This window comes from Medicago sativa, chromosome 7 (genome assembly GCF_051527215.1).
Source record: "Medicago sativa cultivar Bolivia chromosome 7, Bolivia_mono, whole genome shotgun sequence".
Lineage (NCBI taxonomy): Eukaryota > Viridiplantae > Streptophyta > Magnoliopsida > Fabales > Fabaceae > Medicago > Medicago sativa.
The window spans coordinates 72,191,400-72,263,488 of record NC_140755.1 but is presented as its reverse complement, the minus strand read 5'-3'; the positions used below and the strand labels follow the sequence as shown (position 1 = coordinate 72,263,488).

At 33.3% G+C, this 72,089-nt stretch overlaps 3 protein-coding genes and 5 pseudogenes across 6 annotated transcripts; all 8 read right to left on the bottom strand.

Moving 5' to 3' along the window:
* Positions 1–1,371: 1,371 nt before the first annotated feature.
* On the bottom strand, positions 1,372–3,191 carry LOC146908215 (soyasapogenol B glucuronide galactosyltransferase pseudogene; annotated as a pseudogene). The gene has a single exon (XR_015019698.1). The product of XR_015019698.1 is annotated as a soyasapogenol B glucuronide galactosyltransferase pseudogene (transcript).
* An 11,914-nt stretch (positions 3,192–15,105) lies between these two features.
* LOC146908214 (soyasapogenol B glucuronide galactosyltransferase-like) lies at positions 15,106–15,882 on the bottom strand (annotated as a pseudogene).
* A 466-nt stretch (positions 15,883–16,348) lies between these two features.
* LOC146908213 (F-box/kelch-repeat protein At3g23880-like) lies at positions 16,349–18,327 on the bottom strand. Its single transcript, XM_085727523.1, has 2 exons — positions 17,066–18,327; positions 16,349–16,531 (listed from the first exon to the last, which is right to left on the bottom strand). Exon 1 carries the CDS (start codon positions 18,325–18,327, stop codon positions 17,068–17,070), a length of 1,260 nt encoding a protein of 419 aa, XP_085583649.1. The 3' UTR covers positions 16,349–16,531; positions 17,066–17,067.
* Positions 18,328–30,073: 11,746 nt separating this feature from the next.
* Positions 30,074–31,337, bottom strand: LOC146908212 (GDSL esterase/lipase At5g33370 pseudogene; annotated as a pseudogene). Its single transcript, XR_015019697.1, has one exon. The product of XR_015019697.1 is annotated as a GDSL esterase/lipase At5g33370 pseudogene (transcript).
* A 2,566-nt stretch (positions 31,338–33,903) lies between these two features.
* On the bottom strand, positions 33,904–37,122 carry LOC146908211 (F-box/kelch-repeat protein At3g23880-like). The gene is made up of 3 exons (XM_085729242.1): positions 37,013–37,122; positions 34,966–36,243; positions 33,904–34,152 (listed from the first exon to the last, which is right to left on the bottom strand). Exons 1-2 carry the CDS (start codon positions 37,120–37,122, stop codon positions 34,968–34,970), a joined length of 1,386 nt encoding a protein of 461 aa, XP_085585368.1. The 3' UTR covers positions 33,904–34,152; positions 34,966–34,967.
* On the bottom strand, positions 37,009–38,579 carry LOC146908210 (soyasapogenol B glucuronide galactosyltransferase pseudogene; annotated as a pseudogene).
* Positions 38,580–53,325: 14,746 nt separating this feature from the next.
* Positions 53,326–55,229, bottom strand: LOC146908209 (soyasapogenol B glucuronide galactosyltransferase-like). Its single transcript, XM_085727525.1, has 2 exons — positions 54,694–55,229; positions 53,326–54,499 (listed from the first exon to the last, which is right to left on the bottom strand). Exons 1-2 carry the CDS (start codon positions 55,154–55,156, stop codon positions 53,694–53,696), a joined length of 1,269 nt encoding a protein of 422 aa, XP_085583651.1. The 5' UTR covers positions 55,157–55,229; the 3' UTR covers positions 53,326–53,693.
* Positions 55,230–59,247: 4,018 nt separating this feature from the next.
* LOC146908208 (soyasapogenol B glucuronide galactosyltransferase pseudogene) lies at positions 59,248–61,085 on the bottom strand (annotated as a pseudogene). The gene has a single exon (XR_015019696.1). The product of XR_015019696.1 is annotated as a soyasapogenol B glucuronide galactosyltransferase pseudogene (transcript).
* Positions 61,086–72,089: the final 11,004 nt, after the last annotated feature.

Here is a 72,089-nt window from a genome sequence, read left to right as displayed (position 1 = left end):
TTTTAGAGGATTTAAAGTCCAATCTTTACCATTACTTTTTGCTCACGTTTGTTACAATTGATCAAAGCCTAAGGAAGAGTAACTTAATAAAATAATATGGAAATACTGTTTTTTGTGGAAGGGATATGAAAATATTTGGCAATGTTTGTCGGTTGTATTGAGGGGAACAACACAAATGTACAACATAAAATCGGTTGATAAAAAAGTAACATGGGTTTTTGTTTTGTGCTAGTTTTTTGTGAGTTTGACCTATTGTTAACGGAGGTAAAAGAGGGTTAACGTGGACGATTAGTGACATGGATTTGTAATCCACCTCTTATTTTACAATTGGCTAACAGTAAGAACAGTTCATAAGGAATTGTGCGTAAGTTTTCTCGATAAATTAAATTTATTCTTATCTATTTGTTACATGTGTACTATTTGTACTTAAAATTAAAATTAAAAATTAAAGGTATTTTTGGAAAGAAAAGTCCAACCCAAAAGTGTGCTGAATGGGGTATTTTTCTTTATATATAGTATAGATGCATGGATTTTTTCCCCAAATTCATGAAAATATTGATGACTAGTCAAATATTTCCATGGGTTATAACATTGTACCTTATACCTTAGAAAATTTGAAGACTATCAATTTTTTTCACTGTATCCAATTTGGTTTATTACATGAATAAACTTATTTTATTTATGAGATACGATACAGGATGCAAATAATGACTAGCATGAAGTATCGATGATCTACCTAAAGATTGATATGATACAAGATTTACTTACTCTTGATGAAACTAACATGATAGTTTGGTAAATTTTTCACTTGTGATCTGCAACTAGGGTTAATGACTTCAAATTCATTATGTTATCCTTTATCTCTCAAGTGTGTCATTCACCACGGGCTTCTAATTTTATGGTAAAATTGTAATTCATCCAACACCTCAAAGCCTCTAAAAAACCCTAGAGTGTCTACTTCCTAGGTTGATAGATTACAAACGCACCCATTGGTTTTGGATATGGACACACTAATTTGTTATAAAATATATTTCATAAATTTTAGATACCAAATCACTTATTTAAGCACATGCGCAACACGTAGGTTTACATCTGGTGTCAACAAAATTGCAGAGATTAGGATTTAATTGTTGTTGAACAATTAAAGGCTTGTTTGGGTTATCCTTAGCCTGTTACTTGCTATCCTAAGTTATCATCATTCTTATATTTTTCCAAACAAAAGGGTTATTGGGTGTTGTACCTTCTATACAAAATTCTGCATAATTATGAAATTGAATATATGCATAAACTTAGTCCTCACGTTACCATTATTTAGCTGTTTATGGAACCTTTATTACTTAAGGGTGTGTTTGCTAGTGGAATTTGGGAGGGTTTTTAAAAGCTAAGTTTATTAAACACTTGCCATCCGCCCACAAGATGTGCCATGGATGAAGGCAAGAACGATACAAACAAGGAGCTCAGTTTATAGACTAAAGCTCAAAATAACCAACACAAGGGATCAGCCCAGCAACGAAAAAACAATTAGAAACACAGCTAAAAACTAACTTATTTCATCGTCATTGCAGTTGCAGTGCACAACAATGATTCAATGTTGTTTCATCTTATTGAACTACAGATAGCAGCAAGAAGCACCAAGATTACATCATCTTCATTTGAATTGTCTAATCTTCTTTATTACCGAGTGCTTTAGATTTCTTCAATGATTTCAGCTCATCAATCAACTGAATCAAGTTGTTGTAAGAGTGTCCACCTTCCTCTATAGTCTTCTTGGCAGCATCACCAAGTTTCTTTGCTCTCATCCTCATTTCTATGCTCTCTTGGTCACTTCCCATCAAAATCTTTACAGCCTTCGCTATCTCTTCCCTTTTCACCACTACATCTTCACTACTAGTGCTAGTCCATAACTTGTTTTCTATTGCTCCAACTGGGACCGCTATTTTCAAAACATCAACGAGCAACTTTTCATTGTAAAATTGATCACCAAACATTGGCCATGTAATCATTGGCAAACCAGCATTTATGCTTTCAAGAGTTGAGTTCCAACCACAGTGAGTCACAATCGCTCCTGTTGCAGGGTGATCCAATATAAAGAGCTGTGGTGCCCAATTCCATATGATATAGCCCTTTTTGCTTTCTTTCATCCTTTCCTCAAAATCTTGAAGGAAAGTGTTTTCACTCTCATCCCTCTCCTTTTTCCTTACAACCCAGATAAAATTATGACCTGAATTTTCAAGCCCATGTGCAATTTCTACAAGCTGAGCATGAGTTAGCCTAGCTAGACTTCCAAAACTTACATACAGTACGGACTCGTTTTGCTTTGAGTTAAGCCAATTCAACCAGTCTGCCTCTTTTCCAAGCTCCTCTATGCGTCCCCTATTGGCCTTTTTATCATTATCCTTGTCAGCCCATGATGAAACTGGTCCTACACTCCAAGATTTGATCCCCATGCTAGTGTTACCAAGTTTTTGATAATCACTTTCCAGTTCATGAAAACTATTGTATAATGTTCCATAACTTTTTCTCTGTGATTCAAACATTGCTTCAAAATAGTCAGTGTGAGGACTCTTTGTCCTTATCCAATTAGGAAGCTGCAGAGGAGTCATCTCAATTGTATGAGGAAAGCAAGGAATAGTAAATTTCTGTGTATCAGAAACTAAATTATCTTGAGGTCTATACTTCATGATCAAATCAGCTGCACAGTTGGAGAAGATGCTTAAGCCGTAAAAGTGAATTCTTGGAATACCTAGTTTTGAAGCTTGTTCGGCGGTCCAAGGCTGCATCATATCTGTCACTATACAATCAGGTTGAAGGTCTTGAAGCAAAGCCTCAATCGAATCTCGGAGCATGTATGTTCCAAGGCCGATTTTTTGTTGTATTTCAAATGAAGTTGCATCTTTGAAGTTTTCAACACCATCAGGGAGACCAACTTGAGCTGAAGGGAACTGAATAAGTTGAGTTTTAATAGGGTATCCTGAATTGAAGTCACTGTCTATGGCTTTTTGGAATGTTGAGGCATTAGCATGTGTAGCTATGATGGTAACATTAACACCATGCATAGCAAATAATCTTGCAGTGTCAATCATAGGATTCATATGGCCAGGACTTGGATGTGGAATAAATGTTACATGAAGTTGGTTATGGGATTGTTGAGATTCCATTGTTGCGAGGAGAATTGATAGGTAGGTTCCAATAAATGAACATCAGTTTGAGGTGCTTATATATAACAAAGCATTTGTCTTTCCTTCGTACGGTATAACAGATTCACATGAATGAAGACTGTACGCTTTAATTTACAACCACTCGACATCCATCCACCAATTTATCTCGTGAGAGGCGAGACTCACGAGTATCACGAACTGTTTCGTACCAAAATGTGCATCTTATATTTCTTACGGACAATCCCTTTTTTTTTTTGACAAATAAAAAAATATTCATTCACTCAAATCGATATAGTACATCATTCAACACTACTAAAAACGTTAAAGATGAATATGTAAACAAACTCATAGCATCCAAGTTAACAGCGTATAACGGCATAATGCCTTCAAAAATATATGATAAAATTAAAGTGACCAGAATACCATGCATCCAAATCTGCAATGTTGACGTCAAATCTTTGATTGAATAATTGATCTTTCAATATTAATCAAATGAACACCGCAAAAAAAGGCCGCACAAGACGATAAACAACATACCATCACACTCAGATGATGAAATCACGAAGAAAAAAACCAAGATCTAGGTGAAAATTACTTATTTTGATTGAAATTAGAGAGACAAAAAATATGAAAACGGGTGATTTCAGGTAAAAAAATTGACCCAAAATCACCCCTCATTGAAGAAACTAAAGAGAAAACCTAGAGAGAAAAAACTAGGGTCGGCTTGTTTGAAAGGGAGAGTGCTGTCTAATTTTTTTTTTCGATGTCGAGTTCTACAAACCTTTCTTCATTTTACAAGACAAAATCGAATATCTATTACCGACTAAAAAGCATTCTACCTAATAAAACAAGATGCACGAAAATAGAACACCAATTATGATAACCTAAAGCAAGATTTACATGTTTTGTCTTAGTCACCAAAATAGGGTCAAGATCCTCTCAATTTATTAGTCACTCAATTTCTTCCATTTGGAGACACATAGAAATTTAAAAAATAATTAATAATAATGGGACTCAGTTAGTGATAGTAGCTTTATTTTATCCAAAAACTGATGAATTGTTTCTTCCTTATGGTTGCAGGGACGGACCCATCGTATGGCTAAGTGTGGCTATAGCCAAACCAGATTATTACCCAATTTTTTCCTTCATAAAATAAACCTAAACAATACATTATATTTTTTTTTGACAAAAAAAAAAAAAAAGACTCGTGTTGTTAGTATATCATGGTTTTTCACATAGCCTAGTAGATTCTCACTTAATATGAACTAGTAAAAGACTCGTGTTTTCGCACGGGTCACGTAACAATGCGATAATTATATAAAAAATAATTGGATTGTTAATATTATAGAACCTTTATATATATTAAATAGAAATTATGAGTATTAATGTAATGTTTTTATTAAATATTTTTCTCTTATATATACAAAAAAATTGTTAAATAGTTGAGTCACATCAGTAATGAATTCCATTTCCTTATATATGGGAAAACAAATTTTAATGAAGATATCTAAGAAAGTTGATATGATACAAATTTGAAAATTCATGACTATTTTCAAAATCAAAATTAATGGTCCTCGTGGGCTTAGCTCAGTTGGTAGGACAATGCATAATATATGTAAAAGTTTGGGGTTCGATCCGTTTGGGGTTCGATCCCGTCCATCACCAAAAAAATCAAAATTAATGCGGTGTTTCTATTAAATAACTTTTTATTTTATTTGCAAAAGATTGTTCAATGTTTGCCCTGCACCCGTTGCAGATTTTATGTACTTATATCGGCATAAACAATTTTTTATATACATACATGAGAAAGTCGATATGATAAATTTTTGAAAACCCATGACTATTTTCAAAATCTAAATTAATGTAGTGTTTCTATTAAATAACTTTTTATTTTATATGCAAAAGATTATTCAATGTTTGCACCGCACCCATTGCAGATTTTAAGTATTTATATCTGCATAAACAAGTCGATATGATAAAATTTTGAAAACTCCCAACTATTTTGAAAATTTTTATTTTATATTTTAAACACTATTAAATATTTAAACCGCACTCGTTATGGATTTTATATGATAGTAGAGGAAATTTTTTATGTACTGATATGTGATAATCGATATGATAAAATTTTTAAAACTTGTGACTATTTTCAAAATATTAACATTAATGCAGTATTTCTATTACTTAAATTTTTATTTTATATTAAAAACACTCTTCAATGTTTGCACCTTTCCCGTTACAGATTTTAAATGTTTATATCTGCAGAAACAAATTTTATATACATATATGAGAAAGTCGATATGATAAAATATTGGAAATTCATGATTATTTTCAAATATAAACATCAATGTAGTGATTCTATTAAATAAATCTTCTTCCCCTTAATTTCTAGCGCCACACGAATTGTTGTACTCTTTTTCGCCATCAGTCGGATCACCACCCACCTTTTACTGTCTATAGAGGCGTCCATAGTGAGACATGAAGCGCCTTTTAAATTTTTTAAATTGTGGACTTCTCATGAGGATTGTCGTAAATTGGTTATGGAGTCTCAGTCGAAAAATGTTAGTGGTTCTTGTGTGGTCCATTTACAGGTTAAATAGCAAAATTTAAAGCTAAATATTTTTAATCATGGACTTCTCATAAGGATTGTCGTAAACTGGTTATGGAGTCTTGTTCGAAAAATGTTAGAGGTGCTGGTAAGGTCTGTTTACAGGTTAAATTGCAAAATTTAAAGCAAGTTTTCAAGAGTAGGAACCGTACGGTTTTTGGTGATGTGGACAGGCAGGTCTGTTTGGCTCTAGACGAAGTTGATCGGATACAGCAACTGGTTGATTCAGAAGGTTTATGGGATGATCTTTATGCACAAGATCTTGCGGCTCAGTTACTTTTGCTAATGACGTTGAACTATCATGATCAACTTTGGATGGAAAAAGCAAGAAACCAAAGTTTTATTCATGGGAATCGAAATACTTCTTATTTTCATAGGGTGACCAAGATTATAGCGGCTTCCAAAAATATTACTTTTTTATACGATGGGGATACAGTTATTCGTGAGCCAGAGGCTGTAACAACCCGTTTTTTGCTAGAATTATTTCATTTAGTTATTATGTGTGTTTACTTGTGTTGTATGTGATTATTTACCTTTGTGTGTATTTTATTCGGGATTAGTGGATTTTGGCTTAAGGAGGGTATTTTAGTCATTTTAGACACAGGGGTGTTTTGGTCATTTGGTGAGCAGGGGTAAACTAGTCATTTTATTAAGAGGGTTATTTTTGGTGTTTTAAGTGGGAATAATTATTTTTACTAAGTTACTAGTGAGTTGTGGTAATTATTTTAGAGACGGTAACTATTCGTTAGTTTGACGGTTTAAGTGAGTAATAACTATGGTAAATTAGTTGGTAAGAATATTGAGCTCATTAAGACAACTAGGGACTAAGCCCATTTGTGTAGTGACAATATAAACACTAGTCTTATGAGAAAATTAGGTCATTATCTTCATTCACTCATTTTTACAAAACATTTTGAGATAGAGATAGAAATAGAAAGGGGATCTAAAGGAGAAAAGAAGAGCTCGAGAGAGAAAGCTTGGGATTGGTGGCTAGGAGCTAAATTAAAGCTAGAAATTGGATTCTTGAAGATTAGAGGTAAGGGGGATAGTGCTCTTTCGTAATTAAGTCATAATCTAGTATTTCCACCTATGTGTTTAAGTGCTTTCGTGATAATTGTGATTTTTTGTGGTTTTGAATGATAAAATTCATGCTCCTATTTTGTGAAATTGTGGGTATGATAAACTTCATGAAATTGTTGTGTTATGTGCTTGAACTTCATAGTTATTGTTGTTGATAAGTTATTTTGATGATTTTTGCTTAAAGTAGAGAAAAGGAAGTTGTTGTTGTTGATTATTGGTGAATTCGTACTTACATGCTATGAATGTTGTTGATGGTTGTTGATAATGATGATTCATAAATTGGGTGTGATATATGTGTTGTTGTGTGTGTGAGTTGTTGTTTGTAACACCCACGTCGTGGCTTTCGATATCCCGCTAGGTGGATACGAAAGGTTCCCGACCTAAGGGGAACGGTTTAAGCCGCAAGGGACCCCCACGACAATAGTAGGAACCGAAACACATCGGAATGAGAGGGATCCGGAGGCCGTGTAGGTATGGGACTACATGGTTGAAGGAAGGCTTATAAGAATTGTTAGGTACTACCCATATCAACAAGATGCATCTTCTTTTCGGGAGCTCAATCCATAGGAACTCCACAGTTAAGTGTGCTTGGCTTGGAGTAGTACTAGGATGGGTGACCTACCGGGAAGTTTCCCGGTAAGCATGTGAGTGAGGACAAAGCATGCTGAAAAGACTCGTGTTGGTTTGTGGGGTTAGTCGGCAATCCTGTAAGCAGTCTGGGATGTTACACTTGGTATCAGAGCAGACCTCTCCCAGTACGGTGTGGTTCGGGGACGAACCAGGCGGAAGCTGGTGGGCATGTAACACCCACGTCGTGGCTTTCGATATCCCGCTAGGTGGATACGAAAGGTTCCCGACCTAAGGGGAACGGTTTAAGCCGCAAGGGACCCCCACGACAATAGTAGGAACCGAAACACATCGGAATGAGAGGGATCCGGAGGCCGTGTAGGTATGGGACTACATGGTTGAAGGAAAGCTTATAAGAATTGCTAGGTACTACCCATATCAACAAGATGCATCTTCTTTTCGGGAGCTCAATCCATAGGAACTCCACAGTTAAGCGTGCTTGGCTTGGAGTAGTACTAGGATGGGTGACCTACCAGGAAGTTTCCCGGTAAGCATGTGAGTGAGGACAAAGCATGCTGAAAAGACTCGTGTTAGTTTGTGGGGTTAGTCGGCAATCCTGTAAGCAGTCTGGGATGTTACACTGTTGTTGGAACCTTGATAACATGAAATGAATTGAGGATAAGTCGATTTGTATTTTCGTGAAAAGAGTCTAAATGGTGTATTTGAACCTTGTAAAATGATTGTTATCGTTTTGGGTATGTTGGGGATCAAAATAGGGATTTTTGGGATGATTTGGGTATGAACCCGAAGCTAAAAATGTGTTTTTCAGGCCATTGAATTGATTTAAGAAAATTTGAATCGTATCAATCTGCATCTGGGCAGATTTGAATCGATATGTGAGTGAGGACAAAGCATGCTGAAAAGACTCGTTTTAGTTTGTGGGGTTAGTCGGCAATCCTGTAAGCAGTCTGGGATGTTACACTGTTGTTGGAACCTTGATAACATGAAATGAATTGAGGATAAGTCGATTTGTATTTTCGTGAAAAGAGTCTAAATGGTGTATTTGAACCTTGTAAAATGATTGTTATCGTTTTGGGTATGTTGGGGATCAAAATAGGGATTTTTGGGATGATTTGGGGATGAACCCGAAGCTAAAAATGTGTTTTTCAGGCCATTGAATTGATTTAAGAAAATTTGAATCGTATCAATCTGCATCTGGGCAGATTTGAATCGATATGTGAGTGAGGACAAAGCATGCTGAAAAGACTCGTGTTAGTTTGTGGGGTTAGTCGGCAATCCTGTAAGCAGTCTGGGATGTTACACTGTTGTTGGAACCTTGATAACATGAAATGAATTGAGGATAAGTCGATTTGTATTTTCGTGAAAAGAGTCTAAATGGTGTATTTGAACCTTGTAAAATGATTGTTATCGTTTTGGGTATGTTGGGGATCAAAATAGGGATTTTTGGGATGATTTGGGGATGAACCCGAAGCTAAAAATGTGTTTTTCAGGCCATTGAATTGATTTAAGAAAATTTGAATCGTATCAATCTGCATCTGGGCAGATTTGAATCGATTCAGACAATTTTGAATAGTTCACTGTTCTCTCTGACTTGTTTTGAATCAATTTAATAAGATGTGAATCGATTCAGCCTTTGTTGTAAACATGAAAGTTTTAGATATGGATGTCATATTTTTAATGCTTTGGTTTCACTTCAAAATGTTTTCTAGAACTTGATTTATGGTCAAATTACTACTCATAGGTCATGCGGCATTTTTCATAAAACTATATCATAACTTTTTCACTAAGCCATCAAACATCTTCAAAATTAATTGAGTTTAAGGAAGTCTTTATAGTGAATAAATGAGTATGAAATCATGAGGTTGTGATGTTTGGTAGTGGTTTAATTTGGTTTTGCTTTGAAAATGGAATTCTTTTGAAAGATGATAAAATGAGACGAACTTAGATGAAATTTGGTAATTGTTGAAATTAGCCTATGAAACATATATGTATATACTACTGCACTCATATGTGATTGGTGTGTATACTCGGTTGAGACGTTTGAATTCGTTTACTTTGGTTTTGGGGAATTTGTCGGAAAATGCTAATTTTTATAAACTTAGATGAACTTTGTCAAACTAATGTTTTATTGTCGGATAACTTGTAGGAGACTTTGAATTCATATTTATATGATAGAATGAGAGTGAATTGATGATGATTGGGTGTATAATATGTGGAGCGTTAATATTTGGATAATAGTCCGTCTTTGGTGTTAAATGTGATTTTGAACTTGTTGATTCTTGAGTTGATTGTTGATTGTTGTTAATGTTGATTGTTGTTAATGATAGTTGTTGATGATGATTCTTTGGTGATTTTAAATTGATAGTTTGGCGATGACTTTTGTTGAATATGACTTGTTAATTATGCGGTGAAGGTATTTCTTTTGGTAATGACTATTTGATAAATGTATGGTGATAAACATGATTATGTTTTGGTGTTGATTATAGCCAAAAAATAAATAAAAGCAAGAGGTTCCTATAAGATACTATAGACGTTTAGGGTGCTAACACCTTCCCTTTACGCAACTAAACCCCGAACCTAAAATCTTTTAAAAATAGTGGGTTATTTCGAACTTTTCCCCCTTTCCTTTGGAAAAATAAAAGCTCGGTGGTGAAAAAAAAAATTGTAAGACAACGCTAAGCAATAGCTTGATCTCCGAAAATCACCGCGACATCATAAATTGTGGGTTAATGGGAATCATACCTTTAACCATTCGGACGAATTGAACTCGCCTAAACCAATTTGTTGTAGGGCTTAACATGTCAAAATTTCATCTTATTAATATATATATATATATATAGTAATATAATTTGCTTCATAGGTTATACTAGCCACACTAATATCTGGGTTCATACTTGTATGGTTGGGTTGAAGATTCTGTTGTTCCTTGCTTTTTAAATTACTCATACACATCGAGAACCAAATGACATGCAAAATAGAACACCCCAATTTAGAACCACCTGCTGAATGACCAAATTGAATAAAATGATCTAAAATATTCAAAGGGTGGTCCGAATCAAACCGAAGCCACTTTCAAATAAAGTACCAAATATTGTTGAAAAAGTTACACTCCAAAAAAAAAGATGGTTCACACAAAGCCTTGATTCATGACTAATAAGTTTCCTTTGAAATAAATTATCCTTGGTAGGAATTCGATCTCAAAGAAGATTCCATACAAGTAACGAGACCTTCAGAAGAATCTCCTTATGCCAATTCAACTCCGAAACAGGTGAAAGAGCTGTTATAGTTGAGTGGAAGAAGGCAACTGATAAGCACGACTGGCTATTAACAAACAACAAGGTCTAACTGTCATTGCCAATGATCCACATTGTCGACCTGCAAAATAATGTTATGAAGTAAAGCCCTAAGCTCCCCTAAAAACTCTTTCTCCCACGCAAACAACCTCCACCTCCAATTTCAAGCCTTTCTACCCTCATCCCAACCAAAAACATATCTGCCGACCGGCCTCCACTGATTTCCAATCAACTAAAAATGCCTCCCAAACCTGTCTTTGAAAGGAATACCCCCTAATGAAGGGTCCGTCCATGTAAATGTATCAACCCTATTACCAACCTTCCTCTATAAATTGTCTTCAAACCAACTACCCACACTTAAACCCACTCCATATGAATCCTCACCATATCCTTCCACCACGCCGACATAACCCTGCAACCCTCCTTCAGCCGCCCCCTCCTCACCACATCTAGCTCGCGACACTCTGTACCACATACCTCATAAAAAAAAAACATTTAAGATTCAATGGAAGAGATAATATTTGTGGGAACTCAAAAAAGGAAAAGAAGGAGACCGGAAGAGAAGACATGACATACTTTGGAAAAACCGACCGACCACCCAAAGATAACTTCCTACTTTTCCAACACAATAGTCTAGACTTAATACAGTTTAATAAAGGGTCCCAAAATTTCAAGCATCGCACATCCCCACATATGGGGAGACCTAAATACAAAAAAGACAACCTTCCAATTTTACAACTCATACAAGGGACTGCCTATGCCAACCAAGAATCAACAACATTAACTCCGACCAGTATACTTTTATTAAAATGAACTTTCAGCCCAGAAATAACCTAAAAAAGAATAAGGACATCTCTTGCTGCTCTAACATATTATTAAAAAAAGATATTACTATCAAAAAGAAATTAAGGATTTAATACTATATAACTATTTTACGAATGTATCCAATCATGTGTTGTCACGTCATTAAAACTCAAAAGTACAAAAGGGTTTCACGACCGGTGTGACTTGGATGAACCTGGTGAAAACCGAGGAACCAACGATTTTGGTGTGACCAGTTTTCAAAAAAATCATAGCTTCTTTTTTATATCGGTATATGAAAATTTTCTTCCACATATTAACACATAAATCAATGAGATTGAATGATTATGATAGATTTCCTAATCGAGCACTTTATTAAGAAGGTATTATGATATAAGAAGTAATGTTAGTTCAATCAAAATCAATATATTTTTGTTCTCCTCTCAAACGTTGTGGGATTGGAGTGTGCTCCTCTCAAAGTCATAAGTTTGATTTATTCCGACATCAATTTCAGTGGGTTAGTTCATTCAGGGCCACCGCAAATAGAAAGTGGAATCAGACCCTTCAGATTTGTCGGTCTTTGGGCTATATACTGAACTTAAAAAAAAAAAATAACATTTTTAAAAGATACTAGAGCATAAAAAACAAATTGATTTGTTCCCTAGTGTTTGCTGATACCAATGGCGTAGTTAGAACCTTAGCTTAGAAGGAGCAAAAATTTTAACTTCAATAAATTATGATAGTTATTATTATTTTTCTTATTATTAATATTATTATTAGGGAAATGCTAACCGGTGCCCCCGGGGCACTGATTAAGGATATGAAAAAGGAAATTATATAGTAGTTAATACATTGAAATATTAATATTATTATTAGGGAAATGCTAACCGGTGCCCCCGGGGCACTGGTTAAGGATATGAAAAAGGAAATTATATAGTAGTTAATACATTGAAATTGTGTAATTAATTTATAATAAAGTCAAAAGCAGTTTCCTTTTATGGTAATAATTTCCTTTTATGGTATGCTTAACCAGTGCCCGGGGGCACCGGTTAGCAGGACCCTTATTATTATTATTATAACATATACATACACATAAATGAAAAATTATACAATTTTAATGTATGTATTATAATATCTGGAGTTAAAATTTATTTAGCGTTTATCAAACAATACTATACTTTGCATTATGACAAACAATACATATTTTTCTTTTGGTTTAAGTGCACTTTTTCATCCACCTATTATAAATTTTTGATGTTTTGGTCCTTGTATTTTAAAATTCCGCTTTTTATTCCCCCTATTTCAATTTTAAATGACTTTCGATTCTCCACCCTATTTTGAGGTCAATTTTGATGATGTTTGATGATCGGTTTTATGCAAGTGTATCAAATCATTTATCAAGTAATATAATATAAGTAGAGTATCGTATCCACATGGATTATTGTTTCAACTAGACAATTAGCGTGATTTATTTAAGAGCAATAAACAATAAATAAAAACAATAAAGCTAGTCAGTGTTATGATTTGTTTCTTTTTTTTTGATAACGTGTTATGATTTGTTTCATTTTGAGATATGTGGTCCTATTTCTATTCAATTTATTCATGGTCATAAATACTTTGCTAATGCTCTTGATGACTCGTTTTACTTGGATTATACTTTTCAAATCAAAATAATTTTGTGCGAAATTTCATTACTATGATAGAAAATCAATATGCTTGCAAGGTCAAAACTGTTAGAAATAGACAATGGCCCTGAGTTTTCTATGCCTGAATTTTACTCTTCCAAAGGTATAAAACATCAAATTAGTTGTGTTGAGATTCCTCAACAAAATGGGAGGGTAGAAAGAAAGCACCTTCACATCTTAAATTTGGGATGAGCTTTACTTATCCAGTCTAAGTTACCCAAACATTTTAGGTCTTATGATGTAATTTCACATGCTACTTATCATTTAAATCGTATTCCTAGTCCTTTGTTGAAAAATCAACCTCATTTTTTTCATAGATTTGATAAAGATCCTGATTTTAATGAATTAAAAGTCTTTTGTTCACTTTGTTATGCTTCTACCTTGCAAGTGAATAGAACAAAATTTGATTCTAGAGCTAGAAAATTAGTTTTCTTAGGTTACAAGCAAATTGTCAAAGGTCTTATTCTTCTTGATTTAAACAACAAAACTATTTTTATATCATGTAACCCTTTATGATCATATTCTGCCTTAATACAATCCAAATCAACTTTTTCACTGGACATACCACTCAAATCACCCCATACTACCTGATATTGAACCTGAACCTGGCACAACACATGAATCCCAATTTGACTAGCATATAGAGCACCAGCAGAACCAAGATATTAATCCAATAATATCTGATATGTTTGAACAAATCCCACAAATAAATGACGACCAACTTCCTGATATAAACATACTTGAGCCTCCACCAGGCCATATATGGCTTTTGTCACTCAATAGTTGAGCCAGTTCCTTAAGGTAGGTTCATTGTTCTGAGCCAATCACTCAATATCATGATTATCATGGAGTATAGCTTGCACAGTTGCGAAGTATCTCAAAGGCTCACCAGGAAGAGGTTCATTGTTTTGAAGATATTCTAGCTTATAGATTCTTGGCTTCACACATGCAGATTGGATTGGGTGCATTGATACTAAGAGGTCAACTTTAGGGTATTGCAACTTTATTGGATCATACATAATATCTTGGAGAGCAAAGAAGCAACACATAATTTCCAGAATATAGAGCCCTATCCTTTGCTAGTTGTGAGCTTCAACTGTTACTTTACTTATTGTAAGATCTGGGAGTGAAATGTGCAAAGCCACTAGTTGTTTATTGTGACAGTCAAAGTGTAATCCATATTGCAGATAATCCTGTTTTCCATGAAAAGGACCAAACACTTAGAAATTGACTGTCATTTTGTCAGAGAAAAACTACTGCAAGGCATTGCCACCTATAAGAGCTTTACGTCATTCATATCCCTTAACATGATATATATATATATATATATATATATATATATATATATATATATATATATATCATGCTAAGTTTGAGGGAGGGTGTTGAACTTACTAAAAACCAGTTGACTTGCGCAGCAAGTTAACTTGTTCTGTAAGTTATTCCACACCATTCTTATTGTTTATGCTACATAGACTATCCTAGTTACATCATAGTTAGTTAATTCCAACTGTAACATCGATCTAAGGAGTTAGTTAGAGATTCAACAACTATAAATATCTCATTGTAACAAACTCTTCTTCAATTTCAATAGAATAATCAGTTTTCTCAGTTTTCTATCTTGTTCTTTATGCTTTTGCTATTTTCTCTTGTTTTCATCACAATGATGAAGAATCTCATGATCTATTAGTCTTCTTTGCAGCATTACCCTTCTCCTCATTTCTATTCTCTCTTCTTTTCTTCCCTTCTACCACTGCATCATCATCTGCACTCGACCAAATTTGTTTTACTTTTGATCCAACAGAGACTCTAATCTTCAAAACATTAACTAGCAACTTCTCATTGTAAAATTTCTCAGCAAACCAGAAATCAAGATTTCAAGAATTGAGTTCCAACTACGAGTCAAGACCATCAGCTATTTCTTTAATCTGAGCATGTGGGAGTCTTGTCATGATTTAAAAACTTACATACAAAACACAATCATTTGGCTTTTAATTAAGCCAATTTAACAATTCTGACTCTACTGCAAGTTTCAATAATCCTTGTTAATGAATGTTGAACCAGTCCAACACTCCATGCTTTGATCTTCATTGTGCTTTTGTAAAGTTGTTCATAATCACTTTCAAACTCAAGAAAGCTATTGTAATGGGTTCCACAGCTTCTGCTTTCTGATTCGTATATTTAATTCAAATAATCTTAGCATTCACTTCTAGTTCACAACAATTCTTCTAGATGCAAAGAAGTAATCTCAATGTTATGTGGAAGTTCTCGAATTGAAAAAATTTGGGAATCAGAAACTAAATTCTCATGAAGCTTATACTTTCTGATAAAATGAACTCAGCAACTAGAGATGTAGCTTGAGCTGTAATAGTAAAACATATATGGTTGAAGATCTTTAAAAAATTAGTGAAAAATCATTTGCAGCTGATTTGACGGTCCAAGGATGAATCATATATAAGAGTATACAATCTGGTTGACGATCTTGAAACAAAATCTCGATTTGATCTTCAACAAGCTGAAGGGAATTGAATCACACAAGAATTGATGGAATACCCGGAAAATATGTTGCTGTCTACAGATTTCTTGAATAACAAGGAATTTGCTTGTGTAGTGATAATGGTAACATTAACACTATGTTTGGCAAATAGCCTTGTTGTGTCTGTTTTAACCATTGTTCATATTGCAAGAAGTTAGATGATAAACACTACTCACTTTTGTTTCCAAACACGATTAGTGATTCTACCTTTGTTTGGATCTTTCTCGTGCAAATTTTAAGTGGGACTCCCAACGTTACGCTGGTTAATCCCCTCCTCCACGGTAAGTATTACCACTTGGTTGCAATCTCTTGATGGAAGCCATAACTTAATTTTATATACACATATCACAAATACAGAGCATTATCAAAGTTGAAACTTCTAAAACATGAAAAAATCAGCATTTTAAGTTAAATATAGGCTACCAAACATTTCTTAAACAGAGGTATAAGTCGATCGGTATATCACATGTGAATAAAAAAATTTGATATATAATATATGAGCATCAAAGTAATTCAAATCCAAGTCATCAGAAAACATAATGACAAAACTAGTAGCTTCCTGCACAAAAAATAAGGACAAAATAAAATTTATGAAAATGACAAAATATAAATTAACATTTCCTACTTCCTAAAATTAGATCCAATTAAGAAAATCTAACTGATTGTCTCATCCATAAACCATCTCTCCATCAAATGCTTCTCATCTTCCTTTGTACCTTCAACTATCTCTCTTCATTTCCAATTTCACTTTCATCCCCTATTTTGATAGAGTTGGGGTTGCTGACCTAATATTCAAATAAATACGCATTAGACTAGAACTGAAAAACCATAACATAAAAATAAAATGTAAAGACAAGTACTGGGAAGTGAACCCCATGAATTCAATATAAGTTTGAAGTAAATGAAATGAATAATATAGGTTTGAGAAGCTGCTAATCGTAGAGTTTGTCCAAACGTGCATCTACAGCAATTGCACCGCTAAAAGAAACATAGGCTGAGTTTACTTGTAATTTTTTAAACTGAAGCTCACATCAAAGTACTATTTCATTTGTCCTTCAACTTTTCTATTAGAATATTTCTCAGAATAAATTCCATTTCAGGAGAATCAAGTTCTAGCTAGTAAACTTTTAAAAATTAATCTTCTAGCTCATAATAGATATAAAATTACCGCGCGCCTGCTATACATAATCAATTAAAAATACAATAAATCGAAGCAACCTTTAAGAAATTTCACACAATCTATAAGTACAAAATGCTAAGGATAACACAATGAATTAACAAAAATTCAAATAAGTTATAACTGTCATTTGGAAACTTACTATCAACGAAATGCAACCAAGCTTTCGACATAAACATTTGCATGTAAGGACCAGTGACTGCAGTCTTCAACTCTAATTCTCACTACTTTTTTATCTCTCAAATTATAGATCATTGGATGGTGGCTGGAGCTATTTGGTTTTGCTAATATCACCATATCACCATTTTTATAAAGGCATGCCATTTGAAAATAATCCTGAAAACAACAGTCTTGAAGATTATCGTAACTAATCTTAAATAATTGAGACCAAGACTCTTGAACTCCATACTCTTTCATCTTCCATGAAACAAAACCATTGTCTTTTGTATCATATGAAAAACAAAGACATTCCATCAAAACATTAAGAACTGGCCGAATAATTGGCACCTCGTCAAAACCTTGAGGCAGCAACAACTGCTTAAATTTCTCCGTCGAAAGATCAAGCGAAAGAATCACAAATTGCTCAACATGAGTAATATATTGGTATTCATGAAAAGAATGGGAACCCTTGCGAACAGCCAACCAATTAATAGTGCCACTCAAATGCATACCATTGTTGTTAAGACAAGTATGTCTATAATCCAACCAATTAAGAGGAATGACCGGAAAAAGTTGAATATTTTTCCAACAGTTATCACCCAAACTAAAAACTTTGACCTCACTTTTCGCTGAAGCTGGGTTGTTCTCATCAACATGAAAGGCAACAACCTTATAAGTTTTCGTTGAATCATCATAGCCAAACGCAAACTCAAAAGATTTTAAAAAATCGTTCATAGGATATAGACGATCTAGAGGAGTGCTATAACAAAACGACCCTAATTTTTCAGATTTCTTTCTAGTGGAAGGGTTCCAGAAATAGATGGAGTAGTCCTCATGGAAAACATTTTCTGTGATATAGTAGGATATGGAAAACAAACAGATCAATCCGTTGCAAGAACCAACAATATAGCAACCCTTTTTCAAATAAAGGCTATTGGTGTGGTTGTGAATGCTGATAGATGGATTTTCAATTAAACCATGCAAGGGGATGGTTGAGGCATTATAACCATCTTTAATATTCCATATTAGTACGAGGTTTTGTTTTTGTGATGACTTTTTAAGATGCTTGTCGACAAAAGTTGGATTAGAGATGAGAGTGTTCCAGGATTTGTTCACGCATTTAAATCGCACTATAGTTTTCACATCAAGACATGATAGGATTTCTGGGATGAGTTCGTCGGGAATGAAGGCCAGCGACAACGGTGCGGTGGACTGAGGTTGCTGCTTAATCGAACGAATATCCATTAGAGCAGTGCTTTAGTTGAAAACGAAGCACAAACCCTAACACATGCGGCCAACAAACGCAAATGTTTCTATTCTGCGATTTGACGTGCAAATTTGTGGGTAATTTTTCTAGGGTTTTACTCCCTACGTGGTAAAAGGTAAAATTAAATAAGTACTAGAACATCGACCCGTGCAACACTGATAAGTGTTTAAAAGTGATATATTTCATATAGGAGTTTAGGCATTTTAGTGACTTGTTTTGCAAGATTCTCTATGGAAAACTCCAATTATTGTGTAAATATGTCATTTATGCTTTTGAGCCTTATTCTACCCTTTTTGTGCAGGAAAATACAAGCAAGGAGCAAGAAACGTCAAAGTTCAATGTCCTACGCTATTAGCGTGTCCTACGCTATTAGCGTGAGAAGAAATGGCCAAGGTCAGAGAGATACGCCATTAGCGTACCTGGGGCGTAGGTTTTGGAGAACTCTTGAAGAGTACGCTAATAGCGTACAAGCTCCAGAGAGCTACGCTATTGGCGCACCTGGAGCGTAGCTAGTCAAGAAGAACTACGCTATTGGCGTAAACTACGCTATTAGCGTAAATACTCCAGAGAGATACGCTATTGGCGTGGCTGGAGCGTAGCAGCAGGGCAAGGCCAACGTGGCACTCTCCTATTGGCCAGATTATAGGCCGCCTTACCACGCTATTAGCGTGAGTTGCGCTATTAGCGCAGGTGTAAAAATGCAAGCCCATTTAAATAGCATTCTTCCCTCTCTCTACTATTATTCACTATTCCATTGAAACATTTTATACATTTCTAGAGAGAGGTTAGAGCTATTTCAAAGAGAGAAACACAAAGCAAGTGATTAAGGAGTAGATTCAACCCTAGATTCATTGAGACATCAAGGATCTTGGCATGGAATCTTCATCTTTCCTTCCTTCCTTGCATTAGTTTACATGTCTATATGTAACTATCACCTTCTATGTAGTATTGAGGTAACAATCAAGCTATTATGTAATCTTTTGATCTTTTAATATATAAGGTTCTAGCTTAATGATTCAATATTGTTGTTATTCTTGCTTTTAATGCTTTCAAAGAGATTCAAGATGATTTGGACACAAACCCTTGAATCTAGAACTAGAATAACAATCTATCTTATGTTATATCACTCTTGACAAGTTTGTAAACCTTTGATAATTACTTTTAATCAAGCTTTTAATGCTTTCGGATACTTAATCAGGCTGGACACGGTCGATTAAGTCATCCGATCGACTTTGTTATCGTTTAAGGAATTTGGACACGAATGTTTAAACGCTAACTTAGAAATAACGATGTCGCTTTGGACACGAAGGATGTTGTAGAAATGATTGTAATAATATTGGTTATAAAGCTAGAGTCTGTTAATCGATCGAGAGATTGCTGCTGTTATGCTTGTTCGTTATCTTATACCGCAAGCGAAATAGTTCAATCTCCTCTCGTTTTTACTTTTGTAATCTATGGATATAGTGTTACAAACAAACAAATTATATCCAAACCCTTAATGTGAACTATTGCGAAAATGCTTATAAATAAACGTAACTCCCTGTGGAAACGATCCTATATATACTCACGTGTACATAGTTATATGACATGTAGGAAAAATATTACATCAAAATGGCGCCGTTGCCGGGGAGTAACGGAAATTTTATTATAAGTATGGAAACAATTTTGTCATGTTAAGTCAATTTTTCACAAAATTCTTTCATGCATATACTTATACACATATATCATTCATTATTTTTTATGCTAACCACTTTGTGTGGGATGAGCCTTATTTGTTCAAAATTGGAGCGGATAATCTCTTCCGTAGGTGTGTGGATGATGAAGAGGCAAAGAAGATCCTATGGCAATGTCATAATTCGCCCTATGGAGGTCACTTCAACGGGGAGAGAACAGCCGCAAAGGTACTTCAATCCGGGTTCTATTGGCCAACTCTTTTCAAAGATGCCAATTTACATTGCAAGTATTGTGATGAATGCAAAGAACCGGATCAATGTCAAAAAGAAATGAGATGCCTCTACAACTCATCCTTGAAGTGGAAGTGTTTGATTGTTGGGGTATAGATTTTGTTGGCCCTTTTCCTTCATCATATTCAAATGAGTACATCTTGGTAGCTGTTGATTATGTTTCAAAGTGGGTGGAAGCCGTAGCTTCGCCTAAAGCCGATAGCAAGACGGTAGTGAAGTTCCTAAAAAAGAATATTTTCACCCGGTTTGGTACACCAAGAGTTCTCATTAGTGATGGAGGGTCACACTTTTGCAACACACAACTTGCCAAGGCCCTTGATCATTATGGAGTCAAGCACAAAGTAGCATCACCGTATCATCCGCAAACGAATGGACAAGCCGAAGTTTCTAACCGGGAGGTCAAACGCATACTTGAGAAGACGGTCTCTACATCTCGGAAGGATTGGTCGGCTAAACTTGATGAAGCTTTGTGGGCATATAGGACTGCATACAAGTCTCCTATAGGCCTCACTCCTTTCCAAATGGTTTATGGCAAATCTTGTCACTTACCGGTCGAGCTCGAACATAAAGCATTTTGGGCATTGAAGTTCCTCAACTTTGATCAAGAGAAAGCCGGTGAAAGAAGAAAAGTTCAAATGCATGAGCTTGAAGAATTGAGAAATCAAGCTTATGAATCTTCAAAGCTCTACAAAGAAAGGACCAAGAAGTATCATGACAAGAGGATCATTCTGAGACAATTCATGCCGGGGCAAATGGTATTACTTTTTAATTCAAGACTGAGATTGTTTCCGGGCAAATTGAAGTCTAAGTGGTCCGGACCTTTCATGGTTAAAGAGGTCAAACCGTATGGAGCTGTTGAACTTGAGGACCCAGTCACCAAAGCCAACTGGACTGTTAATGGGCAAAGGCTTAAGCCCTACTTCGGTGGTGAAATTGATCGGTGTTTGACGACGATTTCACTAATCGAGCCATGATTTCTTCAAAATGCGTCAAGCTAAGGACGTAAAACAAGCTCTTGCTGGGAGGCACACCCAGTTTTGTAAGTATTTTTATGTTTATTGCATATAGTAGTAGTACATATACATTTACAAGCAGAAATGAAAGACTTTGAAAAACTGATCCTGAAACCTCACGCCAATAGCGAAATTTGCGCTATTAGCGTGAGAGCTCCAGAGAGCCACGCTATTAGCGTGAGTTTGGCGTGAGGGAAAAATTTTTGTGGGCCCAAGGGGAGTAACTCCCCTTAACTGCCCACAACCCACTCCCCTTATTCCTTTTACGGTTTCATTCTTCCCTTTTTCACTCTCACACACAAAAACTTCTCTCACTCACACACTAACCCTAAAAAAATCAAAACCCTTTTCTTTTGGGTTAATTGGTTCCAAGCATTCATCTTTGCATCATTCATTCTATTGCTTGCATTCAATCACTGCACTAACAGGTTTGATTCTCTTTCCTTTCCTTGTCTTGAATTGAAAAATACATGTTTTGACATGATTAGCAATGGTTAGGGTTAGGGTTAGAATTTTGATTTGTGAATAGAGATTGTTCTTCATTGATAATAGTTGGAAAAGGAACAATAATCATAACCCACATGCAACAAACATTCATCTTTTGATTTTGACCCATTTTGTAAATTTGAAAAATAAGGGTTTTGAATGATTTGTGTACCAATGTTGTGATTCTGATTCCTTTTCATGATTCTATTGTGTTTTAGAGACATAGGATGAAACCTAGGGTTGAAATTTGCTGGTTGGTGTTGTGAAATTGCAGGAACAAAGATTTTGAAAATTTGAAAATTGCAGGTACGAAGAACTACGCTAATAGCGAAATATACGCTAATAGCGCAACTTTTCCAGAAAAATTTCGCTAATAGCGTACCCTACGCTAATAGCGAAAGTTTCCCAGAAAAATTTCGCTATTAGCGTGGCTGGCGCTAATAGCGTAGATCTTCATACTTGCCCAGATTTTCAAAAATTTTTGATGTTTTTAAATAACCAATTCTGCTTTGTGCTAATATTTTCTATGCAATATGTTGGTGTTTCCTGGTTTTGTTGCAGATGGCACCGAAAAATGTTGAAAAAACTACCGGGACCAAACGTCCAAGAGGCAAAGGTGCCTCTACCTCTGCTGCACCTGCAATCCCAAACTGTTTCCCCACCCCTGCCCACTCTGCCAGGTTTAAGAAGATGGCACAGTACAAAACCTGGCACGAGAAAACCTTTGACATTCACCCTAGTGGTGAGCATGCTGATATGCTCCACATTTTCACTGGTCGCAAATGGACCAAACTCCTTGTGCCCGCAACTGAGATTAACACCGACCTCATTAGGGAGTTCTATTGTAATGCTGTCCCTGATGCCTCACCCGCTACCTTTGCTGAGACTTTCTCTTGGACTTCTTATGTCCGAGGAAAGCAAATCCCATTTGATAGGGATGCAATCAATGATTTCCTTGAAAATGCCTTAAACCTTGAACCATCTGAGGACCCCACAATGCCCACCTTGTGTACCTATGCTAAGAGAAACGCTCAAGGCAATTGGAAATTTCAGCAAATTGAGCGTGATATCATGAACAAGGGTAGGTGCTTTGTAAAGAATGACAAGGGAGAGATTAGGCATGCACTTACCAAGGAGATGACCGCTACTGCCCGCTTAGTTTTCCAATTCCTTGTCCACAATGCCCTTCCTAGAGCCCATACATCCGATGCCCCAAAAGCCGTTCTACCACTCATCTGGTGCATATTGAAAGAAGTACCTGTTGATATTGCTCGCATCATAGCCAATGAGATGAAGGCTGTGGCTTTGAAAGTTGCCACGGGTGCTAAGAAGGTGGCATTGTTCTACCCGGGTTTGATTATGGGATTGCTTAAGGCTTATGGAGTGCCCATTTCTGGACCCTATGATGAAGATATTGAAGGGGCCATTACTGACACTCATATTCGCACATGGGAGAAATCAGAGCAGAGGGCAGCCCAATACCATTTCTCTGATGATGAAGGTGGCCCATCTGAGGGTGCTGGTTCTTTTGACTTTTCAGGTTTGCAGACCTTTATGCTGGAGCAGCAGATGCATAACCAGTACGTGAGGGACCAGAACAGCTTCTTAATGGATCAGAATGAGGCAATTTGGAGGAGCAACATGGGCATACACCAGGACCTTTACAATGCTCACATGCATCCGGGAAATGCTGAGTACCCGGTTATGACTCCTGAGCAGTACCAGGCTTATGTTCATTGGCCTGAGGGCAGGCCAAATCCTTATGTGGGGGTGGCTGATGCTGTTGATGATGAGGCGACACCTGATGATGCTGGAGTTGTGGGTGATGATGATGATGTGTACCAGGATCTTGATATGGATGATGCTGGAGAGGATGATCAGTGATCTGGGTTTTTAGTGATGTTTTTCTTTCTGCTTTCTAACTCTATGTTTTTATTTCATGTTGGAACAGTTGTTTAATTGGTTGTATTTTGTACTCTTCAAGCACTGTGGTTTTAGTGCTTGATTTGTTACTTTGTTACTTTATATTTAGTTTAATAACTTAGCTTTTTGGTTTAATAACTTATGCTTTGGATGAAATTTTTTGTTTACATCTTGCTTGTGTCTCTCAAAAGAAAATTGCTCATGAACAATAAATTTTAAAGTGCTCCATGGAGCCATGTTTGAGCAAAAGCAGGTGAGTGATAATGATATTACTTGTGAGAAAGCGTAAGGCCAAGGTATTGGTTTCCTGTTATTCTAGGTTTTTAATAAGAATTTGAAACTTGTACTTTGCACAAAATATATATATCATGTAAGTCTTTTCATAAACATAAATATCTTTGAACCACTTAGTACTTAACCTAAATGTGAGGTAGCTTCAATCTGTTGTATATATGCTGGAGATCGATAATCATCGTCTAACTTGTTTTAGTTATGTTAAATCTGATAATTATTTTGAATTGTTTGAAAGCATGGAAAGGATCAAGGCACTTTTTGAATTGAGAATAACCTACTTGACCACATAAAGCCTACCTGTGAGAAGAGCGAGTATCCGATACCCCAATCTGAGCCAAATGAATCAAGTCCTCAAACATGAACTGTCAATATTCATAAGCACAATGCTTGTTGAATTTGCCTGAAATTTTTCAAAAATCCAGTTCATGGTTGAATCTTATAGGACTTTGATAATTTTACTTTGTTGAACCCTTAACCTTTTTGTACTTTGTCCCTTGCCTTAGGATAGGGGAACATTCAATTAGAGTTTTGTTGTATTCAAGTTGGGGAGGAAAAGGAGGCATTATATGTTAAGTTATGGTGAAGTTGTAAAATAACCTGACAACATTGAATCAAAGAAAAAAATTGTACATTTGAAAAAGAAAAGAAAAGAAAAAGAAAGAGAAAAATCAAAAATAGAATAAGTTGTCAAGGTTATAAGTTTGATTGTTAATCACCAAAGGTTTTAATTCTTGGTAGGGAAGTATATGGATTTCAAGTTGTGATACAAAAAAATGTTCCTCTTTGATAGGCTTTCTGATCAATTGCCCCACATATGACATTTCTTTTGTAGCCCGGCCAAGTTATAACCCTTGCAAGACCTTTTGATCCATGCTTTTATGCTTTTTGAGACGATATTTGGATGGACACCTAACTTAAATAGGATGTTAGCATGATTGTTGGATGTGTGTTCATTACCTCATTCATTGTTATCATTATATTGCATTTACTTTCAAAGAAGTGTGTTAGGTGTGGTTCATAGATAGATATGTTTATGTTTTGAAGTTTATGATGTATAGTTTGTGCTTAGGACATTTTTCGCATTCTTAGTTTGAACCTAGAGTAGCGGAGGACCTCATGCTTATCCACGCGATCATATTTGAATCACCATTTGTTTATTTTTGTTTTGAATTGTTTGACACCATGTTGAAAACCTTGTCCAAAGCCTTGTTAGTTTCCTTTTCAATTGATTTGTTTGAGGACAAACAAAAAGCCAAGTTGGGGAGAGTTTGATAAGTGTTTAAAAGTGATATATTTCATATAGGAGTTTAGGCATTTTAGTGACTTGTTTTGCAAGATTCTCTATGGAAAACTCCAATTATTGTGTAAATATGTCATTTATGCTTTTGAGCCTTATTCTACCCTTTTTGTGCAGGAAAATACAAGCAAGGAGCAAGAAACGTCAAAGTTCAATGTCCTACGCTATTAGCGTGTCCTACGCTATTAGCGTGAGAAGAAATGGCCAAGGTCAGAGAGATACGCCATTAGCGTACCTGGGGCGTAGGTTTTGGAGAACTCTTGAAGAGTACGCTAATAGCGTATTCTGAGCTATTAGCGTACAAGCTCCAGAGAGCTACGCTATTGGCGCACCTGGAGCGTAGCTAGTCAAGAAGAACTACGCTATTGGCGTAAACTACGCTATTAGCGTAAATACTCCAGAGAGATACGCTATTGGCGTGGCTGGAGCGTAGCAGCAGGGCAAGGCCAACGTGGCACTCTCCTATTGGCCAGATTATAGGCCGCCTTACCACGCTATTAGCGTGAGTTGCGCTATTAGCGCAGGTGTAAAAATGCAGGCCCATTTAAATAGCATTCTTCCCTCTCTCTACTATTATTCACTATTCCATTGAAACATTTTATACATTTCTAGAGAGAGGTTAGAGCTATTTCAAAGAGAGAAACACAAAGCAAGTGATTAAGGAGTAGATTCAACCCTAGATTCATTGAGACATCAAGGATCTTGGCATGGAATCTTCATCTTTCCTTCCTTCCTTGCATTAGTTTACATGTCTATATGTAACTATCACCTTCTATGTAGTATTGAGGTAACAATCAAGCTATTATGTAATCTTTTGATCTTTTAATATATAAGGTTCTAGCTTAATGATTCAATATTGTTGTTATTCTTGCTTTTAATGCTTTCAAAGAGATTCAAGATGATTTGGACACAAACCCTTGAATCTAGAACTAGAATAACAATCTATCTTATGTTATATCACTCTTGACAAGTTTGTAAACCTTTGATAATTACTTTTAATCAAGCTTTTAATGCTTTCGGATACTTAATCAGGCTGGACACGGTCGATTAAGTCATCCGATCGACTTTGTTATCGTTTAAGGAATTTGGACACGAATGTTTAAACGCTAACTTAGAAATAACGATGTCGCTTTGGACACGAAGGATGTTGTAGAAATGATTGTAATAATATTGGTTATAAAGCTAGAGTCTGTTAATCGATCGAGAGATTGCTGCTGTTATGCTTGTTCGTAATCTTATACCGCAAGCGAAATAGTTCAATCTCCTCTCGTTTTTACTTTTGTAATCTATGGATATAGTGTTACAAACAAACAAATTATATCCAAACCCTTAATGTGAACTATTGCGAAAATGCTTATAAATAAACGTAACTCCCTGTGGAAACGATCCTATATATACTCACGTGTACATAGTTATATGACATGTAGGAAAAATCTTACATCAAACACACGGGTCCAACCAACGAAGAAAAGCGACGAATAAGTTATATCATCTAATTGGGTTGTAATTTAATAGTTCCATAAGGAATATGATGTATTACATAATTAGTATTAAGTTGACATCGTTAGAGTATGACATCATTAAAGTACAAATAAGAGACATGAACAATTTATGCAAACACGTTCTTGGATTTACATGGACAATTTACGAAGCAAATTTTTACTACATTAGAATATATAACTATCTTTGATTTTTATAAACTCTAAATGGAAATGAAGATAGTGGAGGTCAGATGTTTGAGACATGCTAACCTCTAAGGCTTAAGAGAGGTTGCACGTTCATTAATTCAACATTATGTTACTTAAAATAAATGGTTTCAAACATATACATTCAATCATAATCAGGTGTGCTTTACCATATGACATACTAACTTACATTAAAAAAGGATAACTAATGATAGAAAAGTATCTTGGTCATTTTCGGATTGAAATTCCATATGGATGCATGTTAAAATCATAAAATAAGTTGAACTTTTTAAAACTTGATCGTACTATTAATGTATCCAAACTGAGTTGAACTTGTTCAAATTTGAGTATTTTAGATCCTCTAAATTTATATGTGGTGACCTGCTTAAACTATATATTATGTGATGTCCGATAATTGTTAACTTGTAGCTTTGCTTCTATCTCAGCCTTTTTGATGTCTTATAACTTTGCTTCTATCTCTTAAAATCATAAAATAATTTGAACTTATTTAAATTTGAGTATTAACAATGTATCCAAACTTTGTTTAACTTATTTAAATTTTGTTTACGCTATGTCAACGCATAAATTTTTTTGTCTTTTATATTTTCTTCCAACACTATATCAGATGGGATAATTTGCAAATACACTATATTATACTGAATCAAAATCAAGGTGGACATATAACTTAACGCAAAAAAGACATATTCATTAAATTTTCTGAGGATAAGGAAACATCTTACACGTTACTGAAAACATAAAACAAAAATACATCTCTAAATTATCATTGGTAAGTCTGAGATTAAAAACAGAAACAACTTAAAAACATATAAGAAAAATACATAGAACTAACCTCATCTGAATCTCGTGTAATACAATTAAAATTCGATTTTATCTACAACTTGAAAAACCCCAATTAAAAATTTCTAAAACATAGATTGACTCAAAGAAAATATTTTGTATCTAAAATACCTCAAAAAAAAACACACATTTCCTTGACTATGCTGACCCGTGAGAGGGTGAAGATGATTTTTGCTGAGGGGATTAAGCTTTAATAATAAGAAATAAACGTGAGCATATGAATGACATTCATCGCGTTACAAAGGGTTAGAAGGTCAAATGTTAGAATTTATTGTGTGGTAAAAGAGCATTTAAAAGATTGATCTTAAAGAAGAAGGTCAAACAATTGCATTTAAATGAGAAGAAATTTTTTGGATTTGATGTGAATGAAATTCATTGCGTGACAAAGTGTGAGAAGGTCAAATGTTAGAATTTATTGTGTGGTAAATGAGCATTTGAAAGATTGATCTTACACTACAAGAAATCTTGCATATTGCCAGGGAACAATGCCAGGAGCAAGAACTCCTGGCAAATTTGCCAGGAGTTGTGCCAGGGAAAACTCCTCGCAAATTTTCCAGGGGCAACCCCACACCAAAGCCGTGGCAAATTGTATGGAACAGAAAAGATTCTTGCGTGGTCAGGAAAAAGGTGGAGGGTACAACACTTTGCCAGGGGTTATGCCACCAAAAACCCCTGGCAAATTGCAAAGCCTGCAGATTTGTCAGCAGCACGTGAATTGCTTGTATTGTAGCGCTTATTTAATTCACATCATCAGACATATCAGTCCCCTCACATATCAGTCACACAATACTTAGAGAGAAAAAAATTCAATTCTCCACAAAACATAAACCACCACCACCGTTGGCGTGATGTTTTCAGATCCCCTTCAATTTGCTCTCCTCTCCTACGGTTAGTTTTCAGATCCACCACCACCGTCCATCAGTTCGGTTTTACCACCACCACCGTCTCCTCTCTCAGTCGGTTAGCCCTTCTCATCTCCTCTCTCGGTCGGCCAGTACATTACCATCTCCTCTCTTCTTCTCTTTTAGGGAAGTACATAAATTGAAATTTATTTTAATTTTTAGGGTTTGGTTACTGAAATTGGTAAGTTGAAATTGAATTAGGATGTATTAATTTGTTTGTTGATTTTATATTGATAATGTTGAATTAGGGTTTTATTGTTTGTTGAATTAGTGACCTATAGAGTTTAAGAGATTGTTTATGTAAATTGCAGTTTTTTTTTGTTCTGGTTTAGTCAACAGAGTCTGTGGCTAGTTGACAAATATTGATCTAAACATTTTTACTAATACTGTACTACCAAAAAATTTTGCTGTCCTCACAATAAATACTTCTACAATCGTGTAATCTCTCATAAAATCATCTTTTATCTTGTTATGTATCATTGTTTTGCTGAAAATGCATATTTCTTGTTGTTAATGATACAAAAAGAGTCAACACAAATGTAATAGGTTCACACACTAGATTTTTTCTGCAATCATTCATCCTGTTTTAACTTTGATTTTGGGAAGTTTATGGTGTTTGTGGGGTAGAGGTATAAGTGTATGGTTCATGTTAAATTTCTTTGAATATTCTAAGTTTATGGTGTTTGTGGGGTAGAGGTATAAGTGTATGGGATCAATATTTCTAAGTTTAAAAAAATTATTTAAAATAATTTTTATTATTAAAACAATTTTTTAAAAAAGAAATAAAAAAACAATATAAAAACGTTTATTTTAAATATTTTAATAACATTTTTTTAAAAAAAAAAATTCGTACACAATTTGCCAGGGGTTAACCCCTCGCAATGCCCCTGGCATGTTTTAAAAATGACATGTGATAAAAGCTGCAATGTCCCTGGCACAGTCTGCAAAGCCTGCATTGACCAGAATGTGTCATAAAAGCTGCAATACAATTTGCCAGGGGTTGAGCCAGGGCCTATGCCAGGAGCGCATTTTGCCAGGAGCTAAACCCCTGGCAGGACAATTTGCGATGAGCGGATTTGCTAGTGATTCTGCTCCTGGCAAAACCCCTGACAAACGTCCATTTGCCAAGGATTTTTGCATTTTGTCAGGGCTTCTGCCCCTGGCAAAATGCAACATTTCTTGTAGTGTTAAAGAAGAATGTCAAACAATTGCATTTAAATGAGGAGAGAATTTTCAAATTTGATATGAATGGTAAAAGTGCATTTAATGAATGACAAAGGAGTGAGAAGGTCAAATGTGAGATTTTTTTTTTTTTTTGATGGAAAACATGATTCATACATTCAATAAAATAAAAATACAATGACATTTTCGCATCTTGTGTGCAAGAGTCACAAAATAAATAATTATTAGACGTTGGAGTCCATAGTTATGATGGTGCTGAGGTTCATAGGGCTCATAAAATCAGAGGTTCCATTAAAGATGTCTTGAACGATAAATCTCAAAGCACGTTCAGTTGGATGAAAAGGGTCCCAAAAGGCATAGAGATCACGATTTGGGCATATGTTTGACAAGGCAGTGCATAGTCCCACGCCATTGAAACGTCCTTGACCACAACAAGCTACCTTTGATGTAACAAAACCAAAGCTTTGAGGATTGGTGATCAAATTCATGTTCATTTGATAAGCATTGGCAACAATAAACACATCACATCCCAATTGAGTGTTGAGGTCTTTAGTCATTTGAAGCAAAAGCTGGTTGAAAAATTGAGCAGCTTGTTGTATCTCATTTACACACTCCCCATTTATGCTCCTAGTAGCAAGTTGAGCAGGAATACAACCCAACGGGCCAACTCCAGTCACAAGCACCCTTCTAGCTCCCAAGTCAAACAACCGCATAAGAATATTTCGATACTGAGAGACAAGATAGGTGCAGTATTGTGGCACGTTGAATTGACGAGACCTAGCTGAAAATGGAGTGAGAAAATAGTTGTTGACAAAATCATTACCACCAAGTGTTATAAGCACCAAAGCTCCATTAACAATTCTATTTGCCTCCTCAGCCCCTACTTCTCCACTCAATCTTTGTTTGTATTGCTCAAACAACGAAAACTGTTGAAACATTCTTAATATTCCCACAAATTGAATGCCGGTGTCATTAAGGATTCCAATCCCAGCTGAAGCAAAATTGGCTCCAACCAATAATCTTTGTCCGGTCAATTGAGGACTCAAATATGGTAACGTGGGTTCAGATAATCCAATATGCTGGCCAATAAGGTCAGGGAGGTTGACACCATTGGAGAAGCGGCCAGTGGGACGACGACCGGGATAATCGATGCCATAAGGAGGAGAGTCGGCACGAGCCGTGGTTAGCGAATAATTATTGTTGCCACTGTCAACAAGTGAGTCACCAAAAACAAAGAAAGCACGAGATGCAGCTTGAGCTCTCATTGTCACAACCAAGCTTATGATGGTGACCAACACCAGAGGGAGAGTGAGAACCAATCTCATGTTAGTCATAATGATGAGATGAGAATTTGTTGAGAGTGAACACTCTTTTCTGTTTTGTGAATTCTACTGTCAAATGTGAGAATTTAAAATGCTTTAAGGACATTTAATTGAGAAATTCAAACAATTGAATTTGAAATGAATGACATTTATTGCATGACAAAGGGGTGAGGAGGTCAAATCTGCGAATTTATTGCGTTGAAATGGGAGGGGAAAAGCCAGGTAAAAATTAGGGTTAGGGATTTGCTTGACCAGACAAGCTTTAGAAACAAAGATAATTTGACTTGAACCGTATTATTTTAATTTGCAATATCGTTTATTTTAAAAAAAAAATTATTTAATGCATTTCTTTTATTTGAACCGTGTTTATTTTTAGAAACCATATTATTGAAAATTTGCAACCATATTATCTTATTTTCCAACCGTGTTCTATTATTGAAATGTTGCAACCATATTATTTTATTTTCCAAACAACCGTGTCCTTAAATGTAATGAATTGCCAAACAATCTGAATTTAAATGAATTTATGGCGTGTATTAAGGGTTTAAATGAAATGAATTGCCAGACAACCTGAATTTAAATGTATTTATGGCGTGTATTAAGGGTGAGGAGGTCAAACTTGGAATTAATGCGTTAGAAATAAGAGGGGAAAAGCTAGGTTAATTTTAGGGTTAGGGTTAGCTTGACTTGACAAGCTTTAGTAAGTAAGATTGTTATTGAGGAAAATTAAATAAGTATTTGTGGTAGGAAATTTTGGTTCAACCGGTATCTTCGATGGTAGATTTTTTAATTAATAGAATTTATATATTTTAAATATTAAACGTGATTTTATTTAAAAAAATCACCTAGTTTGATTTGATTAAAAAATTTAATATAAAATGCATATAGATCATATTAGGATTGCTCATGAGGGGAACCAAGATTTAAATAAATGGTTTTGTTGCCACGAAAACGGCCACGACATACAGGTATAGGTGGTTACGGTCACTATTTTTCACCATTTTAATACACTGATAAAACATCACTAGAACGAACGCGACCAAACAAAAAATAGGGATCAAATTTATTGTATCATTTTGTTTTTCATGCTCATCTCTTATAAAAACATTAAAAAAAATTAAAAGAAACTCTGGAGGTTTAACAGATTAGACGGGTCAAATTCCACCGTCCATTTGCAGAGGCCTATATGAACTAGTCCACTGAAACGGACATCGGGGAATCAAATTTAAGATTGTCGTGAATTCGAACAAATAATCCAATAAAACTTAGATGTTTGGAGCAAAAGAAGTAATAAGAGCAAAAGAAGTAATAATCAGTAAGCACAATTCTCAAACAACAACAACAAATAGATCTAGATCTAAGTGTGAAGCAACACCACAAATATATTCAAAGCAAGAAAGATAAGAAAGTGTGAAGCAACACCACAAGTATCTTCAAAGCAAGAAAGATAAGAAAGAAGTGAAGGAAAACAACATAGGGAATTACAAGAGCTAATTACGGCGGCATTATTATCAAGATGATGAGCTGGCATTTCCCTCCAATTGAGAAAATGTCAATTCTCTATGAAGCATGTTTAGGGAATTCTCACATTTTATTATAAATTTTTAAATAGGGGCTTAGTTTTATGAATTTTCATCTGATATATTGAAGGACATGTATTAAACCAAATGTTCATGACAGGAAACTAAGTTTTGTTTTTTTAAGCAAAGGAAAATATATAAAATAAAGAGAAAATACGAATATAACCACAAAGTCATACAAACAGATATAAATCAGCACAATTTAGCGAACCCAACGCGGGGAACGAAACCAAATTGCAAAAGAAATAATGTGTAAATGTCCTCAAACATTTTAACAAACTAGAAACGCGACTGAATAAATTCATACACATCTTTTTTGAATAGTGAATGAACAAACCACCAACACCGATAGGGGTTCACGTACAATCAGCTCCCTGCAAAACACATCAGGCGTAAACACACTTTCGAGCCAAAATAGACCCAGCAATCTGAATCAACTGCAAGCTACTAGGACAGATCAGAACTGAGTTTTAGAAACCACACACCGCAGAACAAGGAAGGTGTTAGAGCCAGCCAATACAAACGCGAACAAAGAGGCTGCGTTTTTAGAAAAAAAACCTTATCGTCCCATCTTTAGGCACGGAGGAAGAGAAACCATCAACAATCCAGAAACTGGATCCACCACAACCACGACCCTTTGCATACCTTAAAAACGCCGCCGACCGACTGGCCGACGGCGAGGGGGAGGTTGGGAAAGCATGCAGAAGCTTGGACGCCCAGAAAGAAGGAACAATAACCAAAACCAGGAGCGACAAAGGTGACCAGATTTAGCCACTCTCGTCGTATGAAACACAGATCTATGAAGGACCAACCATCACAAATTTTCAACAGCTCCCCAGACACCCAAAAGAAACAGAACCGCGGCAGTGTCGGTGGAAGAATCAACGCCGGCGGTCAAGAGGTGGTGACGCCGTGGGAACCAACGTGCGTACGACCGCCAAATAGCTACATCGTGACAGAGGACCATCCCACTCTATGAACCTCATGACAGGAAACTAAGTTGAAGATAAACTGAAAAGCATTATCAAAGTTGAAACTTCTAAAACTTAAAAACATCAGCATTTTTTAAGTTAAACAGGTGAGCAAGCATTTGCATAAACTGATACATAATTCGATATATTATATATAAACATCAAAATAATTCAAATCCAAGTCATCGATAAAACACTTATTGTCTCATCCATCGTCCCCAGGACAATGTCGCTTAGTTTATCCTCGTCCTGTGATATCAGATGCTTCTCATCTTCCTTTGTATCTCCAACTATCTCTCCATTTTGATAGTGTTGGTTTTGCTGATCTAATATTCAAGAAATACTCATTAGAACAGTCAGGGCATATAAATTCTCGTCAACATACTTTCATTATACATGTGAAATTTTTGTCTCCAATATATATTATCATTACACCAATCTTGTACTGCTTACAAAATTATATTATATGTAGGATTTTGAAGTTGAAGTATAAGAAACTATTTTCCTGATGAATGAAAACTACTGTTAAATTTCAATTCTTAAATGAAAAATTTCAAAAATTACAGCAGTACACTTCTCAATGCAAACTGAAAATTTATTGTTTAGGCCTCCCACTAAAAACAGCATTTTATGTACTTATAATCTTTTAAACTGATGCTCACATCAAATTCAAACTTTATACCTATAAAGATATTTTCTAAGCAGTACTAGTAAGCAAAACCAGAACATATGCTTTAAGACATGTATGTAAAAATGATAAATCTAACAAAGTATCTTCATACATGTTTGTTTAATTTCTTGTTAACCTCAATTTTGAATAATGCAATATACTTCCAAATCAAGTACTATTTCATTTGTCTTTCAACTTTTCTATGAGAATATTTCTCAGAGAATTAATTTCATTTCAGTAGAATCATGTTCTAGCTATAATCTTTAAAAAATTCATCTTCTAGCTCATAATAAATATAAAATCAAAACAAATTCTTCCATACATTTTCAAACAATTACCTCCTGCAATGCATAATTACAAAATAAACTCAAGCAACCTTTAAGAATTTCACACAATCTATAAGTACAAAATGATATTAACACAATGAATTAACAAATTTAAATCAGTTAACTGTCAGCAAGAAACTTACTTTCAACGAAATGAAACCAAGCTTTCGACATAAACACTTGCATGAAAGGACCAGTCAATGCAGTCTTGAACTCTGATTCTCGCTACTTCTTTATTTCTCAAATTATAGATCACTGCATGGTCGGGGCTATGTGGCTTTGCAAATATCACCATATCACCATTTTTATAAAGGCATACCGTTTGATAATAATCCTTAATGCAACAGCCTTGAAGATTATGGTAACTAATCTTAAATAATTGAGACCAAGACTCTTGAACTCCATACTCCTTCATCTGCCATAAAACAAAACCATTGTCTTTTGTATCATAAGAAAAACTAAGACAATCCATCAAAACCATAAGAACTGGCCAAACAGCTGAAACCTCATCAAAACCTTGAGGCAGCAACAACTGCTTGTATGTCTCCGTTGAAAGATCAAGCGAAATAATCACAAAGTCCTCAACATTAGTAATATACCGGTATTCATTAATAGAATAGAAATCATTGAGACCAGCCAACCAATTAAGAGTGCCACTCAAATGCATACCATTGTTAAGACAAGTATGTCTATGATTCAATCCATTAAGCGGAATGACCGGAAAACTTTGAATATTTCTCCAACAGTTACCACCCAAACTAAAAACTTTGACCTCACTTGTCACTGGAGCTGGTTTATTTTCTTTAGCATGAAAGGCCACAACCTTGTAAGTTTTCGTTGAATCATCATAACCAAATCCAAACTGAAAAATGTTTGACAAACTGTGGAAAGAATGAAGACGATCTAGAGGAGTGCTATAACTAAACGACCCTAATTTTTCAGATTTTTTTCCGGTGGAAGGGTTCCAGAAATACATGGAGTAGTTCTCATGCCCAACAAATCTAGATCCAACAGTTTGTGTGATATAGAGAAATTTGGAAAACAAGCAGATCAATCCGTTGCAGGAACCGGCGATATAGCAACCCTTTTCCAAATAATGGCTATTGTTGTGGCTGTGAATGCTGATGGATGGATTTTCGATTAAACGATGCAAGGGGATGCGTGAGACATTATAACCATCGTTATCATTCCATATTACTATGAGATTTTGTTTTTGTGATGACTTCTGTAGATGCTTGTCGACAAAAGCTGGATCGGAGATAAGAGTGTTCCAGGATTTGCTCACGCTTTTGAATCGCACAATAGTTTTCACATCAAGCCTTGACAGAATGTCTGCCACGAGTTTGTCTGGTATGAATGTCGGCAACAATGGTGCGGTGGATTGAGGTTGTTTCTTAATCGGACGAATAATCAGAGTAATGCTTTAGTTGAAAATGGAGCACAAACCCTAACACAGGCGGCCGAAAAACATAAATGCTTTTGTTTTGTGGGCAATTTTTTTAGGGTTTACTTTCCACCCCTCTCTTTTTTAATCAAACACTAACCTCGCTTGTTTAATTTTCCATCTAACAGATACCTCCCTTCTAGATAACACCGTTTAACGTCTGTTAAAGTAGATCACAGTACTTTGTGGTAGGATATTTTTGCTGAACTGGTGTCATTGACTTGGAAGAGATCTTTTATAATCTCATCCAACTGCTCTAGATTATTTACCACGACCGGAATGAACACCACAAAACATTGTTACGGTCGTGGCAAAAGGTAAAGAGAAAATTTATTGTATCATTTAGTTTTTGATACTCTTGTCTCTTATAAAAACATTAAACTTTTTAAAAATAAAAAAACTCAGTATCCAGCCCAAGGCCGACAAATTAGAATGGTCAATTCCCACTCACCACTTGCGGGACCCATATCAACTAGCCCACCAAAATTGTTAGGGGGGATCAAAGTTAAGACCATGAGTGGAGCATGCTCTATGGTCACAAGTCAAACCAAACAGGTTAAAAAAAAATCATTTCTGGTTAAATTGGTTTGGTGAAGAAACAAATCCATTACGAAATTATGAAGAAACAATGAGAAATTAATTTTTTAGAACACACTTTATTAACGTGAAATCCATCACAAAAATATAAATTAAGCTATTATACCATATAAAAAAATATAAATAATTTTGTGAGACTTCTAACTAACACTTGCCTAAGCACAACCGAATTGTAAAGTTTCATAACCGAATTGAAATCTAATTGATAGTAGTTCCTTTCAAAATGATAATAGTTAAGCTGTACATCATGAAACACCATTACTGTTTGTCAAGACTTCTTGATGTCTTCAATGATTTTAGTTCATTTATTAATTGCATCAAGTTGTTGTAAGAATCTCCACCTTCCTCTGTAGTCCTCTTGGCAGCATCACCAAGTTTCTTTGCTCTCATCCTCATTTCTTTGCTCTCTTTGCCACTTCCCATCGAAATCTCAACAACCTTTGCAATCTCTTCCCTTTTAATCACTGCATCCTCTCCCTCATTCGACCAAAATTTGTTCACTTTTGATCCAACTGAAACTCCAATCTTCAAAACATCAACAAGCAATTTCTCATTGTAAAATTGCTCAGCAAACATTGGCCATGCAAAAATGGGCAAACCAACACTAAGGCTTTCAAGGATTGAGTTCCAACCACAATGAGTCACTATCCCTCCTGTTGCGGGGTGGCCTAATATGAGAAGCTGTGGTGCCCAATTCCATATGATATATCCCTTTTTGTTTTCTTTCATCCTTCGCTCAAAATCATCAAGAAACCCGTCTTCGTCTCCTTCTCCATCTTTTTTCCTAACAACCCAAATGAAATTATGACCTGAATTTTCAAGACCATGAGCTATTTCTACAATCTGAGAATGAGAGAGTCTCGTCAAGCTTCCAAAACTTACATACAACACAGAATCATTCGGCTTTGAATTAAGCCAGTTAAGCAATTCCGACTCTACAATAACGTCTTCTTTCTGCTCCTTTTTAACCCATGCTGAAACTGGTCCCACACTCCATGCTTTGATCCCCATTGTGCTCTTGTAAAGATTCTCATAATCACCTTCAAGTTCATGAAAGCTATTGCATAGAGTTCCATAGCTTCTTCCCTCCGATTCATATACAGCATCAAAATAATCTGAGAATTCACTCCTTTCCCTCACATATTCTTGTAATTGTAGAGAAGTCATCTCAATTTTATGCGGAAGACCAGGAATTGAAAATTTTTGGGAATCAGAAACTAAATTGTCATGAGGCTTTTGCTTCTTGATAAAGTGAGCTGCACAACTTGAGAAGTAGCTTGAGCTGTAATAGTAAAGCCTTGGAATGCCGAGTTTTGCAGCTGATTTCACTGTCCAAGGATATAACATATCTGAGACTATACAATCTGGTTGGAGATCATGGAACAAAATCTCAATTTGATCTTGGATCTTCGCAATTCCAAGCATGATTTTACCAAGCATTTCATGGGAAGTGGCATCTTTGATATTTTCAACACCATCTGGGAGGCCAACCTGGGCTGCAGGGAATTGAATCACGCAAGTTTTGATAGAATATCCAGAAAACAAGTCGTTGTCGATGGCTTTCTTGAATAACAAGGCATTTGCTTGTGTAGTGATGATGGTAACATTCACACCATGCATCGCAAATAGTCTTGCTGTATCAATCATAGGGTTCATATGGCCAGGAGTAAGATATGGTAGAAAAGTAACATTGAGTTGTTGGGGTTGAGTTTCCATGTTTATGACACAAGTTAAGATGAGAAATATTACTCAACTTTTCTTTCTAATTAAACAAAATTTGAGGCTCTTCCTTTTTAATCTTTCTCACGCATCTTTCCCAACATGTATAGATGATTCTGTTTTTGTCTTTAATTTGCATTATACGATCATTGGAATGAGTTTATAGGTCATTTGTCTCCTGTAACTGCTCTTTTCCTTTTGTATTTTCTGGTTGGCATATCCAAAGTTGAATGGATTAGGGTTAATTATTTTGTATTTTCTGGTTGGCATATCCAAAGTACTAAATTTATATATTTCTTTTAATTTTATTTCTGGTAAAGACCAGTTGGCTAATTTGTTTTCTATTTCTTGAATTTCTAATTCATTATTTTGATATTCATCTTGATTTAATTCGTCTATGTTAGGATTACTAGATGATGCAGGACATAAAGTCCTACTACTGGTACTAACTGACTCAAAGCCCTTAAAATTTGAGACATAATTTAAATTCTTTTTAAACAAACTAGAATTCTTAAAGTTCTCTCTTCTCTCTCTCTCTCTCCCCTTATAGTTTGTTCCTATTTTGTTTCTATAGCGTGCTAAACCAACGGTTTCACTGCCTACCCTCAGGTCTTACTACCTGGACCACACACTAAGATACAGCAAGGATAAAGTTCAGGGTTACAAAGATTTAAAAGAAAATAAAGCTTGTAAGAAAACTAAAATAGTTTTAAAGAATTTAAACTAATTTCAAACAGTATCAGGCTCTGATACCAAACTTAATGCGGAAAGCTTAAATATGAAACTACTCTTTGTTCATCTTCAAGTACGCAACCCTCAGCGTCTAGAAGGTCTGTAGATTCAACTATTAGAGTAGGATTGTCAGGTGTAAATTTCCAACCTGCAGTTCCAATTCCTTTATATCAACATCCAAGGCCTAGATCTCCATCTAGATCACCTTCACCTACTAGATCTCAAGTTTGTAATACATTAACCAGAGAAGAACCCTTTGAGATAGATAAAAATTGGATTAAAATTAATTTTATGGGAGAACATAATAAACAAAAAAGAGATTGGTATTTCTCTACGTTTAATAAAGAATTAACAGATTATTATTTAAAAGAATTCTATAATTTTTTGACACATCATGAGATTAATATAAATTTCTTCACTTGGTTTGAATTATATTGTTTCGAATACGAAATACCTAATCCTTATGCTGATAAAATGTTTTTAGATACGAATACTAGAATGACCACTCAGTGGAAAACAACTAATAAGCAAATAATTAGTTCAATACATCCACCTTTAGAACCTATTTTAATAAAGGTTGAAAATATGGAAATAGAAGCAGCCCCGTTTAAAACAATTAAACATCCTGATGAGCCACCTGCTCTTACAACTAGAAAAGATTTTTATCACATACATACTCAGCTAAATTACACGAATCAGACATTAAGTACCATAGCAACCCAATTAGGAAGAATTGAGGAAACCTTCCTACTCCTCAAAAGGAAATTAAAACTGAACTTGATCCTAAAAGACCTATATATAAATATGAAGTCCCTTCAAAAAATATAGCCAACAAAATGAAATTAGGACCTGAAAAGTCAGAAGAAAAGATTAACCAATTAATAGAAAAATTAAGTAAAATGAATCTAGCCTCTACCTCCTCAATCAATATGCTTTCTCAAGAATATGATAATAATATTAATAAACTAGGTCCAGGACCTAGGCCTAGAACTAGGAATTTTTATCCTCGTCCTTCATTTGCAGATGTGCAATTTGAAGAGAGATTTAATTTTGTTGAAAACTCTTATACCGGTCAAGCTATATCAGAATGGAATATAAATGGCGCATCTGAACATCATGTTTTGGATGTAATTCAACAGATGACAATGGCGGCAACCGCTTTAAAAATTAAAAATAATTCCGATAAGCAAACTAAAGATATGATAGTTATGGGTTTTACTGGGCAATTAAAGGGTTGGTGGGATAACATTATGTCCCCGCAAGATAAAATTTTAATAGACACTGCTGTTAAAGCTGAGAATGGAATTAATGAAGAAAATTGTGTCACTACCCTCCTTTATTCTATTACAAAATTCTTTGTAGGAGAACCTCTTAAGCTCCAACAAAGAGCGTCCGATCAATTAATGAATCTTTACTGCCCAACTATGTCAGATTATCGTTGGTATAGAGACATGTTCCTTTCAAAATTATGTCTTAGGGCAGACGGAGGAATGTCTTATTGGAAAGAAAGATTTATAGGAGGATTACCTAAATTATTTGCAGATAAGGTAAAAGAAAATCTTAAGAGAGTTTATAATGGGACAATCCCATATGATTCTTTAACCCTAGGAGAACTTTCTAATTATGTTATAGAAACGGGTATGCAGGTTTGTACCGACTTTAAAATACAAAGAAAAATTAAAAGCGAATTAGGAAGTAATAGAAGAGAAATGGGATCATTTTGCGAACAATACGGGGCACCCCCTTTACGAGCCCCTAGTAGTAAAAAAGCTAGAGAAAATTCTAACCCTAAGAAAAAGAGTTCTCATAAGCATAAGCATTATAAAACTATTAAAGATAAAGGTAATCAAGAATATTATAAATCTAATAAGAAAAGTCCAACAAAAAATTATAAAAAACCTCATAAAACATTAAAAGATAGTAAAAATATTCAATGTTATAAATGTGGAAAATTTGGACATTACTCTAACAAATGTAGAGTTAAGGAAATTAAGCAGATTAGTAGTTTAGATATTTCAGAAGAATTAAAAGAAAGTTTGGTTAATACATTACAAAAACTTATGTTAGAAACTGAAGAAGAAGAATCAGTTAGGGAACAATCTTCAGGGGAGGATTATAATAATCATACATCAGAATACGACGATCTAAATCAATTAGAAAATTGGGAAGACAACATCCAAGATAGACCAGAAGAAGAATGTTCTGGATTAGATTTTTGTAATTGTAATAATTGTATTAAAACTATTAATGTAATTACTAGTAGTCAAGCTGATAAACTAATTACGATTTTAGATAAGATGGAAGATTCTGAAAATAAAACCGCTTTTATGAAACAAATAAAAGATATTATAGAAGATAATAATATTCACAAAAATGATGTTCATAAAATAGAATTTAAAGATATTATGAAAATGTTTGAATCTCCTAAAGAGGTTACCATTAAAGATTTAAATGAAGAAATAAAAATTTAAAAAAATGAAATTAAACAGCTAAAGGAAGTAGATATCCATTTAAGACAAAGAAGTGATAATTTGGAATTAAAATTTTTAGAATTACAAGGAAATTTTATAATAGCACAACAAGAGAAAATAGAATCTTCAAACATACAAAATAATAATAATGAAGAAGGTTACATAGCCAATATTGCTAGAATTATATCTCATAAATGGCATGTTAAAATTGAGTTAATTGTACATGATCATACATACGTATTAGACGCATTAATAGACTCGAGAGCAGATCTAAACTGTATTCAAGAAGGATTAATTCCCACACAATATTATGAAAAAACTAAAGAAGTCCTTGCAGGAGCAAATGGAGCTAGATTACAGGTAGCCTATAAATTATCTAATGTAAAAATTTGTAAAGATCAAGTATGTTATAAAACCTCGTTTTTATTAGTTAAAGACATGAAAGAAAATTTAATCTTAGGAACGCCTTTTTTAGCACTATTATATCCCTTTATGGTTAATGATAAAGAAATAATTACTGAAGCTTTAGGAAGAACTGTAAAGTTTGAGTTTATACATCAACCGAAAATAAGAGATATTAATTCAGTTAAAAGAAATAATATTTCTATTATAAATCAAATAGATTTAAAGAAAAAACAAATTAATTTCATTAATAAAGAAATACATTATAAAAGAATAGATGAGCAATTACAATCTAAAAAGATACAAGATATAATTAAAGATATACAAGGTAACTTTATTAAGGATCTTTGTTCAGATCAGCCTAACGCTTTCTGGAAAAGAAAGGTACATACGGTATCTCTACCTTATGAACCCAACTTTAAAGAAACCAATATACCTACTAAAGCGAGACCTATACATATGAGCGAACAGCAATTAAACTACTGTAAAAAAGAAATACAAGAGTATTTAGATAAGGGACTAATTAGGCATAGTAAATCCCCTTGGAGTTGCTCAGCTTTCTATGTAGTTAACGCTGCTGAATTAGAAAGAGGAAGTCCTCGCCTTGTTATAAATTATAAACCCTTAAACACTGCTTTACAATGGATTAGATATCCAATTCCTAATAAAAGAAATTTAATCAATAGACTACAAAATAAAAGTGTCTTTTCTAAATTCGACCTTAAATCTGGATATTATCAGATTCAATTAAAAGAAGAAGATAAATATAAAACCGGCTTTGTAGTACCATTTGGACATTTCGAATGGAATGTTATGCCCTTAGGATTAAAAAATGCACCCTCAGAATTTCAAAATACCATGAATGATATATTTAATAAATATTCTGATTTTGTTATAGTCTATTTGGATGACATATTAGTCTTTTCCGACTCAATTAATCAACATATATATCACATGAATAAATTCTTCGAAATCATTAAATCTAATGGATTGGCTTTGTCAGAAAAGAAATTAAAAAATTTTCAATCGAAAATTAGATTCTTAGGATTTGATATAAGTCAAGGAATGTACACTCCTATTAGTCGATCTTTAGAATTTGTCAGTTAATTTCCTGATAAAATCAATGATAAAACGCAATTACAAAGGTTTTTAGGATGTCTTAATTATGTGTCTGATTTCATACCAAATCTTAGAGTCATTTGCGCCCCCTTGTTCAAAAGACTTAAGAAAAACCCTCCATCTTGGGATGACACCATGACTACTAGTATTATTAATCTTAAGAAAATTGTTAAAAAATTACCTTGTCTAGGAATTCCTTGTCCTACGGCCAGTCTAATAGTAGAAACTGATGCTTCAGATCTAGGATTTGGAGGGATATTAAAGCAAGTTTTACCAGGGTCAGAAAAGGAACAGGTTGTTAGATTTTATTCCGGAACTTGGACTGGACCGCAAATAAATTACAGTACTATTAAAAAGGAAATTTTAGCTATTGTTTTATGCATTATGAAATTTCAAATGATTTATTTTCAAAGCCATTTGTACTAAAAACTGATTGTAAATCAGCAAAAAGTGTTTTACAAAAGGATGTTAAAAACTTAGTTTCAAAACATATTTTTGCCAGATGGCAGGCATTACTTGCATGTTTTGATTTTGAAATTACGCATATTGAAGGCATTAAAAACTCTTTACCAGATTTCTTAACAAGAGAATTCTTGCAGGGAAAAATATGAGTTCAAATGATAAAACCTCCAGAAAAGATTCTTATGGCCCTCCATTACCCTCTACAGATAAACAGATTGTAGTAGGATCCTCCCCTACTTACATATCAAAATTTTCTTCTCCTAGTTCCTCCTCCGGAACTAGAGCCCAAGCTGTGCTGGTTTCACCATCACAGTTTAATCAGAGAATTACGGCCTCTCAGAGGTCAACTGGTTCCCCATTAGCTTATTATTCTCCTCCTCCTTTAGAGAGGACCAACTTTATTACTAAAGATATTGCACTGCCAATTATTCCCCTGGAATCTCATTACTGCCCAGAAGGGTCATCATTACTGCAAATTACTTCGAAAATCTTTCCACCAGGCTTTTGGTTTCTACCAAAAGATTTATTAAAAACCAGAGAATATTATGAATTCATTTTGGTTGATTCAGACTCTATTATTCTGACTCATCAAAAAGAGAATTCATCTATTAAATTTTCAAAATTCAAAATTAACAAAGTCTTATCTCCATCTGACTGGGGAATGGCTCCTTATACTAAAAAATCCTTTTCTAGGGTTTTTTCTCCACAACACTATAATTACTTTGACTACATGGATGCCTGGAGCTCATTCTTACATTTACTACCATTTGAACACACCTGGTTCATCTGGTTTAACAAGAATATCTCATTATCCTTTCCAAACTGGTTCGTACAATGGTTTGAAGTTTATGGTCTTAATAAAACCATATTACCTGATTATGCTTTAGCAGCCTATGAACGATTTTCACAAACAACTACTTGCCCTAAGCATAAAAGTCTGTTGGCATTTTGTGCTGTTTTCGGAATTACTTGGATTACTGCATGGTCCTTTGCCACCCAGCAAATTTGGCCTGAATGTACGGGACAAGAATTAGTGAAGAAAATTAGAATTAAATGGTGGGTTAAATTCAATCCAGCTCTTTTAAATACCCAGGTATTAGATGATTGGTTTAAAGCTAACCCCAGCAAATGTAGAGAAGTTTCTATACCAGATGAATCTGCATTTCTAGCTACTAAATCAAAATTACTTGCTTCATTATCCTCCACATCAGATCCGAATAAATTTTTAGAAAAATTACATGAGGCAATGTCTACTGTTTCGGCAAGCGACAGTGAATCAGCTACAGAAGAACAATTACAAGACAATGAAGACGACTGTTATGGAATCATTGATTAAAAGTGGATCACAATTATCTCTGCGGATATTACTTTTTCTTTATTAAAAGTTAGTTGTCGTTTTGTATTAATTAAAGGTCATGTCGACCATTATTCTTACTTTTACTGTTAAGGCCTTTTGTCTTTGTCGGCCACCTTATTTGCTTTTACTGTAGGCCATTTGTCTTTGTCGGCCATATTAAATCCGGTGTATTATTTTTGAAGTCCGGACTTCAAACTTTTGCTATAAGTAGGCAAGCCTTTCATATGTTTAGGCATTCGCAGTTTGCACGCATTTTCTTCTGCTAGCATTCTAAGATCCCTGAGCTTTGAAACTCTTGTAAGTTTTAAGTCTTTAAGTATTATCATCTTTGAAACTCTTGTAAGTTTTAAAGCTTTTACCATAAATAAAATCATGTTGTTAAGTTTCAGTATTCACATCATTAATTTTGTACCTAGAAATAATTTCAGTTTTGAAATCGAAACTAATACTCTGATTACTAGCATTCAACATATGCATGTTTCTATTCTTATTTTTCCCGAAGAACAAAGAGTAGTTTCATATTTAAGCTTTCCGCATTAAATATATATATATATATATATATATATATATATATATATATATATATATATATATATATATATATATAAAGAGGAGAGTATCACATCAAAAAAAAAAAAAAGGAAGAGTATGAGCATATTGATATTAACATGGTGACAACTAGGGTATCCATGGAAGAAAGGTAAGTTAGAAATAACCTATTAACATTCTTGAATTTGGAATAAGCACGACTGGAAGCAGCTTGTGCCTAGTCCGAAATTACTTCAATCTTAGGTTCAATCTTAGACCATCCCCAATGGCTTTTTCCTTTCAACACACACTTTTTCAATTCTCAACACTCCACATCATTTTCTCTCTCTTAATTCAACGATCATTCAACTTTTACCCTCTCCAATGGTTTTTCATTCAACACCCTACCCCACCACTTTTTATTTATTTCTTATTCTTATTTAATTTTTGTTTTTATAATTACATAAAATTATAATTATCGATTATAATTAAATTTAAATAATACAATTAACAATTTATATTTTAGTTTTTTTGGAAAAACAAAATTTTGTAAAATAATTTATTTTTATTTTCTTAACTTAAAATGCAATACAACAAACTAAGCACACAACACACAAATAACTGAAAATGCAATACAACAAACTAAGCACGCGGCACACAAATAACTTAAAATGCAAGACAACAAACTAAGCATACAACACACAAGTAATTTATTTAGTACGCTACAAATCATCTTCAATCACGATACATTCCAAACACTAAAACTTCTCTTTTGGTTGGGAAATTTATTTGGGTGTTGATAATTGTTGGGATTTTGGTAGCTAAATGGGTAATTAGAAGAATTTTGGGTGTTGAATCGATTATTATTGGAATCCATTTCACTAAGTAAACACTAAAACTTCTAAAGAAAAGCTAATAATAAGATTGAGAGAGTGAAAAACATGGTTTTTTCTGTGTCCAAATCAAATGATCCAAGTCTCTATTTGTAGAGGAAAAAAATCACGAATTTTGGTAAAAAAAAAATTTAAAAAAAATTATTTGCAATGAAATAATTGAGTCCAAATCATTTAGAAGATAAAAATCTAAGCAGCCAATCGTAGCAAGCCACGTGTCGCAACATTATCCTAAAAGCATTCTCTCTCCGCGTTGCACTGCTACACACGCGCCCTGTCGGCGCGTGCATCTCACACGCTCTCCTTCACCAACAAAAACGCGCCGCGTGGCAAGCCCGGTACAGGATTCAACATATTGAAGGCTTTCATCTCCTCTTTCCTCCACTTCATCTTCAATATTCTCCCTCCAATGCTTTCAATAGGTTGAAAATGGCATTCAATAGGCCATTGGAGATGGTCTAAGGGCACTTCAGTGTACAGTCACCAAGACACCACGCATAGACTGGTGGAATATAATGCACGAGGTCATCGCATCCATCGCCAAAGCAGTTGAAAAAACAACGGGCGAAGTCACTTATAAGTTTACGACGAGGAGAAGAATTATTAGCTTGTGCAAAAACAAGCACAATCATTGCCACGATCATGACCATAGGAATATCATTTTGCATCTCACTCTTTGTCATAGTTCTTCTATATGTAAATATAGTTTTTACTATATGTTTGATTGGACAATCTAAGTGGAATCAACAACCTCCATTTACAATAACAGAAAACCAATTTTATACGTAAATTAACTCATGAGTAACTCATGTTGATAATTCTATGGTCACGTAAATTAACTCATGAGTAACTCATGATAACTCATGTTGATAACTCATATCAAATTTGTTCTTCTATATGTAACTCATGTTGATAATTTTATTAAACATTAAAAAACAAATTTGATACGTTCAATTTGAAACGTTATTATTTGCGAACAATTGTATTGCATTGAAAACCAATTAACTCATGGTCTCATTGTCATTTAACCGCACCTTCAGTGAATTAATTTGTTTAATGGTATGAAAAAGGTTTTGAGAAAGTCAGATTAAAGGTTTAGCACCGTTCGCATATTAGTTATACTAGTGTAGAGCCCGTGCAATGCACGGGGTAAAAAGTCAGTTATAAATATTTCACACATGTCCAAAATATATATATATTTCACAAATAAATATATATTTCAAATAAGTTTTATGATCAATTTATTTTGAAATAAGATTTGTAAAAATGAAATATGGTTTGTCTCTTCCTTGCCAGAGGTCGAAACAACGTTTGGGCTCTTCTTACACACATCGGTTAAAGTTGTCTACCACTTTGAAGTTGGATCAATAACTCAATTTTTTCCGGTTGAGGTTATGGAGAAGTTCAAGCTCATTTTGCGGTGAAGGGGAAGTTTTTGTCAACTTCATGACGCTAGCTAAATTTTAATGCCTTAATGGATATGGTTAGCTTGATGGTTTAAAATTGCCGTCGCAGATGCGATTCTGGAGTGAAACTACGATTGCATGTATTGTGGTTGTGGTTTTTATAGCTAAATGTTAGTTGTTAGCATGTTATGTTCGTCTCCAAGACGTAGCTCAAGTGGATAAACTCAGATATTTGAATGAGTGTGAGAAGGAGAATATTAACTTTGTTATTCTTAAATAAACCTTAATATAAGAAAAACATTATTCTTATATATAATATTCACCACGGTGTCAAATTAAATATGACACCAAATCTTCACCATTAATTCAACTTTAATCCGACGTCTTTCATCAATTCATTAAATGCCCACATGCTTTCAAATGATCCAAAATTTAATTTTAGAAATAATTTATTCTATCTTCTTTTGATTAATTATTTACCAAAAGTTATATGATGGTATTATTACGATTTCTTTACACTATTCACTATTATCTTTTTTTTTTTTTTTTGAAGGGCTTATCATCCTTATATTCTATTAACCTTTTTTTTTTCCTTAGAAGAGCCTAAAGAACATTGATTTATAGAGAGCACCAAGGATAATGAATGGACGATTGCACCCAAAATTATAAAAGAACATATGCTACTAAACGAAAGCAAAACACAAATGCTAAAACACTCGATGCAAGAATATTAGCATCATTTTGTCAACAAAAAAAAATAGCAGCATGAACTCAAGAATCATACATACGATCCACCAATGCAAGAGTAGCCAATATAACGAAAATGGTAAGTAATTAACCAAGAGAAGAAAGAATAAATTATTTCTAAAATTAAAACTTGGCTCATTTGATCAAGCATGTGAGAATTTAATGAATTGATGAGAGACGTTAGATTAAAGTTGGATTAATGGTTAGGATTTGGTGTCAAATTTAATTTGACACCTTGGTGTCATTTGATCCTATCTCTATAATATTTTATACTACTCTCTAATTGCTCTCACCGATCCGTATAATAAGATTTTTTTTTTTAAAAAAAGAATTGGTTTCGTTTATAAAAAAATGTCATAACTTTTAAGGTGTTAAAAAAAAAATTCTACCCTCATTTATATCATAAATAATTAATTCTGATAAGAGATTTATGGGACACATCCTCCCAATCGATTTTGTTTCTCAAACACAAGTGTCAGAAATCCAATTCATTACCACTTAATTATCTCAAATCTCGTACCATTGGAACAATTTATTGTTGATATTTTTGTAAGCTCTTTTAGTTATAGTTTTTGTTATTACTATTAGCTAAAATACGGATACGTGGACACTAACGTATCTGTCTTTCTACTCTTTTTATTGTACTAACTTTTAAAAATTATTAACAAAATTTTTTATGAAATTTTTATTTCGACTAACGAAAAGACGTTTTTATTGCGCTAACGTTTGAAAATTCTGAATGGTGTTTTTTATGAAATTTTAGTTTTGATTAAAACTTAAAAAATATAAATGTTTGTTGCTTTCAAGTTATTAAAAAAATTAAACTAACCATAATTATCTATTTCAACGACATCGACAATAATACAATATAAAAAAAATCTAAATTCTTTTTTTAATGACACCAACAACAGTTTTATTATAGAAAAAGTTGTTTAAGGTTATAATTGGAATGATGAAAAAGTAAGTATAAATATACTCATCTAGTTTATTCAACTTTTTAAATGATAAAGGAAAAGACCAAAAAATAGATATTCATATCGTGTTTGTTACATTTGTTTTAATATTTAAATTTATTCTTATCTATTTGTTACATGTGTTATTTATATTAAAAATTGAGAGTATTTTTGAAAAGAAAAATTCAGCTCAAAAATGATTTTTTTAAAGGAGCTCAAAAATGTTAAAAGGGGTAGTTTTCTTTATATATAGTGTAGATATAAATATATATGTCATCCTGCATGTAGAACACTTGTCAAAAAGTCGTTTACTTTAAGAAAACCCTAAACTACAGAGCTAAAGAAAAACATTACTCCCTCCATCCCGGTATAATTGACCTACTTTGGTTTTTCACACAGATTAAGAAAAGTGTATAAATGAAGGGGAAAGTGGAATATATTGTATTGGGAATGATAAAAGTAGTATTATTTAGTGTTACATTGTATTGGGAATGATGAAAGTTGTATTGAAAATTGAAATGAGTCAGTTATTTTGAGACACTTTTTTTTAGAAAATGGGTCAGTTATTCCGGGACGGAGGGAGTATCAATTAATTCATTACATGCCAAAGGTGGGTGATGAAAACAAGAATAAGATACCGACACAAAATTCTTAAAATAAAAGAAGATATCGACACAAAATCCTACTCCCTCCGGCCTCAAATACAATAAACAAAAAAAATAAAATTGGTGGTCTCAAATATAAGAAAAAGTATTGTAAAATGAACTTATTAAATGCCACAGTTCCAAGTTTACCCTCATTAAACTCATCTCATTAATTATTTTTACTACTCCAAGACAAGGATAAAATTAGAAAAATATCACTTTTTATAATGACTTAAATGTAGTCAATCCACTTTCTTAATATCATTTTTTTTTTGTTTCTTATATTTGAGATCGGAGGGAGTAGTTAATAAAAGGGCATTGCTGTTCATCCCAAAACAAAATGTCTCGACGTTATCCTGAATGAATTTAAGTCATTGTATTCATCATTTACCTAAAGAGGAATGCTAGCAACACTCACTTTTCAACACTCTCTAGCACTTAATCTTTGCCTAAATACATGGGAAGTTGAAAGTAAGAGTGGTTCCCACTAACCATACATGTTGGGCGTCGTGATTCTCTCAGGACATATATCATTATCCTTAATAAAATCCATTATTAACTCAATGCATCAAATTCAACCATCCATTATTTATTTATTTATTTTTAGGCAAGTAGCTATTTGCTAGGAATTCACGTTTTTAAGTTGAATAATTTGGGGTGTTCAGGATTTGAACCTCGACCACTGTATATATTATGCAATGTCTCTATCAACTAAATTTAGGAGACACAATCCATTATTTATTACTACTATCATTTATTGTCCATCTTTTGTTTTTGAGGTTGTAACTAGATATTGAAGGGTGTGAGTAGAAAAATCTCATTTACTAGAAATGGTTTATCGGATCACATTTCTAAACTTATGTTGAATTTCTACAGACTAAATGATCTACGGTCCTTTATTTAGGGATTTACTTTTCCCACCCTATGGGTTTCCTCGCGCGCCCTATTTTTTCCAAAAATGCCTTTGAGTTTCCAGATTTTATAATCTGGAATGGTGTTTTCTTTTGTTAATGGGTGAATAAATGAGTAACGGACTTTTCCGGATTTTGTAATCTGGAAACTTCAAAAAAATAGGGCGCGTTACATGATGTTTCCGGATTACATAATCCGGAAACCCCCGAAACACCCTTTTTCAAAGTAAAACAGTTCGGATTATATAATCCGAACTGTATCAGCACAAATTATAAACATGTTTGTAACATGGATAGTCATTTTAGGGACAATATTAATCTTCCTAACTCTCATCCTTCTGTTTTTGGGTCATTCTTACCTGTTCTTAGTCAAAAATCGAGTTTTCGGGCTACTTAATCGGATTGCTCCGAAACTTCCCCAGAAAATCAGAAAAAATTCAAGGACCATGACTCCCATAGCATAGAAGGGACTTCTTAAGGGACTCCGCCCCTCAAAATCCAAAATTCCATCGTTTAGACCCACTTTTCATTTTTTTTTTTAATTTTTCATATTCTCAGAAAAATCGAAAAAATTTGCATTAGTTTTATTTGATTTTTAGAATTTTTTGGTGCTATTTTTATATTTTTATGATTTTATTCGACAGGTTTTTACCATTTTTTACTTAGTTTTTTTTGTTGTTTTTAAAAACAAAACTCAAAACTGCTGATATGTGAGAGAATCTGATGGCTGATTATACATGAGAATTGTCCGGATTATAAAATCCAAAATGGCAAACATGAATTCGGATTTTAAAATCCGAAATGCACAAGGGCAATTTTGAAAATTACATATGGCGCGGGAGAAGGTCATAGGGTAGGAAAAGTAATTCCCCTTTATTTATTCAATACTAGCCTAATTTTGCTTGATACATCTTGAACCTAACTCCACCTCAAAACCATGGTTTAAATTGGAGAGTTGTCCAATCCTATATAAATCCTCACATTAAAATATGTAGCATTGCTCAATAGTGTAAGTTACATACCAAAAGAGTTTTATGTAAGAATTTTTTTTTTCCTAACAAATGAACCATATGCTGTTTGATGAAATGCCCTAATGGAGTAAGAATTCTTAATACCTAGGAAGATGGTTTTATATTTGTTTTTACAAACTGTTAATAAGATTGCATTTTTGCTGAAAAAGTGTGTGATGCAGGGTATGTTAGGAGAAAACTGGAACAATGCAAACTCTGATGCTTTTATAGAATTGATGAAATTCTAGCATGGTTTCTTTTTTATAGCACTGGATCACTTTGGAATCATTCATTACTACTGTTGCTAATCAAGGTGGAACTCTACGGAGATGTGATTTCAGGTCAAACTTTAACAGAATTATTGGATCAATCATCAATGGCAGCTAAGGAAGATTTTCCATTTATAAAGTTTACAAACACCTGTGAATAAGAAAGAAGCAATAATGACATTGGTGAGTTGCTGCTCCTGTGCAATTTGTACACCCCACCTCAATCTCAATGCTTTGGTAAGGATCCGATCCGATCCACTGCTATATCGTCTTTCTTGCAAGCTGCGATTAAAACATCACCATTCTGATTATGGATGATGAAATGATGCAAGCGGAGCAGTGGTCCATTTTATAAAGACCTCTACAAAGATACAGATATCTTAGAATTTGGACTTGTGGTCTAACTCAATTCTATAGAACATTTTGTAAGGTGAGAACTGTCCAAACTTTATAAACACAATGAATTTTCTATAGACTGCAATGGAAGCAGCTCAAAATCAAATAGTTGCAGACTGCAATTCAGGCAAGATATACAACAAAATATATAAAGAATATGTTAATTTGTGGTTTTTTCATATATTGGAGTGTGAATGAATTGACCTCAGCTTTCAGAATTACTACATTTTTTCAATGCAAAGTATGTTGGCCAAAAACTCTTAACACAACACTATTCTGAACTGTGTTACAGAAATCATGCCTCTTTTTTGTGATGTAGTAAATTGATTACAGCTTCTATGGAGTACCACTCATGGTTCCTTGTTTATTGATTTATTCAGAGAATTGTTCTAAAGCACGTATCATACCATTCCCAGGATATAGCTGCTTATAGTTATGGAACCTTTGTTACCTCAATTTTGAAACCTTCGTCATCAACATATACTTTAATTCACCCAGAGTTATATAGTATAATACAGCGTGTCACGTAATTGAACACTAAAATATCTGTAGTGATGAATTAATACATATTGCTATAAGCCAAACCAAAGTAGACAACAACAAAATTTAATCCATCTATTGATCTTTTTCTTAACTTGATAATTGCTTAGGTAAAACTAACTTCTTTTCGCTTTACTGCAGTGCACAGTAATTGGATATTGATTCATCTTATTGAACTCCAGATAACAGAAAAAAATAGCTGGAGAGAAAAACTTCCATGTTGTTTCATCATATTCAAAGCCTTGATCAGCTACTCCTTCATTTCAATTATCTAATCTGATTTCTCACCAAGTTCTTTAGATTTCTTCAATGATTTCAGCTCATCAATGAACTGAATCAAGTTGTTGTAAGAATGTCCACCCTCCTCTATAGTCCTCTTTGCAGCATCACCTAGCTTTTTAGCTTTCCTCCTCATTTCTTTGCTCTCTTGTCCACTTCCCATCAAAATCTCAACAGCCTTTGCAATCTCTTCCCTTCTAACCATCGCCTCTACACAAATACTATCCCATGACTTGTTTTCTTTTGCACCAACTCGGACCCCTATCTTCAAAACATCAACAAGCAACTTCTCATTGTAAAATTGCTCCGCAAACATCGGCCACGCGATCATTGGCAAACCAGCATTCAAGCTTTCGAGAATCGAGTTCCAACCACAGTGAGTCACAATTCCACCTGTTGCAGGGTGATCCAATATCTGAAGCTGTGGTGCCCAGTTCCATATGATAAACCCCTTGTTGCTTTCTTTCATGTGTCCCCTATCACCCTTCTTTTCATCATCCTTTTTAGCCCAAGCTGAAACTGGTCCTACACTCCAAGATTTGATCCCCCTTGTAGTTTCACTAAGTTTCTCATAATCACTTTCTAGTTCATGAAAACTATTGTATAGTGTGCCATAACTTTTGTCTTCTGGTTCATAAATTGGTTCAAAATAGGCTGTGGCAGGATTCTTTTCCCTTAACCAATCAGGAAGCTCCAGAGGAGTCATCTCAATTGTATGAGGAAAACAAGGAATTGTAAATTTCTGTGTATCAGAAGCTAAATTATCATGAGGTCTATACTTCATGATAAAATGAAGGGTTGTGTTAACTTGTGCCCTTAGGGCACATGTTAAGAAACCTAAAAGGAGAAATGTTTTCTAAAATTTTGTGCATTCATTTCATTGAAAAGTTAAATATTAAATGTAGTACACACATTTCAATAAATAATTTCTATCTTTGATTCATTAACATGTGCCTTAAGGGCACAAGTTAACATTTCCCTAAAATGAAAGGCACAGCTAGAAAAGTAGCTTGAGCTGTAATAGTGAATCCTTGGAATACCTAGTTTTGCAGCTGCTTCCATAGTCCAAGGATACATCATATCAGTGACTATACAATCAGGTTGAAGTTCTTGAAACAGAACCTCAATCGGATCTCGAAGCATCGATATTCCACGGTTGATTTTACTGAGAATTTCTGAGGATGTTCCATCTTTGAGATTTTCAACACCATCTGGAAGACCAACTTGAGCTGAAGGGAACTGAATAAGATGAATTTTGATGGAGTATCCTAAATTGTTGTCACTGTCTATGTTTTTTTGGAAGGTTGAAGCATTGGCATGTGTAGTAATGATGGTTACATTAACACCATGTTTGGCTAATAATCTTGCTGTGTCTATCATAGGAATCATATGGCCGGGAGATGGAAATGGAAGAAAAGTTACATGAAGTTGGTTATGGGAATGTTGAGATTTCATTATTGCTTTTGAAATCTTTGAGATGGTAGAGTGTTTCTGTGGCTGAGATTAATTGTTTTTCAAAGTAGTTTCTGTGGCTGAGATTTCATTATTACTTGAAGAGTTGATATTTAAAGGGAAGGTAGTTTCTGTGGCTGAGATTAATTGTTTTTCAAAGTGGGAACATTGCCACCTCTTCATCCCATAGTAGTACTCCCTCCGTCCTGGAATAACTGACCCATTTTCTAAAAAAAAGTGTCCCAAAATAACCGACCCATTTCAATTTTCAATACAACTTTCATCATTCTCAATACAATATAACACTAAATAATACTACTTTTATCATTCTCAATACAATATATTCCACTTTCCCCTTTATTTATACACTTTTCTTAATCTGTGTGAAAAACCAAAGTAGGTCAATTAAATTGGGACGGAGGGAGTAGTATTCAAAAGCAAAAGAAAAATGGTTATTACTTTGTTTGTACCAATACACATGCTTCCATTCCTCATTTGTTTAAGTAATTAAGAATTGTGTTTGTCTGTACACCTCCTCCATGTCAAGAAAAAAGAGGCAGCTGTTCGGTCGGAAAATACTTGGTGATAACCTATTATAAAATAGTAATGAGGAATCCAAGAGTAAATATGTTCCAGAGATTGTCACATTAGAACATTGATAATGCGACCTCTCAAAAAACATTATTGTGACATTATTATATTACATGACATTACAAAATGTGATATGTCAAGACACTGTGATATGTTTTCACGGAGCCAAGAATTTAGCTTAGAGGAAACTTAGCAGGAGTATAATTTAATGAGGAAAAAAATAAATTCTCACATGCATTATATATATATATATATATGGGATTTGCTAGGACACACCCACTAGTTTTTATGTGGGAGCATTTTAGCAAGCTACACCTTAAGGTATATTTAACTACTTTTTAGTTATAACTTGCTAAAACACACATTCTAAAAAATAAGTGGGTGTATCCTAGCAAATGCCTATAGGAGTTGCTAACATACACCCACTTATTTTTTAGAATGTGTGTTTTAGCAACATTCATCTTAAGGTGTGTTTAACAACTTTTTAGTTATATCTTTACTAAAACACACCTTAATAAAAACTAGTGGGTGTATCCTAACACACCCATATATATATATATATATATATATATATATATATATATATATATATATATTAATTTTTTATGAGCGAGAACTTCTTTTCTCTTGGCTTCCCGGAGATAGTGATCCCACCAACCCCTTAATTGCCCAACAAAGTCTGTAGTTATTAACGAGGCTATAGAACTATCAGAGCTTCCTTGTTGTTTACAAACAGTGGAATACATAATCACTCTATGTATAATATCAATGATGATTTGCTTTTCATTTAAGCCGTCAATATTCCATTCATATATGGATTTTCCAAAATAAGAATTTTGACAAAATTCATTTTCTTCAAAAAGAAGATCCTGAGGTGAAGGCCTCTTATAGTAATATTTTTCTAAAGATTTAGAAGTATAAATGGGATTGATTTCAGATTCATTTATATCGTGATTTTCAAACATGGCCGTCAATTGGTCTATATTACCAATTTCATTATCACTATCACTATTACTAGTATTATCTTCAGAACTATCAGAAATTTCTGAAGTATCTTTTTGAGATAAAACATTTAAACGCAATTGTTTTAATTTTTCATCTAGTATATTGATAAATTCATCTTTTTCAGTTTCCATTTTAAATCCTTTTATGCAGATGGGTGGTTGAATTATAGGTGCATCACTAATAGATGCAGAAGAGCTTTGAAAATCAGATTCATTTAATTTTTTCACAACCATCTTTTGTTGAGTTATCTGTTTTTCAAAGAGTTCTTTTAAATTCTTTAATTCTTTTTCTAAAGAAATAAATTGATATCCTAAACAAGTGAGAAAAGCATTGGTATAATTTTGAGCATTGGTATAAGTTCTTGAAGAGTAATTTGATTGTTTCCGACCTTTTGGCATATATAAGTCGTGGCTTCAACATTCTTTCCTAAACTTATACACTATTCAGGAGGAAAAGGAGAATTTATAGTTTCTCCCCCAGAACTAATCCAAGGTTTAGATTTTAGGACGAAAATCTCATTTTTTATTTTTTCTAAAATATGATTTAAAAACCATTTAACAAAAGGGATATAATCATGTTTTATTTTTAATTCGTTATAATAATCATCTCTAAACTGGACTAATTCCCAATGTTTATATTTATTAAAATACCATTTTTTGAATTCAGAATATCTTTCCATATAAAACTCATCATTGATGAGCTGCCTTAAAGCGCTTTTAGGAGAAAAATCCATAAAAGAAAAATTAGTTTGAGAGATGAAAGCTCATCTCTGACTGCGTAGGTGATTTACTACCTTGGGTATTTTGAGTATAAATTCCTTAAGGAATCTTATTCTCACTTATAATTATATTTTCAACAGATTCAATTTCTTCTCTAATTTGAGAAGTAGACGTTCTAGAAGGATTACTAGGATCTGAATAAAACTCATTATTAGAGTATCTGGACGATAAGCTTCTTGGTATCTTAAAGCTTCTTTGAGAAGTAAATTTGACTTCTATATCTCCTTCTCTCGTTTGAATTATCTGATCAATCTCCTTATTAAGGATAGGTTCAGGATCTATTTCCTGTTGTAGATTCCATGTTTCGGGAAAGTTTATTTCATTCCACTTGGTAACTCTATTAGTTGCAACATTAGATGTCAAAAGATTGGTTTGAACTAATGTTGTTGTTCCGTGAAAACTTATTTGTTTAGCTTTAGGATTTAAAGTATTAAGAACCTTATAATAGACTCTATAACAAATAGCCATAACTTCACTTCCGGGTTTAAAATTATAGCCGTGAGTATTAACACTTAATTGCATAGCATCATGTAGATGTCTATCTGTTAAGGATAAATTTAAATTAGGAAAAACATTAAAATAAACTGGTCCATGACAAAGACTAGTTTCAATTATAGCAGCTAGAGAGGATTTAAAATCTTTATCTCTTCCATCTCTAACATAGGCCATAAGGCTGGAATTTGAACCAAGTAAGGTTAAAGGTTTAAAGCCAATTTGAATTAATCCAATATGGATAAAATTATATTTTTTTAAAGGGTTTGAGATCCTTTTCTCTTAACAAATGAAAAATTTGGCTTTTATCAGACATTTGAACAGTTTGTTCAATTGTTTTGACAGCAAAACGTGATATTAAATCAAACATACCAAAGCTATAAATTTGCTTAGGAGGAACAAATGGTATAGTCCATTTGTTTAATTTATCCAAATTTTTTGGATATTCAATTTTTTGGATATTCAATTAATTCTTCATTTTTAATCAAATTATTTTGATTATCATGGTCATCCATTTCATTTATCATCATGATAGATTGAATAAGTTATGATTTGTTAAACTTCATGTATAAAGCTCAAAGGAATCTACAAATCTTTGTAACATAATAGCATAAAGCCCTGTTCTCAAATGTTCTCAAATAACTTCTTTGTAAACACAGCGTGTTTGACTATCAACTCGAAGGGATAGAAGGATTAAACCTAAACCAAAGAAGTTTAGAATGATTTTAACAAAAATTCTCGAGCTCTTTAAATTCATCTTAATAACTCCCTCCTGGGAAAAATGATGATTTTAGAGCGAGAAGCATTAAAATCATTCTTTATTTCTTTAAAGGTAAAGGCTCTGATACCATTTGGTTGCATATTGGCAGATTAGATCGAGCTTCATATATGATGTTTAACGAACCATAACTTATATAAATTTAGCCGGACATGATATTATCAAATACAAGAAGATTGGATAAGAAATTATAAATATAGTTAAACCAGCTTCATAATATGCTTTACCATGCTCGCCCATTTTTCTTGAGTGGAGCCATAATCTTTCATTAACTTAAATTTGAGCCTGAATTGATTGTGAATTGTGAGCATCACATTCAATTAATTGTTTGCTAATGTGGATAACAGAAGCCATAACTAACTCATATAGTCTTGATTTTTTGGATTAATGGAATCTATGTAAGATTTACCATTTATACATATACTTTACTTGGGTGATATAAATTAATATGACCAATGAAATGATAATAAATATTATAAAGCAAACCATAGTAGACAACATAATTTAATTCATCATCACATCTTTTCTTATCTTAATATGAAAAAGGCTAGTAAAAACTGAAAACTAACTTCCTTTATCCTCGTTGCAATGCACAAGAATTGGATGTTGTTTATTGGACGACAGATAAAAGCAAACAAAAGCTGAAGAAAAAAAGAGGGATGTTGTTTCATCTTATTGCATCTCCTAAAGCATCAAACATTACTCCTTCATTTGACTTATCTAATCTGATTTCTCACCAAGTGCCTTAGATTTCTTCAATGATTTCAGCTCATCAATCAACTGAATCAAGTTGTTGTAAGAATCACCACCTTCCTCTATAGTCCTCTTGGCAGCATCACCAAGTTTCTTTGCTCTCATCCTCATTTCTATGCTCTCTTGGTCACTTCCCATCAAAATCTTCACAGCCTTAACTATCTCTTCCCTTCTCACCACTTTCTCTGCATTAATGTTAGCCCATAAATTATGTTCTTTTGCTCCTACAGGGATCCCTATCTTCAAAACATCAACAAGCAACTTCTCATTGTAAAATTGGTCAGCAAACACCGGCCACGTAATCATTGGCAAACCAGCATTTATGCTTTCAATAGTTGAGTTCCAACCACAATGAGTCACAATCCCTCCGGTTGCAGGGTGTTCCAATATCAACAGCTGTGGTGCCCAATTCCATATGATATAGCCCTTTTTGCTTTCTTTCATCCTTTTCTCAAATTCTTGCAGGAAACCATCTCCATCTTCATCTTTATCATTTTTTTTCACAACCCAGATAAAATTTTGACCTGATTTTTCAAGCCCATGCGCAATTTCTACAAGTTGAGCATGAGGAAACCTAGTATGGCTGCCAAAACATACATACAATACAGACTCATTTTGCTTTGAGTTAAGCCAATCTAGCCATTCTTCCTCTTTCGCAAGTTCCTCTATGTGTCCCCCATTGGCCTTTTTCTCATTAACCTTGTTGATCCAAGCTGAAACTGGTCCTACACTCCAAGATTTGATCCCCATTGTAGTCTTACTAAGTTTTTCATAATCACTTTCCAGTTCATGAAAACTGTTGTATAGTGTTCCATAACTTCTTTTCTCTGATTCATGCATTGGTCCAAAATAGGCAGCGGCAGGATTCTTTGCATGTAACCAATCAGGAACTTCCAGAGGAGTCATCTCAATTGTATGAGGCAAACCAGGAATTGTAAATTTCTGTGTATCAGAAACTAAATTATCATGAGGTCTATACTTCATCATTAAATGGATGGCACAGTTGGAGAATTGGCTTGTGATGTAATAATGAATTCTTGGAATACCTAGTTTTGCAGCTGCTTCCACTGTCCACGGATACATCATATCAGAGACTATGCAATCTGGTTGAACTTCTTTTAACAGAACTTCAATAGATTCCTGAAGCATCCTTACTCCTTGAATGATTTTACCAAGAATTTCAAGTGAAGTGGCATCGTTCGTGTTTTCAATACCGTCAGGGAGACCAACTTGAGCTGAAGGGAACTGAATAAGTTGAGTTTTGATGGAGTATCCTGAACTGATGTCAGTGTCTACTGATTTTTGGAACCTTGAAGCATTGGCATGTGTAGTGATGATGGTAACATTAACACCATGCTTTGCAAATAGTCTTGCTGTGTCAATCATAGGGTTCATATGGCCAGCTGAGGGAAATGGAAGAAAAACAACATGAAGTTGGTTATGGGATTGTTGAGACTCCATTGTTGCTTGGTTCTATTAAGGGTATGTTATATTCTTGGGAGAGTTGATATTTAAGGGTAGGTAACAATGAAGTACATATATAATAGCCATTTGTCAAAAACATTTAAGGTAGCTACCATAAAGTAATTTTTCCTTCGTATGTCCCACATGAATATACGCTTTACCCAATTTGTCTCGTGAGAGCCGAGACACACTTGTATCACGAAGCGCTTGGTAGTCTCGTGAGAGGCGAGACACACTTGTATCACGAAGCGCTTGGTACCAAAATGTGCATATTATGTTTCTTTTCCACAATTTCTCTCAAAAAAAAAAAAATGTTTCTTTTCCACAAACCCTTTTTTTTAACCGGTCAAAATAGAATTTTTTTTTTTTGTGGTGTCATGTACCTGGGACCTACCTTACATATATTATGTATTATCTTACCAACTGATTCAAGCTCACGAGAACACAGAGAAAGTAGAATATATATTACCAACTAAGGGTCTGTTTGTTATGGATTAAAATAAAAGTAATTTTCACATAAAATTATTTAGAGATTAATTTTTAGAGATTGTATGAAAAATCAGAATATATTTTGCTTTTAATAATAATAATAATTTGGCTTGTTTGGATACATTTATATAAAAAGAATTTTATGTTACAAAATTAGTTGAATCTTTTGACTTGTATTTTCTATCCCTTATAAAAAAAATCTATTTTTTGAAAAGTTGCTCTTAACAGTTTCTCATTTAAAGTTGTTTTTAGATTCTGATTTTTTTTAAAAGTTAAAACAAATGGATGCAATACTCTTAAAAGTGATTATCTTTAAAAAAAATCTTAAAAAAATATAACAAACGGGCACTAAAAAGCATTCTACCCAACCTAAGATGCACCAAAATAGAACACCAATTATGATAACATAAAGTAAGATTTACATGTTTTGTCTTAGCCACCAAAATGATAGTAGCTTTATTTTGTTCAAAAACTGATGAATTGTTTCTTCCTTATGGTTGCAGGGGCGAACCCACCCAACGTATGGTTGAGTGTGGCTATAGCCACACCAGATTATTACCCATTTATATATATAAAATAAACCTAAACAAATCATTATATATAATATATGTTGTTAGTATATCCTTATGTATGTTGTTCACACAGTCTAGCGGTAGATTCTCTCTTAATATGAATAGTGTGTTCGTAGTTCAGCTCCTCCACACCCATCCCTTGAATGTTATTTTTAAAATATCTATCTATCTATCTATCTACTTACAATATATAAAAATAAGACACTACCAAAATTACTTAACTACCCATACCTAATTTTCTTTCAAACTTTTTCCTTTACAACTTTAGGGTTATTTTTGTCAAATCCACTATCAAAACTCACTTTACTAAAACCCACTTTCTCACATTTATTTATTTAATAATAAACTTTTCTCTCTCATCCCACTTTCTCACATTTCTTTATTTAATAATAAACTTTTCTCTCTCATCTTTCTTTATTTATAATAATAATATTTTATCTCTCATCTTTATTTATTTAATAACAAACTTTTCTCTCACTTTTATTTTTTAATAATAAACTTTTCTCTCTCACTCTCACTCTCCTCTCTTATCTTTTTCTTACCAACTTTCTTCATTTTTTAATTTTCTCTCTTTATTTACAACTTCATTTTCTCTACTAATTTTCAATTAGGTTTTACTAACAAGTTTTTTTTAGAGGAAACTAACAAGTGTTGTTGATATAGCAGAATATGATTTTGTATTTTACGATAAAACTATTATTTAATGCGTTAATTATGTTTTTTCACAGGACGCATATTAATATTTTTGACACTCAAACATATTAGTAAATAAAATCTATGATTATTTTTATTTATTAGCTTTTTTCATATCATCAATACTAAAACAAGAAAAATATTATAATAAACTATGATTAATTATACTTCAATTTTTTCTGTTTTTTTTTAAAATTTATCACTAAAAAACCAGTTGGAGTGTACCATTGTAACACGAGACCCATTTTAGTAACACAACGAGTGATCAGTTTTAATTAGTATTTTTTAATATCTCTAATTAAACACCGCGATTGTCTAAGTGCCTGTTTGGTACAGAGTTTTTCTACCCACGTTTTGTGTAAAAGCACAGCAGAACCCACTTTAACCCAAAAGCTCCAATTGCTGGCGTTTAAAAATCATGGTAAATTTGCTTTGGAAATCCCCCAAACTTGCTTTTTTGCTTGCAAACTCCATCCCAAACAAGCACTAAGTTTTATTAATATATTAATAAAATATATGTGGGTGTATGGACCATATATTAATAAAAATATATATGAGTATATGTTTGTTTTACGGGAATATATTAGTATATTCTTATTTATGAAATCTAATGAGAACTATATATATATATATTGATAAAATATATATGAGTGTATGGACTATATATTAACAAAAATATATCTCACTGTATTTTTTTTTACGGGAATATGTTAGCATATGCTTATTTATGAAATATATTTTACGATAACATATTATATAATACATTAATTATGATTTTTCACGGGATGCTTATAAGTATTTTTCACACTAAAACATATTAGTAAATAAAACCTATGATTATTTTTATTTATTAGCTTTTTTAATATCGTCAATACTAAAATTTAATATATATTTGTTAATATTAAAATTTAATTATTTTACAATTTTTCATTACTACCGATCAATATATACATTATTATGCTTTAAATACTTTACATATTTTCACCATGGACCAAAAAAAATTACTATGCCCCCGTGCTGTAGCACGGGTATCTCGACTAGTTAATATAAAATAGTTAATCATAAAATGTGGGTTGATGTTAATCATAAAATGTGGGTTGATAGGAATCGAACCTTTAACCATTCGAACAAATTATACTCGCCTAAACCAATTTGTTGTACGGCTTAACATATCAAAATTTCATCTTATTAAATATTAATATAATTTGCTTCATAGTTTAACTAGCCACATTAATATAAAATATCTGGGTCCGCTCCTGTATGGTTGGGTTGAAGATTATGTTATTCCTTGCTTTTCAAATTACCCATAGACAATGAGAACCAAATGACATGCAAAATAGAACACCCCAATTTAGAACCACTTGTTGAATGACTAAATTGAACAAAATGATCTGAAATACTCAAAGGGTGGTCTGAATCAAACTAAAACCAATGTCGAATAAAGTACCAAATAGCATTGAAAAAGTTACACTCAAAAAAAAAAGTTTAAAAAATGGTTTATTGTCTCAAAAGCGTTACAACCACTCACACAAGGTATTGATTCATGATTAATAATTTTCCTTCAAATCAAATTATCCTTGGTAGGAATTTGATTTTAAAGAAGACTCCATACAAGTAACGAGACCTTCAGAAGAATCTCCTTATGCCAATTCAACTCTGAAATAGGTGAAAAGAGCTCTCAGTTGAGTGGAAGAAGGCAAGTTATAAGCTCGGCTGACTATATATCCAACAACAAAGTCTAACTGTCATTGCCACTGATCCACATTGTCGATCTACAAAATAATGTTACGAAGTAAAGCCTTACATTCACCTAAAAACTCTTTCTCCCACACAACCGTGGAAATTTTGTACTTATGTAATTGTAATATTAAAAAGACAACCATTAAGTCCCCGTGAGCATAGCTTAGTTGGTAGGGACATGCATTGTTATATGCAGGTGTCAGGGTTCGAATCCCGGACACCCCACTAATTCACCTTGAAAAAGGTGAATTCTAGCCACTAAACTACTTGACCCCAAAAAAAAAACCATTATATTAAGGTAGAAAAATCTTTTAACACCTCAAAAGTTGTGACAATTTCTTATATCAGAACCAATTATATTATTTAAAAACTAGTTATAAACCCGTGCTTTGCACGGGTTGAATAACGTATCTTGTAAAAAAAAAATCCAAAGAAAAAATGAGCAAGTTAATAAATACTGCACAAACTTGGATATTCTAAATAAATCACTTTTGCTATATTTTTAAAAAACTTTGTTATAAAGGAGAAATGAGAAAATTAAGGGAAATAGCTGCATCTTTCTAAGAAATTGTTGCCGTTCATAAATGTGAAAATCAAGCAAGCATATTGCACAAATCTCATTTTGTTCAAGAGATTAGGAAAACAACATTATAATTAACATGATACTAATTAGAACCAATGAAGAAACCAACAATGTGCATATTAACGTTACATAATAGTTATGTTTATAAAAGAGACTGCAAGTGTCATAGACTAACCAAAAAGGGATTTTTGCCAATATTTACATCAGACAAAATGAAAAGAACAAACGACATCCCAAAGTCAAGATAGTTTACGATTACAGTCCAAAGCGATACGCCAAAATAGTAGAAGTTCAAATAGTTCAGCAGCAAAGATCTACTTTGGAACAACTCGAACATGCAAGTTCTTCGGTGACTTTTCGAGATCAAAGACGAGCTTACCACCTTCTTCCATCACACGTTCTCTGCAGAAATTGAACCACTGCCCACCCAAGTATTTTCCATAGCTTGCTCTTTCAGCGGTAATGAGGCGACACTTATACTTTCTATGTGTCTGATCATCAATAAGAGTGATTGTTTTGCGCTTTTCTTTCAGAATTGTTCTTGACACATCGTTTGAGAAATGCTAAACAGGGAAATAACTGGAATATTAGTCTAATGCATATTAACATGGATAAAATGTATGCGAATATAGTTACATATAATTTATAAAATGAAGGTAGCATAACTGATATTAAGCTAAAGAAAATGTACCTTGACTTCTAATTTATCTTCCTATTATCTTCCTATAAAGTCTAGATAAATGCATGCATGTGGTATATATGTACCCCGTTGTCCAATTAACATTGTTGAAACAAACGAAAATTAAGCATCGCTCCTGCATGTGTTTTATAGCTAGCACCATTTGACATTGATGTCTTCGAACATTTGGTGCAACTCTCGTAATACAATCCAAATTGGTTAGGATTGAATTTAGTTGTTTTCCAAATAGTGATGCAATATGTTTCCTAACACAAATTATGCACATGAAATAAAGAATAATGCAATATATATTTTTGATTTGTGCGTAAAAAAATTCAAAGCATGTTTGTGCATAAAAAAAAGCAGACCTTGACTAAGTTTATAAATTCAACAATTGGCCTAACTTGAGACATATTGGAAAAATCGTTGTACGAAGTACGTTGAGAAGAAGCCGAACTCTGACTTAAGTTCTGACTGAAGAGCTTGAGAAGTGTTAAGGTCACGACAACAATTCAAGAAATATGGTCAAAAAACAATCAAATCAGATTGTGAAATAATAAGTTACTTTAACACTGAATTGTGAAATCATAATGCAAACTTACTAAGTCTTAAACTTCTCAACAACCGAATGATGTAGGTTGATGAGCAGCATCGAACCTGACCAATTGTTACATATATTTGGGTTGTCATTGACTACAAAATGGAAGCAAAGAACTCAAGGTAAATAGATGGTAAATGATAAAGCTACGAAGTATTTTTCCCATAGTGTTACATCAACCATATTCCCACTGCATAAGGAAATACATCTTTCAGGTCATTATCAAACGTATACAAAATCCTATCATCTGATGCTGACAAATTAGAAAATAATACCTTTTATCTTTCAACACAATGTTCGTACACGATTTCTTTCCAGTCCCAATTCGTGTTGTCTTGACAATCTCATGAAGAAGCCCGATGATTTCTTAAAAAAAATTACATCTATAAGAACATTATAATCGGAGAAAACACAGAATTAAAGCACATAACTATACCATATAAAACGTCAATTTTGAATTTTCCATCTTGAATTTCCTTAAATGACTTAAAGCGAAATTCACGAGTAAGAACGATAGTTAACTTGTCATACTTCTGCACCTTTGTACCAGAACCAAAAACAACCTTAAAGGGATTAAATGCAATTTCATTATCAAACACATGACAATTATACAAAGTATAAGTCTTGTTTTCCTCAATCAAAGCCTTCCAATGCTCCAATTCTCTATATCGAGTTATTACATGAACTCGATCACCCTAAATCCGAGAAAGAAACCAAAAAAATATAAATAAATCAAAATGTATACTAATAAGTACCATTGATAAATCATAAAGGAAATTACAACAAATCTTAACTAACTCATCTAACATTTGCATCATAAATAATGAGCTTCATATGTTGATTCTCATTACTACTAGTCACAATCCAAGAATCCGGCACTCCAAATCCTATTTTCCAAATGCCCAAATCATTTTTGAGATCCTTAATGTAGTCATAATTCCTTGACATTGAAAGTCCTATATAGAAATACAATAATACATCATTTAATTTTATTCCCTTTGTTCATTCTGATATCGAAAGAAGTTAGCATATTTCTATGTGATCAATTTTTGTATCATCAAATCAATCTGATCTTAAATGCACAAATTTCTGTATCATCAACTTTCTGGACCTCAATGATATGACCAAAACAAATTTACTCCAATCAACTTTCGTACGACTCAATCATATAGGAAAGAATAAACCAAATATGAAAACAGCTTTAGGATTACTCACAGAAAATAAAATAACCCACATGCATCAATTTTTTTCAACTATAGTAGCAGAAGCTAAAATAACAATTGTGTCAAAACCTTACCATGAGCTAAAATTCAATCATCATGACCTCTACTATACTCCACATAACAAAGGAAGATTTTTCTACATCCATGCAACATAACAATTTATGGTACATAATCCACTAACAATTGAAAAAAAAAACCCTTAAAATGCAGAATCGTGAAAAAATGAAGAAAACCACCTATGATGAAGCAAAAACTAAACCAGTGTCGAAAAATGAACCCCTCATAAAAATCAATCAACTCAAGTCATGCATGATCTCAGAACTATAAAAAAGGGAAGAAAATGACCTCTTATGAAGAAGAAAGTGAAACAGTGTTCCCAGCTGAACTTAGATACCGTTTGGCAAAGGTTTTTTACGGTCTAAAAGTTACTTCAAAACAAAGTTAAAATAAATGCCTTTAAGAAATAAGCCAAAGTTGTTTGGTTTCTTTATTTTTAAAGCTATTTTTAAGTTAAATGTTGTTTGGCAAAATATTGTACAAACGTTGAATTTATTACTTTTTTTACGGTGTCCAGGGTTCGAACCCCGGACTTGGCATATATTTATGCATTGTTCCTATCAACTGAGCTAAGCTCACGATGACAAAACTTTGAATTTATTATGAATTAACATAATAAATAAAAAAATGTTTAAAATATTTTCTGAAGGCTAAAAATGTTAAAAAATAAAAGATATTTTTTTTACAAATACTATATTTACTCAATAACGTTTATTTTGTGTAACATGAATACAAATTTGTATCATCATATAAATGACTTGTTAAATATTTGAATAGGAGAAACAATTTAAGGAGTCTGAAATAATAACATAAATAATATCAAAATAGTTAGTTTTTTCTATTTCAATTATACTCAATAACAAATTTCGTTATAAGAATACCATAATTTTGGTGTCTTTAAAAAATATAAGCATTTATATTACATGATATTATATTTGTTACGTTGTTGGTGTCATGGAAACAAATATGTTTAATTTTTTTTAATTAGAAAAAGATATGCATAGTTTGTTACAATATAAAGGAGCAATATATATATATATATATATATATAAGTATAATTTTTTTAGGCATCTATACATTTTTTGAAGAAAAGACATCTACAATTTTACTTTTAATTAAAATCAAAATTTTGTAAAAAATAATCAGACACACATAAAGCATTGCTCTAAACGCTAAGGTGTGTGTGTGTGTATATTAGCGAGGTTGAGAAAGAAAATAAAAATATTTGGTATCATTAAATGACAGCGTGAATAAAAATATTTGTGAGGTTGTGATGATTAAACGATATTGATATTAAATATATAAGTGATAAAAGGATAATAGAATTCCTTTGAAAAAAAGGTAATAAAATTAAGTGGAACATCCTTAAAAAAATTAAATGGAACGGTTCAAAAAAAATTAAATGGAAGAAAAAAACATATTGAAATATAATATTAAAAAATAAAAGAAAAAGTTCCCAAGTGAATTGAAGAGATGCTTGTGAAATAAATTGTGGAGAAGTAGTTTTTTGAAGTAGCATTCAACAATTTTTGGCCAAAGCTCATTCCATTCAATTTTATGCATTAAAAAAAAGTGTCTTCTTTAGTAAGTACTTAATTGATATTGTATTTGACCTAACTTCTCCTTAAAAAAGTAGAGAAGTTGAAAAAAAACCCGGGTCAATCGATATTTTAATCTCCCACAACGGCAGTGTAGAAGCAACTGAATTTGGGAGATAAAATTGGAAAATAGTTAAAAATAAAAAAATTGGAAAATAGTTAAAAAAATTAAAAATATAAAAATTGGAAAGTAGTTAAAAAAATCGGTGAGGTAGCATTCAACCAAGCAACACTAAAAAAATTATATGCATCAGCGTAACAAAAAAACAGACAAACTGACATAAAACATTACTCTAAACGTTAATGTGTGTGTGTGTATATATTCATGAGGTTGAATAAAGGAAATAAAAATATTTGGTATCATTAAATGACAGCGTGAATAAAAATATTTGTGAGGTTGCGATGATTAAACGATATTGAAATTAAATATATAAGTGACAAAAAGATACTTCCTCCGTTTCACAATACTTGTCCATTTTAGAGAATAATTTTGTTTCACTTTACTTGTCACTTTCAAGTTTCAATGCAACATTAATTATTGGTTTATCAATAATACTCTTACCTATTTATTGTAGAGAGAGAAATAATATAATGAAATAATAAATGAGTAAGGGTATTATAGAAAAAACACAAAGAATTTCATCAAAAATGACAACATTTATTTGATTCCTTGGTATGTGTAATTTCTTCAAAATGGACAAGTATTGTGAAACGGAGGGAGTAACAAAATTCCTTTGAAAAAAAAATAATAAAATTAAATGGAACCTCCTTGAAAAATTAAATGGAACGGTTCAAAAATTAAAATAAAATAAAGTTAAATGGAAGAAAAAAACATATTGAAATACAATATTAAAAAATAAAAGAAAAGGTTCCTAGCGTGAGTTGAAAAGAGATGCTTGTGAAGTAAATTGTCGAGAAGTAGTTTTATAAAATAACATTCAACAACTTTTGGCCAAAGCTCATTCCATTCAATTTTATGCATTCAAAAAAAGTATTTTTTTTAGTAAGTACTTAATTGATATTGTGTTTGACCTAACTTCTCCTTAAAAATGTAGAGAAGTTGAAAAAAAGCCGGGTCAAACGACACCTTAATCTCCCACAACGACGGCAATGTAGAAGCAACTGAATTTAGGATTATTTTTATTCTTATAAAATAAATATAAAATAAAAAATAAAATTATATAAAATAAAATATAATATATAATATTTATAATGAAGTGGCACTCTCCAAGGGTATGGAATTATATAATTACCGAATTGCCCCTCATAGGGGCAAAATTGGAATTTCACATGGCATTAATTTTAATAAATAGTATATAGATTTCTTATAACAAGGATCCATGGGAGGGAGTAAAGAATACTTAATAAAATCCATTATTTACTCAATGCATCAAATTCAACCATCCATTATTTATTTATTTTAGCAAGTAGCTATTTGCTAGGAATTTACGTTTTTAAGTTGAATAAGTAGTGTGTTCAGAGTTTCAACCTCGACCACCATATTTATCATACAGTATCCCTAGTTAAACTCACAAGACACAATCCATTATTTATTACTACTACTACTACCATTTATTATCCATCTTTTGTTTTTGAGGTTGTAACTAGATTTTTAAGGTGTGAATAGAGAAATCTCATTTACTGGAAAGGGTTTATTGGTTCAGATTTCTAAACTAATGTTGAATTTTTAAAGACTAAATGATCGATGATCCTTTATTTATTCAATACTAGCCTAATTTTGCTTGATACATATTGAACCTAACTCCACCTCAAAACCATGGTTTAAATTGGAGAGTTGTCAAATCCTATATAAATCCTCACATTAAAATAGTGTGAGTTACATACCAAAAGAGTTTTATGTAAGAATTTTATTTTATTTTTTCTAACAAATTAACCATATGCTGTTTGATGAAATGCCCCAATGGAGTCAGAATTCTTAATACTTAGGAAGATGGTTTTATATTTGTTTTTACAAACTGTTAATAAGATTGCAATTTGTCAAAAAAGTGTGTGATGATTTAACTCTGATGTAGGGTATGTTAGGAGAAAACTGGAACAATGAAAACTCTGATGCTTATAGAAAATTGATGAAACTCTAGCATGATTTCTTTTTTGTAGCACTGGATCACTTTGAAATACCTTCATTCATTAGGTGGAACTCTATATGGACTATGGATATGGTAAAAGTTTAAGGGTAGTCTTAGTTATAGGTTTGGAGATGTGATTTTAAGGTCAAAATTAACAGAAGTCGTTTCTAACTTTTGCAGTCTTGAATTATTGGATCAATGGAAGCTAGGGAAGATTTTCCATGTATAAAGTTTACAAACACTTCTGAATTAAAAGCAATAATGACATTTTCAAACACTTGTGCAATTTGTACACTCCACCTCAATCTGAATGCTTTGGTAAGGATCCGATCCTATCCACTGCTATATCGTCTTTCCTGCAAGCTGCGATTAAAAAAATGTTTCTTTTCCACAAACCCTTTTTTTTAACCGGTCAAAATAGAATTTTTTTTTTTGTGGTGTCTTGTACCTGGGACCTTACATATATTATGTATTATCTTACCAACTGATTCAAGCTCACGAGAACACAGAGAAAGTAGAATATATATTACCAACTAAGGGTCTGTTTGTTATGGATTAAAATAAAAGTAATTTTCACATAAAATTATTTAGAGATTAATTTTTAGAGATTGTATGAAAAATCAGAATATATTTTGCTTTTAATAATAATAATTTGGCTTGTTTGGATACATTTATATAAAAAGAATTTTATGTTACAAAATTAGTTAAATCTTTTGACTTGTATTTTCTATCCCTTATAAAAAAAAAAATCTATT

Coding starts and splice junctions, on each gene's coding strand:
- LOC146908213 (XM_085727523.1), bottom strand. CDS start 18,327: ATGGATATTCGTTCGATTAAGCAGCAACCTCAGTCCACCGCACCGTTG.
- LOC146908211 (XM_085729242.1), bottom strand. CDS start 37,122: ATGGTGTTTCATGATGTACAGCTTAACTATTATCATTTTGAAAGGAAC. Junction 36,244..37,012: donor TCGGTTGTGCTTAGGCAAGT/GTTAGTTAGAAG, acceptor TTTCAACTAAAG/CATTACTCTGATTATTCGTC.
- LOC146908209 (XM_085727525.1), bottom strand. CDS start 55,156: ATGAAATCTCAACATTCCCATAACCAACTTCATGTAACTTTTCTTCCA. Junction 54,500..54,693: donor AAGCTACTTTTCTAGCTGTG/CCTTTCATTTTA, acceptor AAGTTAACACAA/CCCTTCATTTTATCATGAAG.